General features: G+C 32.1%; 1 protein-coding gene and 1 pseudogene across 3 annotated transcripts; both read left to right on the plus strand.

The window, feature by feature from the left end:
• The first annotated feature begins 15,490 nt into the window (after window positions 1–15,490).
• Vps25 (vacuolar protein sorting 25) lies at window positions 15,491–32,377 on the plus strand. Of its 3 annotated transcripts, none has more exons than XM_075360460.1 (5): window positions 15,491–15,767; window positions 17,755–17,900; window positions 21,035–21,122; window positions 23,942–24,063; window positions 32,124–32,377. In XM_075360460.1, exons 1-5 carry the CDS (start codon window positions 15,718–15,720, stop codon window positions 32,225–32,227), a joined length of 510 nt encoding a protein of 169 aa, XP_075216575.1. In that variant the 5' UTR covers window positions 15,491–15,717; the 3' UTR covers window positions 32,228–32,377. The 3 variants fall into 3 exon arrangements, with proteins under 3 accessions (XP_075216575.1, XP_075216573.1, XP_075216576.1); XM_075360458.1 differs by lacking the exon at window positions 32,124–32,377 and adding an exon at window positions 29,012–29,457 and having other exon boundaries at window positions 15,496–15,767; XM_075360461.1 differs by lacking the exons at window positions 15,491–15,767; window positions 32,124–32,377 and adding exons at window positions 16,466–16,484; window positions 29,012–29,457.
• LOC142321932 (uncharacterized) lies at window positions 32,250–49,610 on the plus strand (annotated as a pseudogene).
• The last annotated feature ends 22,479 nt before the right edge of the window (window positions 49,611–72,089 follow it).

The following is a 72,089-nucleotide window of genomic DNA, read 5'->3' on the forward strand; positions in this document are numbered from 1 at the left end:
GTATTGAAAAGGAGAGGTTGTGTAGAAGCTCTTCATCCGCTTCTGGTATGGCTGCCCTTCAGGACGCATCTCTGCTGGGCTCCGTTCCGGACTCCAGTCCGTGATGTTGAGACGAGTGGTGGGTCTTCCTTCTTCTTCATCTTCCTCTACTCCCTCTTCCTCTTCCGAAGACCTCTTCGTTCTTCCCTGGCCTGCACTTTCCAAGAATTGGCAGTAACCGAAGTTACACACCATCAACTTTGAAATTCCCGAGGCCCCGAAGGGCTGAACGGGGGAAAGTGCAGGCCTCTTCGCTCCTCTGCGCTGTCAGCGGCTGCTGGGCAGGTGGCCGCTGGGCTTGTGACTGCTGGGCTGATGGCTGCTGGGCTCGTTCCCTCCTTCTTCTTTCTTGAAAGGAAAGGAAGGTAATAGGGAACTTACAATGGTGATACCTATTCGCGATCGCGATTTTGGGGCGGCGATTTTCTTAAAAGAAGTAAACAGAAATTATTCACTCCACGTAATTATTAACCTTCAGACACACGTGTGTCTGAGAAGGGGTTGGGGGGACCGCGTGGCCGCAGTGAAGAAACCATTTGTTTTTGTGGTGGCTGTTGGTATCTGCAACAAAAGAAGCAGAACACACACACGAGAAAAAAAAGAAGAAAAAAATTTAATTTTTACTTTTCTTTCGACTGGCAGGATGAGACGGCACGACGAGTCGTTCCACATCCACGTTTCTCCCGTTTCTGAAACAAGAGAAACAGAACAAAACACACGCGAAAAAAAAAAGTTTAAAAAATTTTGACCGCGTTTTTGTTTTATGTGCGACTTACCGTATTTGACGTCTTCAAACTCGCGAAAACTATTCACTCGCGACCCCGGAAACGCGTCTGACGCACTATTCCGTTTATGGCTCATGCGATATGGAGGCCCCTAAGCCTGGTTTGTCGATTTTCGGCTACCGCACCGCACCATCACGGTGGTTCGTCCAGTACGGCGTGAGGCCGCTTCCTTACAACTGTCGGAGTTGGGTCCTCTCGGCAGATGTCCCGAAGATGACTGTGTTCGAACACAGCCGCTCTCCCGAACAGTCTGCGCGCCTGCGCCACCCCCACCGCGGACACGGATTGAAATCTCGCATCAGATCGGAGAGTGGCGTTCCTGACGAACCACGGAGCTCCAAAGATCGTCCGCAACGCGATGTTTTGGACGGCCTCGATCTTCTTTTGAAGCGAGGAGCTCAACACTGCCCCCCATGCCGGGTAAGCATATGTTAGAATCGGCAGTACGTACAGCCGAAAAATGAGAAGCTTAGTTGCCAGTGGGTACGGGCTGGCACTGTTCAGCACTGGGTATAGCGAGGCTCTGGTGGCCTTAGCCCTCCGGGTCGCATAGTTTACATGTTCGCCGAAGGTAAGCCGCCTGTCTAACACCACCCCCAGGTACTTTACTGAAGCATTAAATACAAAGAAATATCTGAAATATAACTACATCTTAAATATCTTAAGCTGATTCCTAAGACCTATTTCTTCAGCCTTCTAGCCCAGTTCTCTATAAATCTGTGCCTGAATGTAATTCTAAAAATGAGACTAATAATTTATCTAATTTTTATCTATTTCAATAAAAATTCCACAACACCCCCTTTAATTTATATTTTAATCAATAAAAATCATTTGTATACATATTTATATATATTTTATTAAGTCTTAGGTTAAACAGTTTTAAGCCCGTGCCTGATATAAAACTATTAAACATCAGGAAATGAAATACTAAGTTATTACAATTGTTTTGTAAAATTTGTGGATATTTTCAATAACAATGAAAACCATTGAAGGAACTGAATTAAAGCAATGCCAAAATCTTTTGGTTCTACATTTCTACAGATTTTAGGAGAGACTAATTTTAATAAAATTTTTTTTTTTTTCAACTTTAACCACCCTTCAGTTTGGATTAATGAAAGTGAACTGAAATATCGTACACTACTATCTGAAATCTAAATAAACATTACCATTTACCTTCTGAAAGCTCCTGTCAGACTTTTAGTAATAATTTTGGTATTAATGTAGTAGGCGATCTACTATTATAGTTAGTTCTTAGATAGCACCACTTAAACACTGTATTAAAATAAGATAATAAATATTAAAAAAAACTGATGTGGAACCACATGACTTCCTTGTATGACTATTAAATTACATACACACATTTAAAAAAAATGAAAAGTACATAAAATTAAATCTTATGATCAGATTTAAAAGAAGAAAATGTTAAAACCAAAGAAAGAATAAAAAGATTAAGAGAAAATGATAAATATAAAAAGGAAGAAAAAATAAAAAGATTAAGAGAGCATGATGAATAAAAAGAGAGAGGAAATTTGAAAACTAGAGAACGTTACACAAATTAAGATCACAAGAATTATATCAAACCAAAGAGCGATTAAATGACTGGCAACAAAAAGCAAATAAACAAAATGATGATCAACTCCAATTTAGGGAGAATATTGTCCGACGATGTCAGAGGAGTAATGAACTAAAAGATAAGTATGTTTTTTCAATTTATTAAAGATCGGGCATGTATGCCTCAGTATATATGTTGATCTTGTAAGGGCCTATTTTTAACTCACTCTATAATTAACCTTAATGTTGATAAAATTAAACGGAAATTCCAGAATTATTAAATAAAATTAAATTAGAAAATCAAAAAACAATACTATTCTAAATTATAATTTTCAATTAATATTAAATAATCAGACATTTCATCAAATCTATTACATATGTAATAATGCCTATTAAATTACATATACACATTTTTAAAAGTACATAAAATTTTATTTCACTAATAACTTCGGTTTGTTTTTCATAATTTTTTACTACTATTACTATTATTGAATAATTATTTACTGTATTTTTTTACTATCACGGGTTAATAATTATTAATAAATCAATATATTTAATTTTAAAAAAATGTTAAAAGAATAAAAAAGAAGATGAAGTGATTCGAACCGATGTGCCCTCCCCATATAGATTCAAATATTTCATTAAATAAAATTTAAATTGGCTATAACTCTGGAACCAATGAAAATAAATACCACTTATGATATATCGTTGAAACCCTCTCAATAAAGGCTTATTACTACAGTTAAGAAAAAATCAAAATATAATTTTTTGGATTACGGTACTTTTAGGACACTATTGGTTCAGACGATTGAAATCAAAAGGGGAGGTGCCCAACCAGATGGTACAACAGTCCTAATTCCAAAATTTAAACATATTGCGGTCAATCGTTTTTAGTTGTGCGAGATACATACATATAAACGTCACGACGAAACTAATCAAACTGGATTCAGAGATGGTCAAAATGTATATTTCCGTTGAAATATGAAAACCGAAATTTTTTGCGATCACAATACTTCCTTTACTTCGTACAAGGAAGTAAAAAGAATGAATGGAATTATTTTTATTTCATTAATACTGAAATTATAAATATAATCTAACCAAAATTACCTACACTTGCTAATCTTGACTAGCGTTTAAGTTAGATTAGATTATAATTTCTGTATTTATTCGAGACCCCCGCCTACAAATAAGCCTTGTACCACGATTTTCCGGACCGAAAATCTAAAAAAAATAGAGTATATATAGGTATTTAAAAGTGCAACTGATAAGATAAAAAATACGTAAATACGAAAATATTCAGGAAGTAAAGCATTTAATTCGTTCATTGAAATTACAATATTAATATTACATTAATAATTAATTACCGTAGGTACTAGTTTAGTTCAGAACGAGTAAGCTAGTAAAACGAAAAGAAATTATCATGTTGAAATGGGTCATTTCAATACACTTTTTAATATGGGATTTTATTTTTAATTAGTCACTGTCACTGTCAATGTCTGTAGAAGAGTTACCGGTAGTCAACACGTCGATGTGCCAAATGTGATCGTCTTCACTTCCATCAAGTTCATTAGATATATCGCCTTTTTTAAAACTTTTCCTTACTAATTCCGTGGAAATACCTTCTCAATCATCTTTTATTCAAGCATAAATCTGGTTAAAATCTAGGTGTTTGATTCTTCCTGCAGGCGTGAGAAATAAATGTTCGTGAACCATCCATATCCTGCACAGTTGTTTTAATGCAGATTTGAACGGTTTATTAATGCAGATATCTAGTGGTTTCAACAGGGATATCAATCCGCATGGAAATATTACTTGGGCTGTCATACCCTTTTTTTTAAATGTCTCACTTTATCAGTCGTATGCCACAGATAACTATCCACTACTTGCACACCTGTATTTTTTTTATTAAGTAAATCTGATGATCGGTTTTGCCATACACCTGATCAAATCTAAAATTAATATTCGTCCATCCAACCTGATTCCTGTTTTGTGATAATAACTCCATTTACCTTTAAGGTAGGATGAGTTTTTCTTTAAAAGCAATGTACGGAAGTAAATTTGATCCATCAGAAATAATGCAAAGCATAACACTACACCTTTGTTTTTTATTACCACCAGTGCGAATCTTAACTCTTTTTTCACCTTTTAATTTTACAGTTTTGTCAAATGGCATTTCAAAATATACTGGGGTTTTATCAGCGTTTCCTATTTGAGAAGACAAATAGCCTTTATCTTTTCTATGATTTATTATGTATTTGGAAAATGTAATATTTTTTGTTCATAAGCGTCTGGAATCGTTGAGAAATGGTCGTTTACAGTCTTATTGACAAATCATTTCGTGAAAAAAAATTCGTGTTATCCATCCACGGCTTGCTTTAAAATCATCTTTATTCAACAATATAGGGAATTCACGAGCATATGATTGACACATTTCTGTCGTGACAGCGTAACCACATTTCCTTTTTTCCATAACAAAGTCATACAATTTTTTTCTACGTCTGTGTATTTTGGTTTTAAGCCACGAAAAGCCCTTTTATTACCAGTGCCTTTCACCAGAAGTTGTTTCTTCTTACGCTTTAATGCAGCTTTCATCTACATCAAATTTTCTTCCTACCGCCCGATTTCAAAGTTTTTCAGCCTCTTCCATAACACGCAGTTTTTTCATTTACTGTAAAAGATCGCTGACGCTGTCCTTTTGTACTCATTTTGATGCCGTAATTAAAATAAATCACCTTATTAAACTTTACAATATAACTAGACAGATAAAATGCACATAACCGTCCACATATAAAAACAGTACAATGGCTATGGGGAACAGACAAGACGATGATGGGTAATTGATACTGTAACTGTAGTGTCATTAGAACCGGATGCAGCCTATACAGAATGAATCAGTTTTATAAAAATACCGCAACTTGTTCTTGTTGATGTATTCAACAAGAATACGTATTGTTCTTCAAGGATGTACGCTGTATAATCGGCATCCGGTATTGATAAACGAAAGCCTAATGTAACTATATTTATTTGTATGAATTTAGGTACATCTAAGAAAACGTGTTTTTACATAATTATCTTGGCTAAAGGCTATGTTTCAAGTAATTCCCGCACTTTTATTTTTTCTCTCAAATTCCAAGAAAAAAAAATGTGGTGATGTACTCGAATAAATACGGTAGTTAATTACTTAAAATACTTCATAACATTGTTTCACCGCGGAGTGCAATAAAAAACTGCACGGAACACACACACAAACTTAACAAATTTTTATGTTCAATAAAATTATATCTAAAGTCGTAAATATTTTGTTTACTAATTTATGCCATCACTTATGAAACAATCTTTACAAAATGTGAATGAAAAACTATTACCACAAGCTAAAGAACACAGCAAGTCATACCAAGACCTCAACTTATAGTGAAGAAAATTTCATCACGTAGAATTACTCATTACTGACATGTCTATACATGTCTGGCTTGACATGAAATGACTTCATTCGACTGTTATGTATCAAATATAGGTCTACAGCATGCATCACAATATAAACCAGATTTGAATAAGCAAACAGAGAGATGTATTAACTTATTTGTATTGTTTGTTCCATGAATGATGGAACAAATAAATTTAAGGGATTGTAACTTACGAACGTTACGTGATGGGTTGTTTCAGAATACATATTCAGGTTCAGCATATAAAATACTATATAGAACACTTACTCCCCTTTCAGTTCCAAATTTTATGTTGACCAGTGTAATCATTTTAATTTTGCTTAAGACTGCTGAATGTTGTACCATTTCAATTTTTATAGTTATTCAAAAACAAGACCGAGACCCTGATTCTGAAGCCAACAACAACAACGTATGCGGAACTCCTGAGGACTGTAACGATTGAGGTCACAGTTCCCCCAATGCTGAAATTCTCTTCATCAGGAAAGCTGGTGAAGCGATGGAGATTAAGGTTAAAGAGAGCGAAGCGAATGCAGTAGTATTTAAAAGAGCCATTGCAACAGCCATAACAGAGGGGACGATTCATACTAAGACAAGGACGGTGGCCCTCAGAATAAGCAATTTGGAAGGAGATATACAACTGGAGGATATAGCCAGAGCACTCGGTGAGCTGGCCAGATGCCTGGCGGCCTGCACTTCACGTTCAGGGCTGGCTATGAAGAGACCGATATGCGATATGCAGATTACAGTCTCTTTTGGCCACGCCGATTGCGCAGAAGTCGGGTTAGAATTGATCTTGTATCTTGCCTTGTAAACGTCACAAAGATGCCACTGAGGTGTTCTACCGGTGTCTGTAAACGGGCACACGGCGAGGAACTGCCGTGGGGAGGACAGGGTCAACTCCTGTTTTAATTGCAGAGGTGATGGCCATACGGCGACGGACTGCAGCTTGGCGCCCAGGTGTCTGACGTGTGGCACAGAGGGACACTGAACCGGTGTTACTGTATGCCCTGGAGGCGACAGCAAGAAGGCGGATGTTGCTGGCCCGGGAAGGACTGGCCGTAGTGCAGTCCGCAAGTTAATATCAATCATTCGGTGTTGGCCCATGATTTAATGGCAGATATGTTACACAGATTGGTGCGGACATCGCGCTTATTTCTGATCCGTATGTTCCTTGCACAACACCGGATGGGAGGTGTCGGAAGACGGGAGAACAGCCTTGTGGTTGTGCATGCGTACATCCCTGTGTGACATCCATTGGGGAAGGGGTTTTGTGAGAGCAAGGGTTAGTAGAATCATCGTTTTTACTTGCTACCTGTCAACTAACATGACTCTGAAAACATATAAGAAGATACTGGCGGATATACAGGAGGACCTTCTCCTCCCTGGCCTGCGGTCTTGGCGGGCGATTTTAACGCCTGGTCCACGGACTGGGGTTCTGTAAGAACACATATACGCGGAAGATTCCTTATGGAAGCAACAGCGGCGTTAAACCTCGTGTGATTAAATGAGGGCGGAGCATTTACCTTTAATATGGGTTTACGAGGTCTATTGTTGACCTCACGTTTGTCTCATTGGAATTGATCTCATGCATTTTTGATTGGCGGGTGTGGGAGGGGCTCACAGGTAGCGACCACCAGGCGGTCCTTACGACAATCTCTGGTGGCGAACTAGGAGGGGATTTCCCGCCTGCGTTTATAGAGTAGAGCAGGGTGGCTAACTTTTCTGTATATACGATCGACTTTTTATCTTAAAAGTGTGTCGCGATCGACAAAATAAGGGGGAAGAAGGGGTGTGAAATGCATACTATGTTTATACACTGTGTTTCAGTATAAGGTGCATTCCAGCGGGGTATGGGTAGATAAGTAAAATATATTATATTTTAAATCACTTATTAAGTTTTCGAGATATAGGCTCATGAAGAAAATAAATTTCCAAACCCAACTTTTGATAGCAGCATTCCGTACATGCGGTACCTAAAAAATTTGATTTTCCGACACTTTTTCATGATAGATTTTTACTAACTTAAAATGCAATTTAATCTTTTTATCAACTGCAATGTATAAGTTGTTGTACTATTTGTTCTTAAATATGAAAAGGTTGTTATAAAAAAGCACAGTATGGCTGATAATTCGATTTCAATATTTCACTTACGCGTTTTTTTGGAACAGGAAAATTTATAATGAAAGAATAATATGACCTACTTTTGCTAATCTATCAATAGCTCGCTGAGTACACCTCGTACTGAAATATAGATATACGGCTTATCTATCTACGTAAAAAACAACAACAATAATTATTTAAAGGGCCAAAAAGCTCACGTCCAGGGGAATTAAAAGAACATGGATAATTATTAACAATATTTATTAACAAATAATCAAAGTAGCTACAGATAAAGACAGGTTTAGAATTTATTTTGTTGCCTTAACATTAATGGGAAGAGTGAGTTTGCATGTCTCTAACCAAGGAATCATAATTAGGTGTACATCTTAACAAAGATAATAATAATGAGTCTTCAGTATGGGAATCATTCAGGACAGAACGTTGTTTAGTCTTCGTTAGCTTCAAGTATGAAAATGCCGATTCGCATAGGTATGTAGATCCGAAACAAGGATAGATATATTCGATACATTTGTTGATACTGGGGTATTTTTCTCAGTTGACATATTTCCAAAAATCTTTTTCAAATTTTCTGGCTTGTAAGATTGTCAGTTTGTAAAATTATAATTTCATTTTCTAATGCCCTTTGATCCATATGAAATATGTCTGAAATTTTTTTGCTAATGCATTTCACACTTAAATCGTTTTTAAAAGGAAAAGATATAAATTCCACAATTTCTTTAATTTTTTCAAAATCCTGGAATCTTACCTCAAAATCTTCAATTACTTTTCGGGTTTCCGCGACGTATTTGTCGATCTTATAATTAATATTTTTATGTTTTTGTAGGTTATCTGCCATATTTGAAAAATGATTCAGATTATTTTGTTGCAGATCTTCTATTAGCAAAATAAATTTTATTTTATATGCGTCCATGCAGCTGATCATACAATTACTGTTTTATTTTTACCTTGTGATTCTAAATTTAAATTATTTAATATTGAAGCAAGATCGGTAAGAAATGCTAAGTCACTAAGCCAAGTATCATCATTTAAATTTTCACAGTTTCCATCTTGTTTGTGAAGAAAATCTGTAATTTCAGGCAATAAATCACGAAATCGCTGCAGAAATTTACCTCTGCTTAGCCATCTGACATGGGTATGTAGTAATAATTCAGGTTGGCCTTCATCACCCACCGGGTTGGTCTAGTGGTGAACGCGTCTTCCCAAATCAGCTGATTTGGAAGTCGAGAGTTCCAGCGTAAGTCCTATTAAAGCCAGCTATTTTTACACGGATTTGAATACTAGATCGTGGTTACCGGTGTTCTTTGGTGGTTGGGTTTCAATTAACCACACATCTCAGGAATGGTCGAACTGAGAATGTACAAGACTACACTTCATTTACACTCATACATATCATCCTCATTCATCCTCTGAAGTATTATCTAAACGGTAGTTACCAGAGGCTAAACAGGAAAAAGAAAAATTTTGGCCTTCATCGAGCTGCAGTTGGAAGAGACGCCGTTTGAGGGAACTTCCTCGAATTGAATTAGCAATTTTAAATGCTATGTCCATTACCTCTTTATTGTTTAGTCTCTTGCTAGCTAACACTTGCTGGTGAATTATGCAGTGATAGCTCAAAAAGGCTGAGAATTCATCTTCATTTTGAAATGGGTTATAAATCCATTTCTGCAACCTATCATTGCAGCTGCGCCATCCGTTGTTATTGAGACTAATTTAAAAAGTGGTACTTTCAAATCATTGAGCAAGTTTTTAAGCTTTGAATATGTCTACAACTCTAGTCCTTTTCTTCAAAGAAATCATACCCAACAATTCTTCTTTAGATGTAAAATCCTTAAAAACCATACGAACGAAAACAAGTAATTGTGCTCTATCACTTATATCTGTTGATTTATCACACTGAGGGCAAAAACAAGAACATCTATTAATCTCTTAAGCTCTTAAGCTCTTTTACAGTCCCACTCATCCTTTCAATCACTGTGTTTCGAGACAATTGTAGATCTTGGAATTGCAGCAACAATTTCACTCTTGTTCTTAAAATCGTTAAAAAGTGAATCTGATATTTCCAAAAAAATTTCCTTTACAAATTCACTGTTGGAAAATGGCTTACATTTTTTTGCTAAGAGATAGCTTACTTTGAATGATCCAGTAGTTACTGCTTGTGACTTCAACCTTAGCTTTTTAAAAACGCTTTGTTGATTTGTTAACTGAGTTTTAAGATCCCTAACTTTATGTTTCCTCAGTTCAGAATTTGGTGGATAATCTGTTTGATACTTGTTATGTAAAGCTAAAAAATGTCTCTCCAGATTACTCTTTTTAGCAATGGCTACCGAGGCATATTAAACAACAACATTTATCATTCACCATTGTAAAAAAGTAATCGAGTTCCCATTCTTCATTGAAGTGATAAGTTATCGATTTTTTCGGTTTACTACTCATGTCCATGGGTATACTAGAATGCAAAGAAATATGACAATTTGAAGAATAAATATTGAATTAAATATTTTCCTAGAAAATTAAAAAAACTCATGAACTGCGGCAATTATTTCCGTTACGTTGAGAGAAATAATAACAATACTGCATATTACAATCGGGTACAGCAATGCAACTATATTAAAATCTAATATAGATATATTCAAATTTACAAGAAGTATGTTAAAGTTACAATATATTTATTATGGTTTACAATACTGATTTCTTAATTTAAATAGAATTATTGTTATTCCTAATATATCTGCAATACTGTCCCTTATTTTTCTCTCAGTGTAATGACTGCAGTTTAGAGATCTGTTGCCAAGAATGTTCCCTTATAAAGTAAATAGATAGGTAAGAAAAGCAATTTAATTTAAAACAAAGAAAAGGTACTTACATTTTAAACATAAGAAAAGTTTAAACTCAATGTGGTCACCGAGGATAAATAATATTGATTAATAATAATACTGATAATACAAAAGAAAAGAAGCTACCGTATGACACTACAAAATATTCAAGCTAACTGACTGTGTTCTTCGATGAGTCGAGTAGTAAGTTTTGCGTTCATGAGTTGCATCTAGTGACAAGTGCAACACATAAGTCAAAATGTACTGTGGTGGGTGGGCGGAGATCACAGTGTCAGGCTGTCAGAATTCTACGAATTTATGACCAGAATACTTAAGAGGAATACTTAACAAGACAAGAATACTTAACAGGAGGGTCCCAGGGATCAGTCCTTGGACCGACCCCCTGGAACCTTGCCTATCATGCCTACGAGATGTTAAAATAATGGGCCATGCTGACAACTTGGCCCTGGTCATCGAAGTGGGAACACTACTTGAGGCCACGGAAAAGATTGGCAACTCCTGTACAGCGATAAGATAATGGATGGCTGGAGCAGGGTTGACGCTGGCCGCAGAAAATACAGAGGTGGTGGTGATCTCTGCCAAACAAAGGCAGACGATCATTCTTGTGAAAGAAGGTAGAAGGATTGCCTCCAGGCTGGCAATCAAATATCTCGAAATCTGGATAGACTCCAGGCTCAGATTTGGTGTACGCGCTATAGAAGCTTGTGGCACGGCTGAGAAGATGATGAGATTGATCGCTGGTCTACTTCCAGATACTGGTGGGCCGACACAGCAATAAAGGAGAATATAAGTAAAGAAAAGAATAATTTCTCAGGACTTCTTTCATGCTCATGCTTCAACAACATCACCCCAGTGCTACAAAGATGACAGAATACAGATAGCAGTTAGTTTAGTGTTAAGATAAATCAACATCATAAAAATTCACTACCATAACTTCAACACCAACAACAAATTGGGAACTAAAATGGCTTAATTTTAACTTCAGTTCACACCTCAAACAACCACAAAAAATGGCAATCATAATACCTTAAATTTTGAATACAATTCAGTACATGTAAAAAAACAGTGTGTATATGTTACTACTACTTGTGTGAATTTAACTTGTTTGATATGAATTAATAATCAAATTTTAACAAAACAATGTAAATGCAATTTCATTATACCTCAAACTGAAGCTGCTCTTATAAGTCTAAGTCTCTGCTAAGTCTGTCTGCCTAACAACCTATTACTAAACATATAAAATAGATTTTATGACAATTAAAAGTTATTCTCTGTATTTCTTTTGAATTATCTCAGTTTGAATATAGCCGATTTTATGCACATTAAATGTTTACAGGCTTCTAATCAAGTAAGGATATAACTAGTAAGTCTCAGCAGTCACACTAAACCCCCTACAAAAAGAAAAGAATTAAATCTACTTTTTCCCAAAAATATTTAGTTTTTTTTTTTTTTTTTTTTTTGTAGGTTGACTACAAATTAGATTAGTAGATTTGACTGGTTTGATGCAGCTCTCCAAGATTCCCTATCCAGTGCTAGTCGTTTCATTTCAGTATACCCTCTACATCCTACATCCCCAACAATTTGTTTTACATACTCCAAACGTGGCCTGCCTACACAATTTTTCCCTTCTACCTGTCCTTCCAATATTAAAGCGACTATTCCAGGATGCCTTAGTATGTGGCCTATAAGTCTGTCTCTTCTTTTAACTATATTTTTCCAAATGCTTCTTTCTTCATCTATTTGCCGCAATACCTCTTCATTTGTCACTTTATCCACCCATCTGATTTTTAACATTCTCCTATAGCACCACATTTCAAAAGCTTCTAATCTTTTCTTCTCAGATACTCCGATTGTCCAAGTTTCACTTCCATATAAAGCGACACTCCAAACATACACTTTCAAAAATCTTTTCCTGACATTTAAATTAATTTTTGATGTAAACAAATTATATTTCTTACTGAAGGCTCGTTTAGCTTGTGCTATTCGGCATTTTATATCGCTCCTGCTTCGTCCATCTTTAGTAATTTTACTTCCCAAATAACAAAATTCTTCTACCTCCATAATCTTTTCTCCTCCTATTTTCACATTCAGCGGTCCATCTTTGTTATTTCTACTACATTTCATTACTTTTGTTTTGTTTATTTTCATGCGATAGTTCTTGCGTAGGACTTCATCTAGTATTTCTAGACTTCATCTAGTAAATATTTAGTAAAAAGTTGAAATTTTGTATTTTAATAACTTACATTTTCAACTAGTTATAAACTATTTCCTTCAGTATAAGCTAAAATGTGTTCTGGACATAAAATATAGGTTTTATGCAGATTAATGTGATTTTTGTTTGAACTTGATACCTTTAAAAAAACAATAAGTTTATGATAATCTCAAAAAAGTCCACCCTAGACATAATTATCACTCAAAAAAATATGAAACATCCTAAAAATAAAATAATTCTTGTTTTAAAATCTTAATATAAAGATTTTGAGACAAAAAATAAGTCAATTTCATCAGGGAATTCCCTTTGGACAATCGGAAATGGATTGAACCTATGATCACAACCTTGACTGTTTACCACTTCAGTATGTAAACCAATAAATGATCACTTCTTACAGCCATTTCCATGGGAAAGAGCAAAAGAAATTATTGGATACCCTGGGGTATGGAAATATGTTCCAGCCAGAAGACACTCAGTGAATATTAATGAGTGGAAGAGTGGACTGCGGTGGATTGATATGCTAGGAAGGTGACACACAAGCTATATCTATGGGAACAGTTTCGTCAAAGAAGAAGACGTCGAGGGTGCTGGGCTGGACAGGTTTGTGAATGAATGCCTGGAGGACCTCTGCGAGCATGCAGGGGTCACCATGGACACTTCATTCCTGGTGCCTGTGCGTGTTGCCCTCATCACTGAAGCAATGACTGATGGCTGTTACGAGTAAGTATGTGAGTTAAGTTGATGTTTTGCTAGGCATGTGTGAAGGTGTGTTCATAGAAAGTGCATATGTGGTTGATGAGCACCTCTTTCTAGAGTGCCTTTTATGCTTGGTGTTTCTCTCCCACATGAGTTCTTTGCAATGTCTGTGTCTGTGTGTTGGCGTCATCTATACCTGTATGTGTGGGCATGATGTGTGTTTGTTTGAGGAGATCTCATGTGCCTTTTGGGAGTGTTTGTGCATGATTGGAACTGTGTTCAATATCCTTTTTTGATGTGCTGTGTTTTGTGATGCATGTGATGGTATGGTTTTAATGTTTCCTTTTGGTGACTTATTGTGTGGTTGGTCATTAACCCCTCCCTGAAGTAATGCTCTACTAGCTATTCCAGGTGGCAGGGTTGCCAGGGGCATAGTCAGTAGTGCATAGGTATACATACACACTTAATAACATCCTGCAGAACCTGTTATCAAGCCCAACACTGCTTAGGCACCCATAAATGGGATTCCTCTACTTCTTAAAAAAAAAAAAGAACTACTACTGCTCAGAAGCACACATTCATCTAGTACGTTTCACAGTTTCACATGCAAATCTTCCTCCTTCATAATTTCATAAATCAGGCTGTTAATTCAGGGTCATAAATCTAAAGTGGTTCAGCCATTGTGCTCCTACGATGCAACAAACATACATACACCCTAAATACATTACACTCCTTTCTGAGCAGTTGTGCAAAAATAAAGGGCTCTAAGGTATTTGTGTTTTTGAAAACTTGTAATTCCATATGAATTCTTATATATATTTATTAATTATTAGAAGCAAAGCAGGCACAATACAATATGTTTTCATTATAGTAAAAATTTTAAATATGTAAACAACTAATTGGCCACCACAGAGACCAAAGAGGTTAAGAAAAATCTATAATTATGAAGGCCAATCACAGTTGAAATACATCTGACAAATAACCGATTAAAATATTAACACATATAGAGCAACTTGGTTCTGGTCAATATTCTATCATTTTTTGACGTCTATGTACTTGTATATCCTTGTAATTGGCAAGGAAATTCCTTCAACTTTTTACTGAATTTTATTCAAACAGAATGTGAAGTTTCATCAACTTCTTTTTAAACAAACATGATATAATCGTTCAGCTCGCTGATTTGTTTGACACCATTACGAATTACAGAACCTAATATTACAACAAATTTTCTAAGAAAAATTCCCAGTAACTCACAATACATTTTCAACTCACCCTGAAAAATTATAGTTATAACTTATTCAGCCAGTATTCACTAAAAAATAAATAATGAAAATAATTCTTTAACGTCATGTAATTCTCTAATCTTTTGCGTAAAGCTTTATATAATTAACAAAAACTGGATTACTCCAAAGATAATCTTAAGACAATCTGTAAAAGACAAGCTCACTTGTTACGCAGTAGTAGTAAATAATTAACAAATCTTCACTACGGATAACGAACTCGCACAATTCGTATTAGTGTGGATTCGATACCTCAATACCATCATGATCTCATAGAATGAGATCTTATTTAATGAACACTATTAAATTACTAATTTTCAGTTTCTTGAATTAGTTTAAATATTTATTCAACAATCATAACAATGGTTTTATGATTATTTTTCTCACGATACTTTGTTGAAGAAATAGGCGAGGTAAAATAAAATTTAGTTCTTGTAAATTCAATTAGTAAATGAATATACCTAGAAAAATCGAATTGAACATGTCGAATACAAAGATATAAGAAATCGAAACGTTACGTTAATTTGTATTAGACAAGTTACTGTTCGTCTGTGTAAAGTTAGGTTAAAGATTTGTGTACGTTTCCCATTTACAACAGATGTATACTTACTTTTTTTATCTATGTTAATATTATGTAATTTTATTAGTTATTTTTATCCAATATGGATTTTATAAAATGAAATTGGTAAATTGAGTTGTGATTGGTGATTATTACATGTCTGTTAAATTTACTTCTTTCAAAAAATATAATTCATAATGACTAATGTTGAATGGCCTTGGCAATACAGTTTCCCACCCTTTTTCACGTAAGTAAAACATTTTTTATTTGTTTTAGTTTTGGTACAGAAGTAAGATCAATTTTTATATCAAACACAATGCTTCTAAATACCTAAATTATTTATACAAGAATGGTGATTACCTATCATGTGTTTTTTTTTCCTTATCTGGAACCAATTGTAATTTAATGTGATGTAATTTGTGTTAGGGCAATAATTTAGTAAACTGTTCACTGGCATGTGTTTTTCTGCACTTTCTTTTGAGTACTGGTGCAGGTATTATTAGAGTATAACCCTTACAACCTTCCTTGTGTTCTCATTGTATGTGATCTTTCAGTTTTACAGTGTTTTTCCATTCTAGCAGTTTAGAAATGGAAATAGCTCTACGAAGTTATCATTTGTTAGTTTACTTACTGAAGTGGTAAACAGTCAATGTTGTGATTATAGGTTCAATCCATTTTCGACTGCACAAAGGGAATTCCCTGATGAAATTGACTTATTTTTTGTCTCAAAATCTTTATATTAAGATTTTAAAACAAGAATTATTTTATTTTTAGGATGTTTCATATTTTTTTGAGTGATAATTTTGTCTAGGGTGGACTTTTTTGAGATTATCATAAACTTATTGTTTTTTTAAAGGTATCAAGTTCAAACAAAAATCACATTAATCTGCATAAAACCTATATTTTATGTCCAGAACACATTTTAGCTTATACTGAAGGAAATAGTTTATAACTAGTTGAAAATGTAAGTTATTAAAATACAAAATTTCAACTTTTTACTAAATATTTTTGGGAAAAAGTAGATTTAATTCTTTTCTTTTTGTAGGGGGTTTAGTGTGACTGTTGAGACTTACTAGTTATATCCTTACTTGATTAGAAGCCTGTAAACATTTAATGTGCATAAAATCGGCTATATTCAAACTGAGATAATTCAAAAGAAATACAGAGAATAACTTTTAATTGTCATAAAATCTATTTTATATGTTTAGTAATAGGTTGTTAGGCAGACAGACTTAGCAGAGACTTAGACTTATAAGAGCAGCTTCAGTTTGAGGTATAATGAAATTGCATTTACATTGTTTTGTTAAAATTTGATTATTAATTCATATCAAACAAGTTAAATTCACACAAGTAGTAGTAACATATACACACTGTTTTTTTACATGTACTGAATTGTATTCAAAATTTAAGGTATTATGATTGCCATTTTTTGTGGTTGTTTGAGGTGTGAACTGAAGTTAAAATTAAGCCATTTTAGTTCCCAATTTGTTGTTGGTGTTGAAGTTATGGTAGTGAATTTTTATGATGTTGATTTATCTTAACACTAAACTAACTGCTATCTGTATTCTGTCATCTTTGTAGCACTGGGGTGATGTTGTTGAAGCATAAGCATGAAAGAAGTCCTGAGAAATATTCTCTATTTTTCCAATCATTTACCTTCATAAATTGAAACAGAAATATAAAATGAAATGCTGTAATCACTGAACACTATAAATCTTGAATATGTATGACGCTTTATTTCAAGTATAAAATTTCTTCTCCAGTTTCAAGCTGTTTACTTTTTATTCTTTTGGTGAAACATAAAGAAATGTTATTTCTAAGGTATGTCACAGCAGAACTTGCACTTATCTTCTGCTATTAGAATCTGGATGTTGTAAGCTTGTCTTAAGTCATTGCTCTCTTTGTTGTACCACCAGTCCTACCACAGAAATTTCTTCTATGGGATCAAGCAAAAAAGTTCCACTTGCTTCAGTAGCTCTAACAATGTCAGCTTAAGTAAAGTTTAGAGAGAGGTGGTGTGTTTCCTTTTTGGTGTATATTTTATTTTAAGAAAGTGATTGCAATTAATTTTGTATTTGGAAAATATGCACTTGTTTTATGTAATTAGAAGTGGTATAAAATCATTATTTATTGTAATTGTTTATTAACTATGTTGTCTAAATTGATTTTGACTAAGTATCCTGTAGTTAATTTCTTATATAATGATAGATAATTTTTTTCTCCTTTTTTTACAGGATTCAGCCCAATATAGAAACAAGGGCAAAACAGTTGGAAGCATGGAAAACTTTAGTTTTGGATTATCATAAAGCCTCACAACAAGCAATATTAGATATTAGTGAAGCTGAACGATCTCCTCTTTTTAATAATGCTTCTATTAAACGTATCCTTTTTTTTATTTTTATATTTTGTTAAAAGAATTTTCATCCTTTTATAATTTTAAAAAATTTTCATCCTTTTATAATTAAAAAAAAAAATTTTTTTGTAGGTCAAATAAATTTATTCCCTCCCAGGCTTTCTCTTTATTTTCTTGTATGTACATGATTTAATCATGAATTTTACATTTTATGAATTTAAAAATTTCGCTGTAATAGATTAATGACAGTGCTCTGATCCAATTTGTTTGTTTCTATTAGATTCTGAAATAAAAATGTTATCCATTAAGTCTATAAAAATTGATGTGTCTTCTTTGGTAATATGTATGTTTAGTTATAATTTGGGAGTTTCCATATTCTAGTACCTCACTTTCCCAGTCTAATGCTGTGGAAGAAAATATATAAACTAATCAATGAAGTTAATAATTTTAAACATGTTTAACCATAGTGTTTGCCTGTTTAATTAACAAAAGAAAGTATAGTAATGTGGAATGGGTCAAGAATAAAACTATTGAGCAAAAGGACATGTGGGTTCATTCATGGTTGACAGTATCATTGAAAAAGTGGTATTAAATTTGTATTTTGTAATCTTCACAAAATTGTTATTACTAACATTAATTTTTTTCATTTAGTGTTGGATGTGCAGCTAAAAAAATGATTTGAAAAAACTCCACTAAATTCTATACTTTTCTGTCCCATAATCATTTTTTTCAGCTTCAGAAACATGGGAAAGGCAGAGTTTTTTATAACTCCACTTTTTTATCCATAACTGTATAATAAAATTAAAAGTGATATAAAAACATTTTGGGAGGTTTGCTCATAAAATGATTAAAGATGGCATGTAAGGGACCTGGACTAAATTCGTAGACAGCAGAATTTTAAAACTCGATGAAAATATAATCTATATGGAAAATATAATCTATATGGAAAAAAGAGGTGTCTTCATCCAGTAATTTCTGATTGAAAAGGCATGATAGGCAGATAGTGCAATAATATTTACTGCAGGACAGGATTAATATATCTCCTCTTGTCTTATACGTATAAGTTAAGACAGGTGGATGAGCAAAGGTGAATACAGCAATTAATTTAGTAATAAATGTAATATAATTGTGAGATTGCATCTTGCATCTTGCTAAACAATTATAAATTGAATTAAAATAACGCAAAAAAAGTGAAAATAAATTATAAAGTTTATATAATTTGAGTAGGTGTTAAAAGTAACTGTAAAATACCATGCACAATTACTAATTGATGAAATTCAGCTAGTTCATCTTAAAATATTACCAAAAAAATATTTTAATTTGTGTAAATGTACACAATAATAACTATTATTGTTTATTGCTTTGTATAACAGTTATTATAAAAAAGATAAATTATACCAACAGATCTGCAGAAATGTTACATAAATCGTGTTTCAGTACTGAAATGTTAGTAAAAAAAGTTTTGGGAAGGGAGGAACTACACGAATGTTTTTTATTATATGGAAATTTGCATTGAATTGATAATGTCATTCTATGATCAATATTTTAATACTACACTGCAAAGCTATAGAAAACTGATGTGAACACCACTTGACTTCCTTGTAAGCCTGTTAAGTTACATATAAACAATTTTGCTACATTTCATTTGAAAGTGAGATACAATCCTTCAATTCTTTAATAAAGGACACTTGCACAGAAAAATGGCCCGAAAAATAAGTGAGAACATGCCAGATCCATAACCATGCACACATCGGTTCAAATCCAACTTCATATACATATATTTTTTTTAATTTAAATATATGGATTTATTAATAGTTAACCTCTGAATGTAAAAAGTTTTGAATTAAAATGAAAATACTTAAAATTTTATTTCACTAATAACTATTGACTTTTTTCATATTTTTTTTGTTGTATTGTTTTTATTGAATTATTATTTATTATTAACAAAAGGTTTTTGTTAATTAACTTTTTTAACAAAAAGTTAATTATTAAATCAGTATATTTCAATTTAAAAAAAATATATGACTATGAAGTTGGATTTAAACCAAACATATCATTAATTAACATTTTATTTGGCTATAACTCTGGAACCAATGTAAGTACCATTTATGATATATCATTGAAAAGCTCTCAATGAGGGCTTATTACTGCAGTTAAGAAAAATTCCAAAATCCAAATGTTTCAAAATTGAAACCCTTCTTTTTATTTAGAGGTTGACTGTGTACACATATTTGACCCAGTCGATTGCAATCAAAAGGGAACGTGTACAAATAGATGTTACAACAGTCCTAAATACAAAATTTCAACATTCTACAGCTAATCGTTTTTGAGTTCTGTGAGATGCATACGTACAGACGTCATGCTCAAACTAGTCAAAATGGATATTTCTGTTGAAATAAGAAATTTTTCATGATTACAATACTTCCTTTACTTTGTACAAGGAAGTAAAAACCTGCTATCAAGCAACTGTAACCAAATACTTATATTTCTTGGATAAATGTGATTTTATGCTCTTCAATTTTTTTTTAAAGAATTTATTACTTTTATAATATTAAGAATATTGAAAATTTTAGTTTGACTGATTTCTTTTGATCAGATTCTTTCAGTATCAAGGAAAAAATATTGCTATTTTTTATTTATTGAATATTGACCTGGCATTTTCATTTTGAAAACCATAGTTAATAATGAGACATACTACGACTTAATCTTATGGTCAATCAACCTTTTTAAACCACTTTAATAATTAGTTGTTGTTTACAACCTCAGTTCCCCAGTTTTGGTATTATTCTTCCTGCAGTCTAAAAATATTAATTTGATTAAATTTCACTAATTATTTTGATAAATTTATTGTCTTCAGTAAAATAAATTTGCAGAATATGTGTTGCAACACAGAATAAAAAGCTAAATATAACTTATTCATTAACAGCATGTTAACACAATTACCATGTAGCGTATGTCTACATTATTTAATGACAGTCAATTCCCCTATATAATCAATAGAGACTTTCCAGATATAAGAAATATAATGAAAAGTTACGTTACATATCTATAATAATATGTAAATATTATCTCTGTTAAGCCTTTCTTAAGTCTATGAACTATTTTAAGCTTTTATTAAAATTTAAATAAAATTATTTGTATTATTTCTTATTAAAACTCAGGGCGATTACCATCCGAAGGCATAATCTTAGTATTAGAATCATTAGCAAAAAAGGGAAATGCAGAACCCTGTGATAAAAGTAAAAGTAGGTAAGTCAAATATATTTACATATTTAAATTTCAGCTACAGTTTATATAAAAACAATTTTTTTTTTTTAAATAATTGTTTGCTGTAAATAAAAGAATGCTTCCAGGTATTGTTACTTGTGCCACAAGTAACAATACTTGGAACAATAGGATTAATATTAACAAATAATAACAATATTAACAATAGGATTCTTAATAAAATGAATAATTTTAAAATCAACAATAAATATAACAATAACTATACCAATAATCATCATATTAACATCATCAATTCTATTCACATTTATATACCTAAACATAATAATTCCAACAATAACTAAATCACTTGTGGCATCTTTTCTTTCTTTGTCCTGTTTAGCCTTCGGTAATTATCTTCAGATAATACTTCAGAGGATGATATGTATGAGTGTAAATGAAGTGTAGTCTTGTATAGTCACAGGTCGACCATTCCTGAGATGTGTGGTTAATTGAAACCCAACCACCAAAGAACATCAGTATCCATGATCTAGTATTCAAATCCGTGTAAAAATAAGTGAGTTTACTAGGACTTGAACGCTGGAACTCTTGACTTCCAAATTAGCTGATTTTTACTTGTGACACCTACCTAAGACTAACCTAAGACTAACAACACCTAATATTTATTACTTTAAACACCTAATATTTATTACTTTAAAGAATGACAATGAAAACGTTATTACTGTGTAGGGGGATGTCATCTGGCCACATTTTTTTTTAATTTAGTGTCATGTAATTGCAGTTTTTTTAATTACTGATATGATCCGATTCATTATTTGGAATGGCATTTAAGGTATACCAGAATGGCACATTTAAAACCAGCCCAAAAGATGAAATCTTATTAAATATGCATTAATGAATTTTACAAACTTACAATTTTAAAAATGTATTTAAAATGCTATTTAAAAATATATTCTTTGGCAGCAATGCATATTTGTGCATGCCATATCATATTAGATGTAATTTAGTCCTGTATATTTGGTCAGTACTTTCTGGTGTATCATATATATGTGTTCAGTAATATAGATGTAAGAATTAATTTTACGTAACAAGTATGTTAATAAAAATACAATAAAATAGCTGTTTGTCTCTTTAGTGAAAATTATACCATACATAATTTTCATACCAGTACATAATTTTAATAAATATTTCATCATTTTGAAATTACACCATAATAAATTTACTAATTGTAGCAATTTTAGAATTAACTGTAATGACTGCACACAAATGTGTATTAGCAAAACAAATGACTTTTAAACAAAAATTTTAGAACGTGCAAGAGGATAATGAAATAACTGAACAAAATTTTCAATGTTGCTGATCACCTTGCTATACTTTACATATAATAACAATTGTAAACCGTGTAATAATTGAAAAATAATAATTTTAAATAATGATAACTTGAATATTTAGAAAAATATTAGTTACAAAAATAAAAATACCGTATGAATGAATAAGTAAATTTTCAAATGGTAACATGATGAATTATTTAAATTGACACACCTAGTTTAACATTTATCTTATTGTAACCGTATTTTTGATTCTGTTGATCATAACAACTATCAGTCAGTTTTTATTTGTAATGATGGTAATGCACATTTGCTTAATACAGTTTTTATAATTTATTATGAGTTCAGAGATCTCAAAAATGTTTTTATAAAATTTGAAAATGTTGTATTAAGATATAGTAGTTTTAAGATGTAGATTAATATATAGGAGTTTGTATTAATTGCAACACACTACTTAGATTCTGAAATAATCTGCATTTGGTAGAAGGAAAGTAGTTGTGTAGATTTTTTCCCTGGTTAATGTTAATGTTAAAAATCTCTTTAATTTTCCTCTAATAGTAGCAATCAGTTCTTAGTCTCATAAATCACTGATATTTTATTCATCATTGGAAAAAAAAAAATATTTTTATTGAAGAAAACTTTATTGAGAAACTATCATGTTTTTCCTTGATAATCATACTTTAGTTGAAAATTTATTAAATATGTAAATTAATTCTACATTGAGTACAATTATCTACATTCTTAGCTTCATCATAATTAAATCACATGTTGATCCATTTTGGAGATATTTAATTTTTAAAACTCGCTAAAACGGGCACTTCTACTTGTAGATTTTATATAGTGTTAGGTCGTGCTTCTTACCCCACACAGATCATATACATTATTTGACTAGTCTTTCTTCCTGTGCTATACTCCATCTATTTATTTTATAATTATCTACTTCCTGTTCTGAGAAAATTAGATTCTTAAATAAAACATCCACTTGATTATTAATCTGTTCATTTATAATCATTTTTCCACTATTATAAAAAACAGATTAATAATCAAGCAGATGTTTTATTTAAGAATATTATTAATTTGCACAGAACAGTAAATAAAAAATTTTATTTGTAAAGTGGCAGTACAGCGAGTTTGGGAAATGGAATATATCCAAAATATAGCAACATGTGATTTAATTATGACAAAGCTAAGAAAGGTAGATAATAGTACTTATTAAAAAAATGTTAATAATAATTAAGTGTAAATTAATCTTGAATAATTAAATTTAAACAGATTTTTAAAAAAATAATATTAAAATAGCCCATACATTGCCAATTTCCATGGCAGAGTGGTAATGTCTCAGACTTTCATCTGAAGGGGGCTAAGAGTTTGAATTTTAATCAGGGATGGCAGTTTTCATATAGTACAAAATTCCATTTCCAAATACAACGTTCAAAGCGTCTATGTAAATTCATCAACCAAAAAATGAATAAATTAATAATTCTACTTTTATACTGTTCTGTTTCATTTAATTTTCAGATGGTATATCTATTGGCATACTCTCAGTGAATGGGCTGATATAGTGTATTCATGGGCGCAAGAGACAGGCCAGGTTAATTCAGTCTGCACATTATATGAAATAATTAATGCACCTGATCAAGGTAAAGTATATTTATGACTGCTTCCTCCTTCATACGAGGTGCGACAATAAAGTAATGAGACTGATGTGAAAAAAAATATTGCTTACTGTTTTAGTCATGTTTAGTGTTGTCTCCTTCAAAGTAGTTCCCCTATGATTGCACACACTTATTCCAGCGCTTCTGCCATTGATTTGAACATTTCTGGAACTCATCTTCTGTAATATCCTCCAAGACCCTCGTCACAGATTTTTGGGCATCTTGTGTTGTTTGAAAATTGTGTCCCTTGACCGCCATTTTGGCTCTTGGAAATAAAAAAAAGTTGCACAGAGCGATATCTGGTGAATAAGGTGGCTGTGGTAGTACTGAAATTTGTTTTGAGGTTAAAAATTGCTGTACTGACAGAGCAGTATGGGATGGCGCATTATTGTGATGCAGAATCCAATTATCAGCAATGTTGGCACGGACATGAAGAACTCGTTTACGAAGTCTTTCTAAAATTTCTTTGTAGAAATATTGGTTAACTGTTTGTCCAGGAGGCACCCACTCTTTATTAACAATTCCCTTGGAATCAAAGAAGCACACAAGCATGCATTTCACTTTTGAATTTTACATGCAAGCTTTTTTTGGTCTGGGTGATCCCTTTGAGCACTATTGCGAACTTTGGCGTTTTGTCTGGATCGTATTGAAAAAACCAACCTTCATCACCAGTGATAACACAGCTCAACAAATCTGGATTGATTTCCGTTTGCTCTAACAGATCGGCTGCCACATTTTTCCGAGTTTCTCGCTGTTGTTGTGTGAGATTTTTGGGGACCATTTTTGCACAAATCTTTCTCGTACTAAGATCTTCAGTTAATATTAGACGGACCGTTTCTCGATCGATGTTGAGTTATTCTGCAATCATTTTCACGGATAATCTTCCATCAGATCGTACGATTTCACGCACCCTGGTCAAGTTGACATCGTGAGGTTGATGGTCGTCTGCTGCGGTCTTCATCTTCAACATTCGTTCTGCCTTCACTAAAAATTTTATGCCACCGAAGTTGAGTTCTTGACATAACCTCCCCTCCAAAAGCCTTCTGAAGCTTACCATAAGTTGTTGCGTTTATACCCAATTTAACGCAAAAAGAAATGGCATACCGTTGCGCAATATTTTGGGGTTTCATTTCTGTGTCGAGAGACAGAAACATGTGTTCACTTATTACAGCACAACTCACGACTGAGCAGTTGCATCAATGTGCCGCTTGGACTAGAAGTAGCTTATAGACCAAGGTCAAAGATGGTGTGCCTACGCAAGCTGCAGGGTTGCCACATCTTGCAAAGAAAAATCAGTCTTATCTCATATGTTCTCTGTCGCACCTCGTATGTTAAGTCTAAGGCATCATGTAGTATCACTCCAGAGCTTACTTTGCTTCCCAGATGTTTGGTTTAAAGTCATTCGTCTGAGTGTGTGATATTCTTTATCTTCCCCTTTTCTTTGAGTTTGTTTTTTTACCTTTCAAACAGTATAGGTGTGTATCTTATTCTCTCTTAATGATCCAAATTATAGCATTACTTTCATGTAAATATGTAGTTCAAATATGTAGTTTAATTTTTTTTTTAAATATTTAGTAATAGCAATTCCGGAAAAATAACTTAACCACCAAAACACAGTAACAAATCCAAAAAAAACTAATAACCATGTGTGACATAGTATGGTACCAACTACCAAGTCTCTGGTGGTTCATCATTTCAAACTTTTGTTTAAATTTATAAATTTGAGGTTTGTCAAGTGTATTGATTTTCCTATGGGTGAATAGGTAATGTAAAGTGTCCTTGATGTATAACAGGGCATAGGTAGTGATACTGGCTGCACATGTATACCTGATTAAACTGGATTGGTTGAGTTAGTTGTGCACTACTGCTGTTCATCTATGGTCGTGTTTTATAACCTTGTTACATTTGCGATGGAGGAAAATATTGAACAACAATTATACTATCAAATTTTGTGTGAAACTCAAGTTTGCCACAGAAACATTTGATTCTTTAACCAAAGGTTATGGAGGTGCCACTCTATGGAGAACTATTATTTTTAAGTGGCACAAAGCTTTCAAAGAGGGCTGAGAAAATGTTGAAGATGACCCTCAATCTGGAAGACCAACTTTGTCAAATGATGAAAATGTGTAAGTGGTGCATGCTGTACATTATGCACAAAGAATTTTTACCACTAGAACAGACAGTTAATAGCATCTTTTACAAAGATGTGTTTGAAAGACTTCAAAAACTGGTCCAGTGAGTCCGAACATCCATTGCAAGTGATTGGGTGCTGCACCACGATAACGCCACCAGTTCACACTTCACTTTCAATTTTAGAATTTCTATGAAGAAAAACATTCCCGTACTTCCATAGCCTCCCTATAGTCCAGATCTAGCTCCGTATGATTTCTTCCTTTTCCCTAAGTTGAAATTGAAGTTGAAGGGTCATTTCGATGGAAAACATAAAAAACTGTTAACCAATAAGCTACACATACTTAAGGAAAAATTACTTTCGGTCTAACATTGGATATATTCATATTCAATAGGTAATTAAATAAATAATCAGTACACTTACTTTTGGGACAAACGTATAATATTTTTAATGTTAGAAATTTTAAAAGTTCTACAATCTGTAACAATGCTTACACGCAAAAAATGGTGGGCCACATTAGACTCTCTGTTTCTGTTAAGCATTATAATGTTCTGTAAATATTTTTTTAAAAGATCTGTTTTTATTTAGAAGATATTTTTTTCTATTTAATTTATTTTCTGTTTTTTGCTTTTTGTTTTGTTTCATCTATTTTTTGAGTTTTTGTTTTTTGTATAAAATGTGTAGCTTTAAAAATCAGGTAGCTCTAACCATGGGTGATTAGAATCTCTTATTTTCACAAATAGATTTTTTATTGTAATTGTTAAGTTTATTTAAAATGATCAAATGTTCATTATTTATCTATATATCTTATCCATAATAATATTTGGTGTGTACTCAATATACCATGAAAAGTTTTTTTAAATTTTGTAAAAAAATATAGGTATAATTGCAGATACTGGTGATCGAACCCATTGGTAAGTTTGCGAATAACAGTTCTCATAACATAATCAAAATAATTTTGAAGATTCTAATATTCCTTATACTCATAATGGTGATCAATGCATTAGTGTATCTAGGGTTTCCTTTAATTTTTTTTTTATTTCTATGTTTTATCAACTGGTGCATTAGGGTACATGTTTGTGATATCATAACTTACCATGAATAGAATTTTTTGAATTTAATTACAACTTATTATGTATATGAACATTGATAGCATATATGTTATAGATGACAGATCTGATTACTCTCAATTAAGTTACTCTCAATAATGACAGCTATTCTTGGGAATGGAATGACCAGCATCCAATACTAGGATTACTGAAGAGTAAAGTAATTTCTCTTTTTTTTTACTGAACAAAGCATACATAAAAGAATCCCTTGCTACTGAAATACAATTGATATTCAGTTCCAAGAGGTATCTAGAATACCACAGAAACTGAATGTATATAGTCAGCAACATTAATCTTAGAAAAAGAAACACTTACTAACTGATGCCTTGTAGGTATCTACAATACCACAGAAACTGAATGTATATAGTCAGTAACATTAATCTTAGAAAAAGAAACACTTACTAACTGATGCCTTGTAATAACTTAAGTGCTTTTACGGCTATAAAAAAAAAATTGAGACAGATAATATAAAACTAAAAATTTATAAAATTTAAACCCTACTTTTTAACAGGGTTTTATATATACATATATTACTCTGTTTAAATGTGTAGTAGTAAATCGACTTTGGTAGTGTCAAAGTATCTGGATCTGGAAATTCCAGGGGTTAAAAAAGAAAACTTACAAACTGCATTATTACTTATGAGAATTATGCTAACAATTTTTACTAAGTTTTCAACTTAAAATATAGTATAAAATCACTGCCACTTTAACCTTCAACTGGTGAGGTGGCGTCAAAAATGATGGCGCATATCTGGTCACTACGTGATTACCCTTGATCACATAATGAAATGTGTTTTGCAGTAGCTGGTTATTTTTTAATCGAATGTCTGACATCAAACTAACGTGTCCTCTCCATTTATATGAGCTCTTTCATAATCTCCTGTCATAAAATGATCAAAGAATGTAGATTTTTGTTTAAATATTAAGTTCGTTGCAAATTGTATTAATTTCCAGTATAAAAATGAACATGAATTAGAAATTTGAAGAAGCAATTCTTTGTGAACTGATGGGAAAGGAAGGATTTGGATTTTGATGAACTAATTACAGGTCAAAATTGGGAACAAGGTGCAAATAGTAATCAAGAATAGGCTAGAGGTGGAAATCGAGAGGTGGTCACTGTAGGAAATGAGGAACAGATTGATCAGAATGACTGTATTATCAGCGAACATGACGGATTCTGAGGTCAAAGTTTCAGGAAGTGGTGAAAATTTTGGGATTGATAATCTAAGGTCGAAGTTTCAGGAAGTGGGATTGATAATCATGGGGAAGCAGATGAAAACATTTATCTGAGTAAATCCAATTTTCTAAAGTAGAACAGAGAAGAAATGTCCGAGTTGCAGCACATAATATATTACGAATTGGTAACAGATGTATTCAAAATGAAAGTGAAATTGAATAAAGTGTTTTACTATATTAAAAAGTGGTTTAAAGTATTAAAGGTGTTTTAAAAACACTTAATAACTAAAATTAAAAATTTACTTGATGACATAAAAAGTAATAAAAAATTAAGGGGTGTCAAAATGACTTCACCTTACCATATGAGGTGACCACCTCACTCTAAGGCTAATAAGTTCTGATTATGTCTGAAAAAAATAACTTCGAGTATTAGTGTAAATTATCAAAAACATTAAAGTAGATTTAAATAAATTAGTTTTTTTCAATTTTATGTTGATTATTTTTTTTTTTTCATTAGAATTTACAGGATTAAACCAAGATGTTCTTATTAAGGCATTGAAAGTATTAGAATCACAAAGGAAAGCTGAAGTAATACTAGATGATGATGATGTAGCTGGTGTTAAATTCTTCTAGTTTGTAGCAATGATCATTATATTTTAGTGCAGTTATATGTAATAACACGTTTAATAATTTTAAAACTGTGTTACTTGAATGTAATATTATTGATTGTCAACATGAAGACAATACTTTTGTAAAAACCAATAAAAATTAATTTGAATTTTTTGATTTGCATTAAGGAAATCTACTGAACACAGTTGTCAGTTTGAGTGGTGGAATTATGTATTATTTAAATATATATGCTGAGTTGTATATTTGTTTATTATAATGCATTGCTTACTTGTATATAATTAATTTCTATTTGTCTATAGTTTTATAAAATTAAATAAATGTTATTCTTTGTAATATTTATATTATTTTATATTCTCCATCCTTGGTTTTTATAAGTTTCATTATTGTATATTTTGTTTGCGAAGCTGCAATCTATCAAACTTTTCTTTTGTATAGTATAGTTTTATATTCTAACATTATTGGCAGGTTAGGGTGCTTTTTATAATCGTTGTTGTTTATTTGGATGAACCTGTTAAAGATTGAGACTGTGCTTTGTTAGATTACAAAAGGTTTTATCTAACACATGAAGAAAATGTAATTTGTTGAGTGGTAAAATTATAAAAATTTGAATTTGAATAAGAGTAGTTTAGTTCATCATCCAAATTACCTGCTACATAGTACATCATCCATGAAATGGATTTTGTTATATAATGAATCTAGAATGAAAATGTTTATTATTTTTTGTCTGCATTAGAAAGTAAATGAAAAACTACACTGTTGAATCTCTAAATTTTTAGTTTTAAGAGCATTGGACATTACATGTAAACTGAAAAGATGACTGTAGTCATCTTAAATTGTTGACAATGTTAACAGATCCGCTATGGAAGTCTCAGAGAAATTTCCAAATCTTTTGCATAAATTAAAATTTCATTAACATTTGTTCTTTTGCCATTAAAAATGTTATGTTTGATTATACATTTTTTTAAAGTCTTCTATCATTGTGCAACGCTTTTGTTTAATGTATTTAAATAATTAATACATTTTGCATCGAGTAAAATTATCAAGTTTTTATGTATTTTCTTTTCTAAATCTCAGATTTTTGTTTATATTTAAATTAATGTTCACAAAGTATTATTTTTCATATTATTTATTTTTTTGTGTTACATAATAATGAATTTAATATTTTAAAATTATTCCGTGGTTTGGTGTTCATAAAATATCAAAAATTACTTGGTATGCAAATATAACTGGCTTCAGAAGTGTTGTCAGCAATTTTTGACGAAAATTGAATACTTCCTGCTGTTTCGGAGAAAAGAAGACAGAAATTTGTTCACAGATATAATTTAAATGAGGTATTAAAAACAATTTTATTATCAATGTAGCAGTACAAAGTCCAGCTAGTAAAATAACAATACAGAAAAATAGTTGTGGAAGAATTGTTGTAAACTTTGTCAGTTCTTCTGTTTTTAAATTGTATGCTGAGGAAAGAAAAACAAAAATGTTATCATAAAACAAAATTAGTTTGTTTCTCAAACTGTGCGAAACAACAGAATTCTTAAAAATTTATTAGCGAGACCAATTCATTTGAATAAAAGGATCTAATAAATAATTAATTAATTAATTGATGCTAAAGCTTTTAATCATATCACACTGAAAGTTAACAGTGCTTTGGTTTAATTACATTGATGAAACAGGCACCTTCATTACTATTGTAATATACGGATAAGCTAAGCTACCCAAAACATATTTTACATTTTAGATTGGAATTTATACATTTTTATTTGTATAAATATAATATATTTGTTTAAAGCCATAACATAATAATAACATGTGATGTTATATGAGAAGCTCATGCCAGGTTAATTACTGAAAGAGAAATGACTGCTTTCCTTTTCCTTATTCACTGACCCTATATGAAATGCTATATCAAAATGAATGTACATTTAGAGGAAGTGATTCTCATTAATATTGCATGTATTGCAATAATAATACATGCTTTCTGATGCTTTACTACTATAACAAATATTAAAACAGGTTATTATAAAATAATAAATTAGAATAATCCTGGGAAGTAGAATAATTTATACATGCCTGTACACCGTAGAAGAAGTGAGATGTATCATATATATTTTTTATAAAAAAAAGATTGGAAATTTTGTTTAAAAAGCAATGATAAATTAATCTAAAATCTGTAGTCTGTCTGTAATAAAATGAATTCACAGTTAAAAAAAGCTCATATCCTTCAACTTTATTTCTGTTTATGTGGGAAATTAAGGTGAAAAAAATTAAAGGCCTGTAATCTGAAAATAAATTAATTATGATTGCTGTCTTTCCAGCAAGTTCACTGAACAGGGATAGAAATTATAAAATTACTCTGGAGTGAAAACTATTTTGTTAGTTTTAGCAAAAAGATTAATGTTGAAGATTATTGATTTAAACAGTGCTGCAGATATTAAACTCTTTTAAAATGTATTGCAATGATTGTTTATTATATCTGATATATATGCAAAATTTAGTTATGTCTGTAAGTTTGTGTTCTTTCATGCAAACTACTCAACTGACTGAGCTGAAATTCCACTTGCACATATCTTATACACCTGGAAAGAACATAGGGATACTGCTGTTACATTTGTTTTGCTGTTTAAGATGGTGGCTGTTTTAATGGATTGTAACTATTGAATTATGCTCCTTGCCAATATTCAACTTTACTTTGACCAAATTGTTGGTTTGATCAAGTAAATAGTACTTGAATTTGGAGACCACTTCAGTATTTATTAAATTTTCTGCAAAAGGTCAGAACACTCAAAACGTTTTGAGTCCTGTGCTGACAAACTGTTACTCTGAAAAAATTACAATACACTGATGAGGTTTTTGAGAGCAGTCAAAGGATGTACTCAAGTAGATTGAATAAGGAATGAGGAGGTAAGAAGACATTAAGTGTGATTTAATTTATTGGGTACATTAAATGAATATCATAAAAGATGGAGTGACCATTTGATATGTATGCCACTTTGTTGTAGACTTCCTTCTCAAGTATGGAGATGCAAACCGAGGGGGAAGAAGAGATATAGGATGCCCAAGAAAGCGATGGATGCTGGAACAGGCCAAAAAGGCTAATCCATGACAGATGATGATGATGACTGATAGTTTTTATGAATTGAACAGGCTTTAATTGCTATTTATCTCCAATATTCTCATAAGCATGAGTGTAATAAACACAGTGGAGGTCCAGAAGGCATTGTCCTCTGGCTAGACACGAAGGGCAAGCTTTGCTTTTCCTTCTTGGTTAGTATAAACATATTAATTTTTAAATCTAATCTATGTAAAAAATTTTTTTGTCTTTAGCATGACACAAAATTTTCCATATAGTATAAGCCTTGATTTATGATAAAAACACATCTTTATTGCTTTTCTTTTTAAGAGTATACAATTAATTGACATGTTTTATCATTCTTTAAATTTTGGACCAGCTTAATTTTTAAGCTGTCAAATAATTTGAAAATATCATAAAATAAAAATATTAATAGACAGAGAATAGACATTAGGTAGTAAAGAACCAAAAGGTTGAAACCTGAATAACGAAGCATGTTAAATATTATTGATAGTGACAGAGAAAGTTATTCATAAAAATGAATAATGATGTTAATTTCAGGAGATACAATTGACTTAATTAAAATTTATGATAAAATCAATTTTTATTAGCATTTAATTTCTGTTTCACTCTCATCTGTCTTTCTTAGTAGCTTTGTTTTCACAATTTATACCTACATAGCTTATATCATTTTTTTTTTTTTTTAATTTAGAATTAAACAGTGTTCTAATTGTTTATAATAATAAATGATTCTATAAAAGCTATTTTTTTAAAGATTAAATAATATGGTAAACTTATCACATGTTTGTACATGCGGTTAAGTTATATATGCACATGTGATAATTATGTACGTTGATAACTTGTAAGACATGTGTCTTAACAAGCTATGTTATACAAGAAAAAATTGTGATAAATGTAAAAGAAGCAATTTACCATTTGAAGTAATGATAGGAAATGGATCAGTCTGACATCCTGTTACTCTAGTAGAAATTTTATGAGAATTACCATTATTATTCGATGTTGATGATGCTTTTTGTTTCATTTGTTCTTTACTGATACAATGTTTAATTTTGCATTTATTCTTGGAATTAAATTTCTTTACATTTATTTTGAAAGTTCTGTTTAAAAAATTTCTGTAAATGGACAAAATTTTATATTTGTAGTTAATTAAATATAATTTCTTAAGTCATTTAATGAGCCTAATCATGAAAATAATATTAGTATAGTTTGCCATTTATACTTACTGCTTGTGATTTAATTATTTTACTGGAACCAGTTTGAAATTGTCAAGCTATAGAACATCAATTGCATTATTTTCTTAATATATATGTACGAGGTGCGAGAATAAAGTAATGAGACTGATTTTTCTTTGCAACATGTGGCAACCCTGCAGCTTGCGTAGGCACACCATCTTTGACCTTGGTCTATAAGCTACTCCTAGTCCAAGCGGCACATTGATGCAACTGCTCAGTCATGAGTTTGTGTCCCTCGTCACAGCTCTTTGTACATCTTGTGTTGTTTGAAAATGGTGTCCCTTGACTGCCATTTTGACTCTTGGAAAAAGAAAAAAGTCGCACAGAGCGATAGCTGGTGAATAAGGAGGCTGTGGTAGTACTGAAATTTGTTTTGAAGTTAAAAATTGCTGTACCGATAGAGCAGTATGGGATGGCGCATTATCGTGATGCAGAATCCAATTATCAGCAATGTTGGCACGGACATGAAGATCTTGTTTACGAAGTCTTTCTAAAATTTCTTTGTAGAAATATTGGTTAACTGTTTGTCCAGGAGGCACCCATTCTTTATGAACAATTCCCTTGGAATCGAAGAAGCACACAAGCATGCATTTCACTTTTGACTTTGACATGCAAGCCTTTTTTTGGTCTGGGTGATCCCTTTGAGCACTATTGCGAACTTTGGCATTTTGTCTGGATCGTATTGAAAAAACCAACCTTCATCACCAGTGATAACACAGCTCAACAATTCTGGATTGATTTCCGTTTGCTCTAACAGATCGGCTGCCACATTTTTCCGAGTTTCTCGCTGTTGTTGTGTGAGATTTTTGGGGACCATTTTTGCACAAATCTTTCTCGTACTAAGATCTTCAGTTAATATTAGACGAACCGTTTCTCGATCGATGTTGAGTTATTCTGCAATCATTTTCACGGATAATCTTCCATCAGATCGTACGATTTCACGCACCCTGGTCAAGTTGACATCTGTCCGTGAGGTTGTTGGTCGTCCGCTGCGGTCTTCATCTTCAACATTCGTTCTGCCTTCACTAAAAATTTTATGTCACCGAAAAACTTGAGCTCTTGACATAACCTCCTCTCCAAAAGCCTTCTGAAGCTTACCGTAAGTTGTCGTAGTGTTTTCACCCAATTTAACGCAAAAAGAAATGGCATACCGTTGCGCAATATTTTGCGGTTTCATTCTGTGACGAGAGACACAAACATGTGTTCACTTATTACAGCACAACTCACGACTGAGAAGTTGCATCAATGTGCCGCTTAGACTAGAAGTAGCTTATAGACCAAGGTCAAAGATGGTGTGCCTACGCAAGCTGCAGGGTTGCCACAGCTTGCAAAGAAAAATCAGTCTCATTACTTTATTGTCGCACCTCATATATAATATTTAAATTGTATTAAATAAACTACCTACTACAGATTATCCAGATAAGACACATCTTACTTTAATTTTTCATTAAAGTACTTTTGCAGATCTCACATCCTCAATCATGATTGAACTGTTATTGCATATATATATATATATATATACATATACATATACATACATACACACACACATACATTTTAATATATATATTTTTTAAATTGTGATCTTAGTTTTAACTGGTGAGAAAAATATTGCACTGAATTATTTTATCCTCTACTGTAGTAGATTGTGCTGCAGTCTCATTATTAATTTAGCTCAAATTGCAAGTATGTTCATGTAAATATACATATATTTTATAAACATCAAATACTAATTTGATGTTCATAAAAATGAATTGTTTCTACTCTATTGCCATTTATTTCTAAAATTTTATTTATACCAAACATAGTATATTAATGCTGTATTGCTGAGAAAAAATTTGGTTTATCAATAAAGATGCTAAAATATTCTTTAAATTAAAAATTAAATGATCTATTAAAATACGTAAATATTAATGCAGTTATCACATATTTATGTATGTATGTATGTCAAACTTATTAAATATATTTCTATTTTGTATATATGTATGTCAAATATTAAATATATTTCTTTTTTGTTATGGTTATTGGTTTTTGTTTATAGACATTGCAGTGCTCAAAAAAAAGGTATTCTTTTTTCAATATTTGTGTCATATGTAAAATTTCTGTAGGTATCTTTATCTGGGTATCCTTATCTTCTGTCAGAATGGTGGTTTTTAAAAATCTTCATGTACACAATAAGTTTTATTGTTTTCAACCATTATTTTTGAAGTTATACTTCTTTTGGCGCATAGGATAAAGTAATCAGAGTGTATTTTCAGCAAGTTACGGAAGTTGCGCGTGCCGATATAACACACCATGATGTTAGTGAACGTTTATTATTATGATTATTATTTTCTTTTCCATCTGAAGTTATCCTAGTTATCAAATTGTACCATTTGTAAGGTTGCTCATATATAAATAAGGTAATTTATTTTATTATTATATCTTGAGTTAATTTATCAATTTGAAAAATTAATTTTAATAAATGTAATTGAAGGAAAATAAATATTATAAATATTGAATTAGAAAAGGGAAATAATAAAAAAAGCATATTCAAATTTGTTTTTTTATTGAATCCTCCAATTTAATATTATTTTTACAAAATTTATATATATAATATATATATATATATATATATATATAAAACTGTCTTTATTTGAAAGATATGCAATTTTAATTTTTTTTAGTTTCCAAGATGCCCAAAACAAATGCAGAGAAATGTAAAGATTATAAGTATAACCAAGCAGAAAAAAATAATAGCGGAATGAGTTCAAGCTTACAGACTATGCTAAAAAATAATTTCAGAACAAAGTGGAATATCTGTAAGTGGTCCTTCCAGTGTTCATTAAATTCAGATATATGTGTACTGACTCCCGGACCATCATGTCAGTCAGCTCCTATCAATTTAAATGAAATCATTTCCAGTGATATTGTAAATCAGGTTTGTGAAATGCGCAATTCATAGTGACTCCTGGACTATCAAATCAGGCAGCTCCTATAAATTTAAATGAAATTATTTGTAATGATATTGTAAATAAAGTTGGTGACAATATGTGCAATTCATCTTTGTCCACTTCAGCACAGGATTACCATTTTACTGTGCAAGCTGAGGTGCATTTACAAAATTCTCCTCAGCTTTGCAACAACCGTATAACCAAACACGTTCCGTTAACACCAGCAATGGTGAGCAAAAAAAAAAAAAAAAAAGAGCTATTAACTGAAGCCTCAAACTTACAAGATCTATCCAATCAAGACATTCTGCCTAGCATACCTAGGCAGAGGAGAAGTAAGCTTCCCATGATTTTAAAACACAATATTTAGAAAACATTTCACAAAACTATTTTTATCATATTTTTCATATCATAAGCCACTGATAACCATCGTGCCTATTCAATCGTCATGCAAAGAATTAATGGAACTAAACTAATCTAAATATATTCTATGAATTTTGTTTTATATGACAACGAATACTTCAATACTTTTTAAACTGTATAAAATAAATATTATTTAATTAAGTGTTACTTATTCAAACTTTTATTCATGGTATTTAATTCATCTATTGACTGTTTGACTCAGTTCAAATTTGTTTGAATGCGTAAAAAAATTCTTTTTATATTCACACCAAAGAAGTATAACTTCTTACGTGTGTACATAAGTGCACAGATGCTTTTTTTTTATCACAATTATGTGTAAAATTTTAAAATTTAATTTAGCTCTGTTTTTAAATTTTCTGCATTGCTTGGAATAATGTTTGTTGATTCTATTAATCACTGATCAAAAATTGCTGGTTTTGTATGTTCAAGTGTGGTTAGGGTTGATTTATGTCTTGTGATGGCATGTTTTATCATAAAAATTTTATTGCCAATAATATTGGTTTTTTATAGACATATGTAATGTATGTTTAGGATGTTTAATGTTCTTTTATTTTCATTTTTAGCTTGAATTTTAGATTATTGTTGTTTATTTTGTATTAAATTTTGTTAATTTTTTTATAGTAAAGTTGTAAAAGACAATCTCATTAACATACACCATTCCCATAACAAAATTTTACAATCTTCTTAGTTAATATCTCAGATTGTTGTTGAATCTTTATATCATCTAAGGACAGTGGTGATCATTTGCACTTTTCATCATCCTTGGACAATGAGAAGAAGTATAGTGTTATTAAATACAATTTTCCAATCTGTATACTAAAGTATTTGATCCATGTATCATGAGTGTGTGTAAGATACACATATGGTCTATATAATTTGTAATTCTTTTTACATACTATTCACTACTTACACTACTTATGTTACAGGATCCTGCAGAAATATTTTGAATAATTATAAAATTAAAAACACAAAATCATATGATCTTTATTATAGTGGTGATGAAACTATAAAATTCCAATTTCCATATATACATTGATGTAATTTTTTTTGTCAGTCATTTGACTGCATTGCAACCTTCTCTGTTAAATTTTAATCTTTAAACCTCAGCATAATTATTACATCTTACAGCCTCAGTGATAGAGATAAAATTGGTAATTGGATTACATAAATTTTTGTCTTCCTTTACAGTTTTTATCCTCTACATATCCTTCTTTCATTAAATAAACTAAAACTTGACGTTTTAATGTATGGTCACCAACCTAGCCACCTCTTTATCAGATTTTTTCACCATTTTCTCTCCTTTGCTGTTCATCTTAAGAGCTCAAATTTTATAAACCCACTAATTTTTAACAAACCTGTAACTGAAATTTTAAAGCTGTCTTTTTCTTTTAACTTTTCCCATTATCTATGTTTCACTACCATAAAGCAAACACCTCGAATACTTAAAAGAATATCTTTCTATCACTTCCATATTTGATACTAATTAAATCATTTTCTTTATAAAAATAGGTCATTAAATATTTTTAAAAACAATGACACTAAACTTATTTTTAACAGTGAAAGTTATAAAAATCATTACTTGTGTCTGAGTTAGCTTCAATAAGAAAACTTTTTTCTTACTTTTATTGTTAAATAAGTATACTGCAGCCAGTTTTTTTTAAAGAACTTCCCAAATTAATATTTAATCCCTAATAAGGAGTCTTAGGAGTCTTTTTGATACATTTCTTTATCTCTTGTCTATTTATACAACTAATTTAATTTTTAAACTTCTCTTTTAGTAATTAGTCCATGGCATTCAAAATATTTTCTAACCTATTTTTGGTTTCTATAAAAAGTACTTAAGTATTACCTAATCCAGTTCTATTAACACATGTTGTATCCTAAGATTAATATTTCTGCCGTCTAAGATTGTATAGTCTACTCAGTCCTGTTTCTCCTAAGTTGTAATAACTGAAGGTGTATCATTTATCCTTATTGACTTTTTTTCAGTTTTAGAATTACTCTTCAGCTATTGGCTTTTCTTGCACTTATTCTATTATGGCTTTGTAGTCCCTCTCTGTTTATTTATCTTTCTAGTTTTATTAAATTCTTGTTAGTTTTACATATCTGATTAAATCCTTACTTCTTCATACTCGCATATTCTTTGTAAACTCATCTTCTGAAGAAATTGGGATGTAAATCTATAGTATAGTTGCAGATTAGGCTTTAAATCTACAAATTAGTGTTTAAATAGTTTATTGGCTAACCCCATACATAGACTTGTCCATAACCTTTATCAGGAATCTGTCAAGAACTAAAAATTCAAATGGAAATTTAACTTTTTTCATAGGATCATATATCCCATGGTTTTGAGATGAACTCATCTACTAGTACTATACAAACTTAAAAGATAAAGTGGGGTAATTGATTAAAAAAGAAATTTTTCTGTCTATATCTAAACTTTTAATAAAATGTTAAGATTTACATATATTAAACATACTTATCAATTATTTGATTATATGCAATAACTGAAGTATCTCTATTTATGACAACATCAGTTTGGGTACATCTGTTTTCATTTGAATTATTGAAACATGTAGTTTGTATACATTTGTCTTCACACTGAATTTCACAACAGTTATTACATACATTATAGTGTTGAGATTGTTTACTGAAATATAAATATCTATATTAGTGTTACATATATAAAATAAAAATAATGTAATTTGTGATAGCTATAAGCTATATAATTAATTAGATTGATAAATTGTATCTCAGTTATATGGAAATAAATGGTTTGAAGATTGTCATTTTCTCATATATTTTCAATCCAACAACTACAATAAAACAATTTCCATTAATAAATTTTGCTACTGACCAGTGGAAAGAATTTTAATTTTGCTAATATCACATTTTTAAATACCTCATTTTTATTACTTTTAAAAAAAGAACCAAAGATTAATTTAACAAATTCAAAATTTTATTCAAAAACCCTAGTATAAGTTTTCTTAATAAAATTTTTTGTTCAAATATTTAAAATTGTAAAACGGTCAGTTGTGTTTTCTAGTTACAGTAATGATTAAAAATACAAACATTTTATAATGGTAGTATATAAATCAAGATAAAAGTTTTTTTGATATTAAACAGAGTAAAAGATGCTTGGTGTGCCTGTATAAATATTTTTATTACCTTACAGCAAAATGTTAACTAACTCCTTTCAGTCTGAGACCTGATCCTTCATATTTTTCTGTTTGTAAGAAAAATGGGTGCTTAATTTTATAATAATTACTGCAGTATGTTGCATTTTCTTAACAAAACTGTGGGAAAATTACACCTTGAACTTGAACTGTTAAGTAATACTTGAGTAAAAATGTTTACTGAACAAAGTGCACTGACATCAATTCATGAAAAAAAGACAATTTTTTAGGGTGTTCGTATGTAGAGCATCAATATCACAATAGAATTTTGCCTTTTTAATGAAGTCCCTCTCCCCCTGCATTGTTTTTTCAATGTCAACTTTTTCAAACTCTTAGTATAAAATCAATTGAATAGTACTTCTCTGTGTTTAGTATATGGAACATTTTCTATGCCTGGACTAGCTCAATGCAGTTGGTGTTTCTTGTTTTTTTTTCCAGAATATTGCAATCTGGTTTTCTTGTAAAAAATTATCTGTTCTTGGATTTACTTGGTTGAGTAGAAACAGAATAATATTTAAATGTAAAAATCCAAGATTATTCAACATTAATGAAAAGAAATACAAACATGTTAATCAATTTTGCAGTAATAGGGCCTAAGACAGAAAATATTCTTTTAACACACAATTTTTAAGTGTGTTCAATGGGTGAAAGTAATTCATGAGTATCTGGTTATTAAGACCAGGGTGACATAAAATTAGTTAATCTGAGTTAATAAATTTAATAAAATAGCATTAATATGAAAGATAATACTACCTCATTTGGTTTTCATATTCAGTTTCTTACTGCATGCTGATAAAAAGTATAGTTATCCATTTATCATACAAGTACCACAGTTTTGTCAGTCTATGATAGAATGTATTTATTCCATCACTCTTTCGTATTCTGCAGTTATATTCACATAGAGTTTTACATGTCAAAATTTTTATTTACCTGATAAAAAGTTGCAATAATAAAGAATCTCATTAGAAAAATTACCTGTTTTTGTTATTACTGTTGTTATTAATTTCGTCCTCTAATAAATTATCAATTATTTCTACTTCTAATTCTTCTCGTTCTTGTCTTACTTCACTAAAAAAAATTATATAAATTTATTATTTATTTATTATTTTATAATAATAAATAAAATAAAGATAATAATTAATAAATAACTTAACAGCTACTTATTTATTACTTTGTATTTTATACCAAATTTTTTTTATCGAGATATAAAATCAAGTTTCAGAAGGAAACATTTTTTATGGATGAACCGTTACATTCATTTTTATCATATAGACTTATAAAAAGAAAACTTGTTTCACATACAACGTATACTTTAAGTACAATGGGTTCACCCACTAATGGCGTCACTAATAAAATATTTTTATAACACTGGAAAATGTATAACAAAAAGAACATGTACATGGTACGAGGGTAAGTTAATTATCCGCAATGTAATTATAAATTTTATTGCAATACAAATAGGAAACTTACATGTACATCATTTTTCAACATAGTCCCCTTGCATTTCATCGCACTTGGTCCATCGTTGCAAAAGCTACGATTAGCTTTTTGATGCCCTCAAAAAATAAGGTTTTCGGTTAAGCTGTGAGTCAGGAATGTACCGCTTCTTTCACCGTTTCGTCCGAGGTAAATTGACGGCCCCTTAATGCCTCTTTGAGTGGACCAAACAAGCGATAGTCAGAAGGGGCAAGATCAGGACTATATGGAGGATGAACCAGTACTTCAAAGTTGAGTTACAGCAGTATGTGGACGGGCATTGTCGTGCAACATTGCAACACATTTTGACAGCAGTCCTCGGCGTTTGCTTCAAATTGGCAGTAAGCATCTCACTGTAACACTGTTTATTGTCATGCCCTTTCCTCAAAATGTCCAGTACTGGGCCTTGTGAGTTCCAAAAAACCGTAAAAGTATCAGTTTTCCTGCGGATGGTTGGGTCTTGAACTTTTTTTTGCAGGGCGAATTTGAATGTTCCCATTCCATACTCTGCCGTTTACTCTCCGGCTCATAATGATGGATCCATGTTTTGTCACCAGTGATGATTTTGTCTAAGATGTCCCACTCGTTACCATAGTGATCCAAATGTTTTTGGCAGATGTCCAAGCACATTTGTTTATGCAACTGTGCAAGTTGTTTTGGGACCCATCTTGCACAGACTTTATGAAACTCTGGCCTGTTGTAGATGATTTCGTAGGCAGAACCGTGAAACTAGTCTGTTGTGGATGATTTCGTAGGCAGAACCGTGACTAATTTGCAGACAATGTGTGTTACTTCATCAATAGTTACTCGTCTGTCTAAGAAAACCATGTCACGTGCATGCTCAATGTTTTCCTCATTTGTAACGATAAATGGTCATCTGGCTCCTTCATCGTGCTTACACTTGTACGACCATTTTTGAATTGTTTAATCCATTCGTAGACACTCTGTTCCCGTACTGTACCGAAAGTCTTAGATGAATTTCTGCCCCCTGATACACCTTCCGACGACAAAAAAGAGATCACTGAATGTTGATCTTCTTTGTTGCAAACAAAAAGCAGAGCAGTCATGGTTAACGGCAGGGCAGCGATAATGGAACTAACCTAGCAGCATCTAACCTGCACAGGCATAACAACAATTAAACCACGCATGCGTCATCTATGCAACACGACAGTACTAACAACATAAACAGAAATGTAACTAAATTGTGGATAATAATAGACTTACCCTCATATTTTACTGATACTATGATTCATGAAAACATACTCATGTAAAGGCAATACAAGATCATTTCTTATACTGATTTAATCCATCATGCATTGATTGGAAATAGTGTTGCCAACTCACCTCTGTCAACATGACAGGAGTGGGATTATATTTCTACTGAAAATCAAGTCTTGCGCTATCACCCTACATCGAGTCAAAAGAGTATGCAAGCTTCTAGTGAAGCAGTGGAAGGGAAAGCCAATCTATCTCAGGTTATCTTATTGCAAGAAGAAGCTAAAGGAGACAGAGAAAGAAGAAATGAACACACCCTTTAAATACTTGCAAGAAAAAAACAATCGATACAGAGATCCAACATCAATGAGATTCATGGGATGCCTGAAAATGCCAAAGAAAACAAAGTGCTAATAGATGTCGTTACTGCTTTAGGCATGGATGTTATGATAAATTCAATCGACATTTGTCACCGGCTGGGGAAGAAGGTCAATTCCAAATGCTTCAGTTGGGATCAATGCAAGGACAAACAATTAATTTTGGACAAGTGAAGAGAGAAACATTTTAACAAGAATGACTTGGGGATGATGCAGGTAGCAGTTCCAATCTATGTGAACGAGAGTGTCTGTGCAGGAAGGAAGAGGTTGTATGCAATAGCTGGGCAGGCTTAGACTGAGAAGAAATTTACCTACCCATGGATTCAAAATAAAAAAATTCTGATTCCTCTGCTCCTGTGAAGATTATGGCAATGGACGATTTATCTAGCCTATAAGCTTATTGTCAGTCTAACATGGAAACTGATAATAAATGGTCATAACTAAGCCTAATCTATTTTCAATAAGAAATTTTTTTTCTACAATCTGAATGGCAGTAAATTTAAATTTATTTTCGCTTGTTAATGTTTTTTAAGTTGACAATGAATTTGTAATAAAACACCAGAATATAAATAGTTTAAGAGATTTTCCTTTTTGATTTATATTAATTCATTAAATAAATTGCGTGGTGCTATAATAATATCTGAAATGTAGGTAAAAGAATGTGAACTTAACCAGTTTAATATAAATGGTTACTCAGTTTGCTAAAACCAGTAAAAATTATCAATTTCAAAAACTTAAACTAACTCTTTTTTTTTTTCTCTTACATGTGCAGAAGAAGTAACTTTGGTTATAAAAGGGTTGAATTTAAATAAAGTCCCAGGGTTTGATGGTATTTCTGCATTTTCATAAAATAGCTTAAGTATATTTTATCTCCATTTTTAGCCTTTTTAATCAACTTGAGTTTTATAAGTGGAAAATTTCCATTGATCTTAAATCTGCAGTATTTGTTCTTTAGTTCAAAAAAAAGGAATTCTTTAATTAAATAATTATAGACCCGGGGTCGGCAACCTGCGGCTCGCGAGCCACATGCCGCTCTTTGGATGTGAAGCTGCTGCTCTTTAGTCCCCATACGCAAATATTATTTATTTTATCAACAACAAAAAATTTTTTGAATCGTTCTGAATTTATTAACGAGGATTAGGCACCGATTCTATCTCTTTGGCACTTGTACTCGCTTTTCACCGCACCCCTCCCCCGTGACATGCTTCGTCAGTCCGTCAGAAGCTCTCGAATGACGCCGTCGTCGGATGTTTCTATATAGGTTTTAATTCGCCTTCGACGCAAGACAATTTCGCGTCTTCACCAGTGCTTTGGCTGTGACGTATAGTTTGTTGTTTCAAGTAAAAGAGTTAGAAGCGAATTATCTTCTCAAAGTTATGTATGTACATAACCGAAGTAAAGATAGGTAACATAATAAGTATTATATTTTTAAAATACATTTTTTTTTCCAAATAAGATACCTAACTACTTTTTTGAAGTTAATAAGAATTGTCAAAAAAAAAACAAAGTACTACTGTTGGATATTACCGCGAAAGTATTTTTATTAAAATATATATTTAATACATTACCTATTTTATTATTTATCTATTTTATAGCTTTTATTATTTAAAAATTAGCGTTAAAATAATAATTATAAGTGTAAGTACCTATAAATTGTTATTTAATAAACCTATTTTCGAGGATCAAAGTAGGTAGGTATTTGAAGTTTTAGATTGTTTATATGTTTGGCAATTTTCATTGATTTCAGCATAGCTGGGCATAACACCTTTACTCGTAAAATATCTAATATTTGCCAAAATTAAAAAAAAAAAAAAAAAAAAAATGTGCAGACTGCGCCGTGATAAACATGTTCTGACAAGTCCGTTCGTGCCAGTCGGCGATCACCGCACACAGGAGGCGACGAAACTGTGTACTTATAGTCAACCAATACCACTGAAATATAGAAATACTGGAATGGGCACTGCCTTTGTCAAACGTGAGACAGATAGATTTAGAGGTGTAGTTGTCATTGTCGCACAGTGCAGCGCATGCGCATTGTACCTAACGTACCGTCCCTTCAGAAAGTGATTCCATAAAACTTAATTGTATTGTTCACGATTTTAATAATTTTTATTTTTACAGTGAATGAAACATTTACTATCATAGCAACATGATTATGTGTATATAAATACAGCACTTACTCATTGACTCTGTTTGTTTGTTTATGTTATAAAATAAATCGTATTAAAAATATCCGTCAATAATTTTTATAACATTTACTTTTAAATCACTATTTATCGGTTGCGTATTTAGAAGTAATTATTAAGTGATAAAATCTCATAATTCTATTTAATTAATAAAACTTCTCATCTGCTGTTTTGAATACTTAGTAATCATTTAAAAAATTCTTTATTACAGCTTCACCGCAAGCATGGCATCTACAAAAAAAAAGAGAGGAACTGAAGAAGAGCATCGAGAATTCAATCGTGATTGGACGGAGTCGTTCGCTTTCACATGCAACACAGATGGCCTTCCGACTTGTCTTATTTGCCACGAAAAAGTCGCACACAATAAAAAATCAAATTTAGAGAAACGCTTCACTAAAAAAACATACGCAGTTGCTAGTAAATATCCAGCCGGCGAAGAACGAAAAAAGCAGTCGACGAGCTCCAAAAACAAAAACAGCAATCAAGTTCCATGTTAAGTAACTGGACGCAATCTACAAGTAATATTAATCTGGCAAGCTTCGCGGTATCACTAGAAATTGCAAAAAAAGGCAAACCATTCACAGATGGTGAGTATGTCAAAGATTGCTTCATACGTGCATCTGAAGAACTGTTTCGTGATTTCAAAAACAAACCAGAAATCTGAAAAAAATCAAAGATTTGCCACTATCCGCTAAAACACTAAAAGATAGAATAGCTAAAATGTAACATATTTGCAGGTGGAAGATATTCAAGTTTCTTCTGTCTTATCACTTGCTATAGATGAGTTTTGCGACATAAAAGACACGGCACAAGTTGCCCTCTTTGTCAGGTATATGTCTTCCTAAGGTCCAGATTGCTACAGTGAGGTGAAGAAGTTGGCATTTGTAGTGCTGACTATCTTCGGATCGACATATTCGTGCGAGCAAGCGTTCTCTTGCATGAATATAATTAAAAGTTAAGTAAGAAGCCAACTAACAAATGAAAATGTAGAGTCGTGTTTGAAACTTAAAACAACAAGTTATGAGTCAAATTTATCCAAACTTTCTAAAACCATGCAAAGCCAATGCTTCCACTGAATTTGTTTGCTCAATTGTTTGTTATTGAAGTACAAGTTAGTGTTGTAAGTAAATGTTTAATTGTTTTAATTTTTACTTAATAAGTAATTATCTAATAATGCCATATATTATATTGTCTAATTTGTTGTGAAAAACACTACTTATATATGAATAAATAGATATTTTTTCTTATGAATAAATAGATTAGTTTTTTCTTATCAAAAAACTTTATTTATGCGAGTAAGGTAAAGGCACCAGTAGTTGACCGTGCACTAGTAGTTGACCATTTTGACATTTAACAGCTATTAATAAGGTCCCAACTGGCAATAGCTTCTACAAAAAGATAGAATATTGGGTAAGTAGTTAATTTGATTAATTCTTATAATGTTTTATCTACAGTAAATCATGGGATTCTGATGTCATAACCTTGCTCTGGCCATATTTTGGGGATGGTCAACTACTAAATCCACAATTCACGATTGCTCTAGAGTTTGACCATGGTGGTCAATTACTAAATAAATGGACTCTTTCATAATTTACTTATTTATACACATTTGCTTGGTTCCTAGGTGTAGGGAAGAGTCTTGTGTCTGACTATTTTGTTCATAGAGCGTCTCGTTTCAGTAGTTGACCGCATGGTCAATTACTGATACAAGCTATGGTCAATTTTTGACACAATTTTTTTACATTTAATTATTAGGTGGAGTGGGTTTTAAACGCTGTGAGTGCTAGAAATGTTTAATTTGTCCTTAAAGTTCTAATGATTTTGCCATTTTATCTAAAATATGCTTAGGTAAAACTAGTAATTCTGTAAAGTTTACAATAAAAAAACAAAATTTAAATTTTATAAGATTGTGGTCTGAAACCTTTTTTGTTTTGTATAAGTTAGTATAGTTCAATCTGTTATAAAACATCCTAAGGGTTAAATAAAATGCAATTTTTATGCTACTTATTTTTTCAGGTCTGCTGTGAAATAGTAAACAAGATGCCTGGAGCCAAGAGCTCATTCCTGAGCTATTCAGAAGAAGCCATGAAAGCTGCGATGGAAGACGTTCAGCTTCACCTAACACCAATAAGGACAGCAGTGAAAAATTTTGGAGTCCCAAGGACAACTTTAAAATATAAAGTCGAAGGGAAGAGTCCAGCTCAGAGGAAGATGGGGCCTGCTTCCATTCTCAGCAAAGAAGAGGAGGCGGAAATATGCAAGTGGATCGAAAAGATTGCAAAATCTGGTTTCCCGGTAACAGTGGATGAGCTTACCATCAGTGTGCAAATGATAAAGGAAATGGGATATCCACACCCGTTTAAAGATGGGAGACCCGGTAAAACTTGGGTGAAGGCCTTTCTAAGAAGAAACAGTCATATATCTAAAAGAATCTGTCAAAATTTGATTGTGTCTAGATCAGCAGTCAGAGGTGCGCTGATATACTGCACTGATTTACAGAGGTCCATGCATACTTGACAGAAAACAGTTGCGACCACATATTAGATGACCCTTCTCGCTTATTTAACTGCGACGAGACGGCATTTTTTTTAAATCCGAAGGGGCAGAAAGTCCTTGCAAGAAAAGGGGACAAGACCATATACCAGCAGGTCAATGCTGACGAAAAAAGAATGTGTCACAGTTTTAATGACCGGCAGTGCTAGTGGTGTATTAGCGCCAACCACCGTGTTGTTTAAATATAAACGTGTACCACAAGAAATCGCTGACAATTTCCCTAGGGAATGGGGTCTAGGGAAAACAGACTCCGGATGGATGACGTGTGAGGCTTTTTACGAGTTCATTGCAGATATATTATCCTACCTGTGATTCTCTTTGTTGATGGTCATGTTTCACATTTGAGCCTACAAACTAGCCAATTTTGTGACAGTAAAGGAATCATTTTAGTGGCGTATCCAAACGCCACCCACATCCTACAGCCGATGGATGTTTCTGTGTTTAGAACCCTAAAAGAGGGATGGAAAAAAGTTCACCTGTGGAGAATTAAAAATATTACGAAAGAGTCTCCTTTCCTAAAGAAAAGCGACTTCGCAAAGCTGCTGCAAGAAGTTATTCAACAAAATGTCATGGAATCGATTCTATCAAATGGATTTCATAAATGTGGCCTTTATCCTTGGGATCCACAGGCAGTTAAGATACCTGGGCAGCAATTAGAAGAACAGATCGACAACAGCTGGCCAGTGCAGCAGCAGATGACAAATTTAAGCTTCGGCCTTCGTTTTCTTAATGAAAATATTGGCAAAGAAAAGTTGCCAGTTTTTCGTGTAGCATTACAATTAGACACATGGTCAGGAGATCAACATGACACTTCCCTTTTTGCATTGTGGAAGAGCACAAAAACAAAGCTTGATCAACTCTGTTCTGGTTCTGAGCCTTGTGGGGGTGCACATGCTTTGCATGAGCTGACTCTAGAGGATGCAGATTTTCCTGCAACTGACCTAGGAGATTTTCAAGACTTCAAATCTCAACATTCCTCCACCAGAGATTCAAGCTGAACCAACGCAGTCACAACAACCAGCACCACTAACACTGCTAGATCCATCTATAGAAGAATCAGTGCCTCAAACAGCAGTTCTCTATGTTATACCACCCAGTGTAGTTCCAATTTTGACTGTCAGGAATGAAGAGGAAATGTCAGATGGTATACCTGGGAGCGCTGTAAATGTTGTAGCAGGACCTTCTCATGGGATACTATCCCCTTTTAAGAGACACTTTTTTACCCGGCATCAGCAACTCAGCAAGAATAATACAACCAAAAAACTCTATAAAGAAAGAATGCCTACCATTGTGTCTGGTAAACTGTGTCAGGAGTATTTTATTAAAAAAATGAAAAAGAAAGAAGAACAAGAACAGCTGAAGATAAAGAGCTATAGAGAGAAAACAAAAAAAGGAAGAGAATGAAAAACTAAAAGAAGAGAAAGATCGGCACCGGAAATTCAAACAGGCAAAAAGAAAGGTTCAGTTTTCGTCAGAAAGTTCTGACTCAGATGTTGCAATTTCCTCTGGGGAGAGCGTTGTATCTGAATTTACGAAGGACGAGGGTTCTGATGAAGGTCACAACTAGAAACCTGTGATGAAATATGTCGGGGAATATGTTGCTTTCAAGTGCGAGGGTTCATTCTTTCCAGGGAAAATTGAAAAGTTAGATAAAGATGGAGCCTCTGTCACTTCAATGCAGAAATGTGGGCGATTGTGGAAGTGGCCGGAAAGACCTGATGTGCTGGATTATCCTTGGGCATCCATACTAGGCCAGATTAACGAGCCATGAAAAACAAGCAAGACCCATAATGTTTATTCCGTTCAAGAGTTAGATTTTCTTTGGGACTGAGAACCAAATAAATCTTAAATAAAAGTTAATCTTATATTGTTTTATTTTATGTATTTTTTGCTGGTTTAACTTATTGAAATAACTTAATGGTTATTTATAATATTAAACTATTTTGGGTTGTATTGGTTGGTTTATTTTTACCTTTAAAATAAATTTATCTATTTTGTTGTCCTTCTTCCATCTGGTCAACTTTCTGGTACAACACAAGGTCAACTACAATTTTTTTCATTTTTATTAATGGTCAACTACTAGTTCATTAGCGAGTGGACTAATTGTTAGTTTATTTATCTTACAGGTTTATTTTTTTGGAAAAATAGTACTTATTCCTTAATTTAGAAGTAGTACTTGGTTGTTTTAAATATTCATTTCGTTGTTTTAAGATAATTTAAGGTGCACACACACACACACACTACAACTGTCTAGCGGCTCTTTTAAACGGTCAACTACTGGTACCTTTACCTTACTATTTATTGTTGGCAAGAAAAAATTTTGTGGCTGTTTAAAAACGTTGAAATTTTGTAAATTGTAATTTTTTACTCTTCTGACTCAAAACGTTGCCGACCCCTGTTATAGACTGATATCCTTGATTTCAGTCTTCTCAAAGGTAATTGGGAAAATTATGATAAAAAGATGTTTAAGGGGAGAAGTCATGGGACCCTATCTTTACCATGTTAATTTCTCCAACTTCAGGTACATTTTTCTCAGTAACTCTTAACAGATATTGGCCTAATTTTTATTTTATTTTAAAAATCACAATTTTCTTTATGTTTTTAACAGACAGTTTTTTAAATTTCTTTTGAAAAAATTTGAAATTTTTTGAATTTATTTACAAACTTTTTTGATAAAAAAATTTGTGTTCAACCAAAATTGTTTTGAAACGGGTAGGAATTTTGTTATTCTTCTGTTTAAAATGTGCAGCTAGTTATAACAAACAAAACAAAAAATAAAATTTGTTGAAATATCTTGAATAGTCTTGAAAAAATTGTATCTTTAAACTGAAAACTATTTTTTCCAGAAAAACACAGTTAAAGATAACTCAAAATTAAAATATGAGTTAGTCTTACTTTCGTGCATGCCTGCTCCATATGATGGATTATTTGGGTCCTCTTCCAACATCTTTCTTACTAATTTATTTCTCTGATGACACACTTCTTCAATCTCCTTTTCAGCTTTCTACCTGATCCGTGGTTTTCATTATTTATATGGAGTTTGACCCAGGTAAAATACCAAACTTGTCTAATTCTTGACATTTTACTATATTTTCCAAATTAAATGTGGCAGTTGCTTCATACTCTCCTGATTTTAAAATTGTTTTCAAAACAAATGTTTACTTTGGGACCCACTTTAAAATTACACTATTGAGAGATTGCTAGGATTTTGTGTCCTGCCATGCAACACTTTTGAAGAAGTTGTGGATCAGCTAATTCTTTAAAAATGTCTTTAATCTCTAGCATAATAGCTTTGAGAAAGTGTCTATGGTCATTTTTCTTTGTTAGCCATGGTTTTTTGATATTTGCACCAACTGCCTGGACCTTTCAGGCATAAATGATGTGCAGGTGTTCATTATTGGAGCCAAGATGGAAATATTCTGCCCACAAAACCTGTTTCATGTCCTTCAAACTGGATGTATTCCACTGAATAGCTAGACCATAGTAAGTTTGAATTTCATAAGGGCTCAGATCTGTGAGTCGCCCATGATTTACTGTTTTTCCATCTGAAAGTGGAGTTTTCCCCATTTTATTAATAAATTTTCTAAGACAACTGCCCATGCATTTTTTAATATGGTTCACACACTAAGTTTTTTATTGAATAATCTGGGCCATATGGTTCTGCTGCCACAAAAGATGGAAAGGCAGTACTGTCTCCATCTCCCAGGTAATATTTTTACTTGATATTGTACACTTCTTGCAAAAGAACATTATCAACCCTCGCTACCTCCATTGCACCACTAATTTCTCTATAATTTAGCCATATAGTCATCATTATCCGTATTTTCCAGTCTACTTTTACACCTACAGTATTTTGAGAACACCCTCACATCAATAACGTTTCCATTATTTTTCGGTATGGAAGTTACAAAACCATCTGTCAAAGATTGCAGTTGTATCCCTACAACCATAATTTTCTTGCACACAATCTGCAACTACTTCTTTTATAAAATCTTTACTAACATCTTATACTACATTACAAATTATACTCTTGTAATGCATTGCAGGCCTGGGCAAATTCATAGCACCACATATTGTTGCAGCTTCTTTGCCCTTACCCATGCACTGAAATGCATAAGCTGTACATACATTTATTTCTGCTTTATTGTTGGGTAAAGTATCATTAAAGACTTCAAAACCACAATCTTTAATTTAATATTCATATTAATACTTAGGCCTCACCTGTTACTTGGAAAAACACAAAGAGAACTTTAGCATTTTTTGCAAATTGCAAATTCTAAAAGTAAAAATTATAGCTTTTGGAAATTTTGTATGTCATTAGTGTTATTTTTTGTTTTCATAACTTTATTACTAGATAATGAGCCTACCTTCTTTTTTTTGGCAAGCTTTATTTTTTTGTACATTAATATCAGGAGTTGTACTGTTTGTACTAGGTCATCTGAAGTTCTCATACTAAAATGTTTTTCTTATCTAGGAACACCAGTGAAGATTAGCTTTCTTTTTTTAAATGGTTTTAAAGAAACTCTGAGTATTTTTAAAAGAATATAAGTTCAAAAAAAAGGCAAATAGTTTTATAATATTACTTACAAATTACACAGTTAAAAATGATCACTTCATAAAAGAAACTAGAATTAAAAGCACAGAAATAGTTTCTCAAAAGAGGGTGAGGTCACTAAAATAATAACTAAAAGGAAAAAAGTATGGCTAACCTGAAAAATAAAAAAAACTGTACACTCTTTTATGATATAAGGAAATTACAAATTTTATATTCTACAGATTAATTTGTAAGAACATGCAATCATAACAAATTCAAAATGCTCAGAATTGCATAAATTTGGTATCAGATTAACCTTAAAGACTCACAGAATTCAAAATTATAAAAAACCCAAAAATCAATGTTTTTTCTCCCATAGGGCCATAAAAAAATTTTCACTAAATAAAATTCATCTCATAAAATTTTTTTCACTAAATCAATTTGCCATTACTGAAGGCAAATCAACAAATTATGCATTATTAAAATTTCTATCCAGCATTTATAAAGGTCTAAATGAGAAACATTCTGTAGATGATATATTTGTAGACATCACTAAAGCATTTTACGCCATAGACCATAATATTTTACTATCTTATTTGTCAGATGCAGGATTTAGAAGAATAACTTTGGAGTGGCTTACAAGTTACTTAACCAAAATAGTTTAATATGTAAAAATCAAAGATCAGTACAATGCTTTTAGATCAGTAACTTGTGGAATTCCCCAAGGATCTATCTGGGACCTAAGCATCTCCTAGTATTATAATAATAAAAATTTATGCCCTGATTCTTTCAAAGGATTTTTAAGCTGTTTTGTTGATGATTCAGCTCTGTGCTACAACTCTACAGTTTCTGAAGAATTAAAACAAGACGTGCAATACGATCTTGATTCATTAATAATATGGTTTACCTTTAATAAATTACCTTTCGGCTTGAAAACTAAATACATTCATTCAAAACAGTTTCGCAGTTCAGCATTTCAGCTTGTGGTGAGATAGTATATTCTAAAAAAGTAAAATAAATGTATAAATTACAAAAAAATCATTAGAAACAGTATTAAATAATTTAAAATCTTATTTGTTTACATATTAGAATATGTAAAGAGCAAGGTACAGATGTTAGATCACCACACTATAGAATACTCAGTATATAACAATACAATGAATATGATTATGAAGAATGAAATAGCACTAAAGTAAAATAAAATAGAGAGTAAAGTAAATAAAATAATAGTAAATTAAAACAGCAGTAAAAAATGGGAGATATAAAATGGAGTTTAGCTAAAGCAAGAAGGGTTTCAGCAGAAACCATCTTATCTGTAGCCAGACCATTGACTTGGGAAACAATCACGTGGAAGTTAGTTAATCCCATTGCAAATATAGGCATTATGATAAAATATGCGTATAAATTATTTAATAAAATGTAACTGTACTTCTTAAAATATTTTAATGCAATACATACCGAACAAATGAAGAAGTGGTTGAGTGGTTATGAACTGTATCTTCATAATTTTGTGTAATTAAATAATGATCATCAATTTTATCTTGTTTTGGCATCTTTTTTTGTGGATAAACATTTACTCTAAATTCTCTAAAAGTAGAAATTACATAATTCATTTAAGTTTCATAAATGAATAAGATTATAATTTTTGTAAGTCCAAACTAATATGTATAAAAAAATCATATTGAATATTAATCTTTATTTAGAAACTTGAGGGGAAAATATTTCTACTCAATTGTTTTGTTTCTTGTAATATAGTGAACTGCAATATTATAATCTGCCAAAACAACAATTGGTTACTGATGTTACTGGTGGTGGCATTAGGTGGTAGGTGATGTTACTGGTGGTGGCATTAGGTGGTAGGTGATGTAACTGGTGGTGTGTTTTTTATTGAATTGAACATACAAGTGAGTATTAACATTTGCTACATGTAGTAAATGTTAACTCTGTGGTTAACTTTTTCTAGCCATCTCATAAACACAAATTTCAAATCTACTGACAGTGAAACAACCTTGATGCTCTATGCATATACAAAAGGGAGCTGCTAGCAGTAACATCAGCTAAAACCAGTGTGAAGTAGATAAGCAACAGCCTCATAACAATGCTCATAAAGATTGCTGAAAACATTTTGGATATGTTGTTACATTAGTTTAAATTTCAATTTAATATCATTGCCATTTTAAATTCAATTATAATTTCACTGCAATTGAAGAAGAATTATGCTAAAGCATTTATTTTATGATGTAATATACTGGCATCTTTTATTTCAATGTGCTATACCTCTTTTGTAGAAGTAATTAACATAATTTTATAAAATAACACAATTACCAGTCAACGATTCAAATTTTATGCTAGCTATGTTTGAAATGGTGAAAAAATAAACCTTCACCTTCTTTCAGATAAACGTTTTATCAATTCCCTTCATATACTGACCAATGTGCTATGCCTCTTTTTGTTTTTATGGTGTTAGAGCATAAAAAAATTGTAAATAATAAGTAGTATTTATGTTGAGGCCAGTTCTGTTTGAGAAACACTAGCAAATGGTGGTTCTTCAAATGTTTTCTTCCTCAGAACCTTTTCTCCATAGTTCCTAAGAACATTTTCTCCACAGAAGCAAGTATTAGCTTCGCTTGAGCAATGTGCGGAGAATTGATCAAAACACTGAAATTTGAAGATGTGCAAAAGCAGTAAAATATACGAGCAAGGATTCTGGTGAATGCTAATTTGAACTCTCCCAGAAAATATAGGCTAACTGGAAAAAAGGAGGTAGAGTTTTATAATTTTTTTTTCATAATTAAATGTTATCATGCAATAACCCTTTGAGCCAAGAGCTCATCGGTAGTTTTATCTTCTGTGTAACTGAGGAGATCACGACATACTTTTAGGGAAATTCAACATGCCATGTGGTTCAATGATGACATCTAAGTTCATTTCAAGCAGTCTAATCAAAAGAACATCATTGATTGTTTCAATAAGAAAGCAGTTTCAGTCTTCTTTGAATCCTTTATTAGACTTCCAGTCCCACAATTATTATTTTTATATTAAAAATAGATTACATTAAAAAAAATCATTATTTGAATGCTAAAACTAAGACAGATCGGTTAGATGATGGAGATGATTCAGGGGGCCGTCCTCGGAGGTGTCTGTTGTACACTTTGGGTATTTGATGTATCTGCAAATCTATAGTTGCCTTTATCTCCTTGATTTTCTATCCACCTCAAAGGTACGTTCTAGGTACCTACTCAGATTCTAAGACTACTAAAGAGATACAGATCCCAGTCAGCTCTCAGTTAAAACAACAGAGCTCTCTGTAGTTTCCTGTGTCTACTTGTCTAACTTGTAAGAAGACAGAATATTTAACTGTATTGACTGGTAGTAGTAGGAAATTGGCCTCCTACTTTGCTAGAAAAGGAGTCAAAGTACTTTATTGGCATACTTGGCCATAGATTCCACCTAATCAAAACCAGCTTCCCTTAAATGCCAAAATCTGCTTCAACAGTGATACAGGTCACTGTACCTGCCAAGTCTCTTGATGGAATTTTACTAGGGACCTACACTTCTATGATTATGCAGAATCCAGAATTTACTATTGATTGCAGCTCATTTAGATCGCTTGTAATTAAAACAGCACGTGTACATGTTGTGTTACATAATGTATATTCTGATAATGAACCTTATGTTTTGTAAGGCTCAATCTATTGTATTTTATTAATTTTAAATATTATTATTATTAAGGAATGAACCAATTGCAACTTTCATGTATCCCTATTTATCATTCAACATATTGGAATTTTTAAATCACTGAAAAATAAAAATCTCATGGAAAAGATATCTGATATGTGCACTTATTAATCTCCTTCTAGAAATCCTCTCTATATTTAACAGAGTTAAAATCCTTCATTATTGAAATCATAACTAACATTGTTTATTTTCAGTTATCATTTACATAAATTGGCTTCCAAACTTTTGCTCTCTTAGTTCTTTTACCATATTATGTACATGAATATGCTACATTTATTATTCTATTATCAAGAATACTCAGCAGTTCTGGTCCCATAAATCCTAGATCACCTCTTATATTTATCTATAGTTTATAGAATAAGCAAAGCAATGTCCTGTTTTAACTTGAATCATTTGCATCCACAATTGTTTGTCTGATTAGTTAGACAATTTTTTTTAATACAGTAAAACAGCCAATCAGGCATGGCATTTTTCATATGTTACAAATTTCCATTCTCATAAGGCAAAATGATCAATAGCAATCGATGCCCAACATCTCAACAAAAAAATAATGTATGTACAACAATTTTTCATAGAATGTTCTGCTTCAAAATGGCAGAACACGTGTTGAAATCAACACAAAGTAATACTAGAATATAAACCAACTAAAAATTAATTTAAACAAATTTTTTTCTTTACCTACCTCCGATTATATGCTGATAAATGAGTTGTTAGTTGTGGCAAACGGTTGTTTGTAGATTTCTTTCTTGATTCTGCAAAAACGTTTAATAAGTAACCAAGCCAATTAAAGACAAAAGTTAGAATTTAGTGGATATGGAACTTACTGACTTTATAAAGCTATCTGACTGTCAAATGAAACAATTGCAACAGTTGTAGACTGCCTTAAGTGAGTCACAAGTTATTCTTAAAAATATCATACTGTTATCAAGAACATTAAACATCCAGTTTCAGCAATTCTAGATTGAATGAACTGTTAAATTTCCTGTTGCCCTCTTTAAAAGCAAAGCGTTGTATTCATTAGTAAATAAATTAGTAAAGTCAATAGTAATGCAGGTTACTTCTTTACTATGTTCACCACAATGACAGGCTGTAGTATATTAAATTATTCTCAGAAAACAAAATTCTGGCTGCTACATATTACACCTAGGTAAAAGAATGTAAATGGCTATAATACTATACTTTGATGCACATTCATCAGTAGTACTCTTATTATAAGTGTGCTGCAGATAAACAAATAATGTTTCTGTACATAAAGTATAAAGCAGCACATTAATGCTATAATATATATATAACTGCCTCTATCTGTAGGTAGGATATAATCATGTCACTACAATAAAAATATAATGTCTTTACAAATTTGAGTACAGATAAACAAAAATGTATTTTTCTAAAAAAATTTCTTTTAAGCACTTGCATCTTGTTTTGCTGAAAATGTTTTTATTTTTTTGATCAAGTTGTATTTAAAAACAACTCACAGGAATAAATATTAAATTTCATCCATAAAATTTGAAAATGTGTGAAATATTTTGTGGTAGAACTTTGAATTGTATTTGTCATGCTTTTTTTTAATTATTACTTTTTGGCATTATCTGATTCATTTCATCCTATTTCTGATACTTTGCAGTATTCTATATCATTTCCTGGGAAAAATTCAAACTTTTCCTTTCTAACTCTTTCAATTAATGTGTCTTTATTTTGAGCACCATTTGTTTTAACTTTCATAAGATTTTTATTTTTCTTCCTCATTCTTAAATCATTTCTTCTGTTTTAATGAGATTTTATGATATTAAAACTACAAACAGAAAAATTTGCTTAAACTTTGTGTCTTATTCTGCAAGTAATGCAGATTCTAATATCTTCATTTTCAATACCCATCGATTCGTTGCCTTCCTTTTTTAAGTTCGTTGATTTTCTTAGATAATTAACTTATTTCTTATTTTTTTCATTAAATCTTTTCTTTCTCTGTAAATCTACTCAGTTCTTTCTTTCTTTCTCAGTAAAAAATAACTTCCTTTCCTAACCTCTTTACTAAGCACTTTCAATCCTGTCATTCTATTTTATATTTAGCAATCTCCTTTATAAGCATTGTACAGACTAGATTTTTCTGTTTCAAGTGGTCTAAAGTTTCATATTCTAACTCTAACAATATATCACTTATAAATAAATAAATCAGTCTTTTGTTATGACCAACACATATATATTGTATAGGTCATATCAATGTACTACACACTTCAAAAAAAAAAAAAAACATTATCTTCTTTTCTTCCAGAAACATTCTATCATAATATTATTATTTTTTTGAATGGATTTATGCCATTCTAATTTTCTATTTTTTAACTTCTCTTAGTATTAAATGTAATAGTATAGTTGCATATCGCATAATTTTCTTAGCTAGTTAACATTAATTTAATGTTTATCTACTCTCTTTCTGTTTAGCCTCCAGAACCACCGCAAGGTATTACTTCACAGAATGAATGAATGTAAATGAAAAGTGCAGTCTTGTACAATCTTAGGTCGACCATTCCCGAGATGTGTGGTTAATTGAAACCCAACCATCAAAGAACACTGGTATCTACTGTCTTGTCAATGTTTATCTACTCAAATTTTATTTTATTAAATTTGCTAAAACTTAAATAATATGCCTTACAAATAAATTGTAGATTGTCTGTAGCATATAAATACCATTAATAATTCGCACATCTAAGAATATTTCTTCATTAAAATTGTTAGTTATGTTTTAGCAAATGAAATAAAATCTAAGTAGATAAAAAAAAATAAAAGAATGTAAACAGGTCTATGAAAATTATTAAATTGCGTTGTTTAGCTAGACTATTTAAGTGTATTGTTTAAAAAATACAATGTATTTTCTAGTACATAATCATGTACTAAACAAAAACGTTTAAGTTAAAAATTGTTTAAAGAATCTGGTTAAAGTAAAGCAATTGAGAATATATATATATATATATATATATATATTTCTTATTAAAATGAAGAAATTTAAAACAAGAACTGGCATTTGTAGAATAAATAAATAAATAATCAATTATGGCTGTAATAATAATTTACGGTTTAATAAAAACTAGTGATGAAAATAAAGTTCTTTAAAAAACTTAACTTAAGATATGAAGATGTGAATAACAAAAAGATAATACTAATTTCTGTAAAATATGAATATAAAATACACAGTAAAAATAATTTGCAAGTATTAACTTTATCAGATTTTTTTTAATTATAAAAAAAATTTAGTAATAACAGTTATAAAAACTGATTCTTAAACACATTAAGTAAACAAATTTCTCACCTTGAACACTAATTGGAAGATCATGTTGTGAAACATGACGTACATACATATTGCACTAAGAATTTATTTTTAATATTTAAGAGTATGAAATATGCAATATAAATCAATTTAACTAATTTTTTTGTCCCAATAATGAAATGAAAATATAACTGAAATTTTATACAGCTGATATTTTATTTACAAAACTTATCTATATATATGTTTATATATATATATATATATGTGTGTGTGTGTGTGTGTTATATATTTATATATATAATATATATACACAGTATTTATTATAGTAATACAATGTTTATGTTAATGTAAAAATTGTGATTTGCTTATTCTTTCCTACAATTCTATGGTAAATATAAAGATTTGAAAAAAACTATTTCAGTCATAATCATTTTTTTGCAATGTTGAATATTATTTACAAATAAAAACAACTTATTCTTTTCTATAATCTTAAAAGCGTGTTAATTTCTTTAATAAGTAGGGAATGCAACAGAATGAAGTTCTGTAAAGAAATAAAAATTAAGTATATACGATTTGTAGAAAAATAGTAAAATATGTGATTAATAAAACATTATTTGTACTACTTATAATAAAACTATTTATTTAAAAAAGAATTAGGTACTTATTTAAAATTATTTTAATAATGCATCTTCATTTATTTTCTGCTTATTTGTTGCAATTAGTCTTGAAATAACAATTTATTAAATAAAAAGTGAATGACATGAATAATGACCATTCTCAAGCACAAGCTGTTGATCCTAAAGTATTTTATTTTTAACAAGAACTACTATTATTTAAAAAATAATTAATTGTCTTTTGTGAATTTTTAAGATTTAATTTAACTTATTTTTACTTGTTACTATTAGTCATATTTCATTTAGTTTTAATAAATATAACACAGGGAACATTTCTTTAAATTTTCTTCTTCCTCTTCTTCTTCTTCACCTTATATAGCATCTAGGATACTTTTCTTTTCTTTTTCTGTTTAGCCTCTGGAACCATTATAAGGTATTACTGAAGAGAATGAATGAGGATGATATATATGAATGTAAATGAAGTGTAGCCTTATACAGTCCCAGGTCAACCTTCCTGAGATGTGTGGTTAATTGAAACCAAACTACCAAAGAACACCAGTATCCACAATCTAGTGTTCAAATTCGTATAAAAGGCTTAGTAATAATTAAATCTGTATTAATAATTAGCATTTTGTAGCATCCTAGATACTAGAAAAGGTTATACACCTCAATCTTGATTTATGTATAACCCTTTCCACTTATATCATAATATCCTACATATTATATCATAATGTCCTCATTAAATTAATTTTTTCCTTGCTCCCATTTCATCTTTTCTACTTACTACCTGATTTGTATGAGAATTATTTTGTCAATTGTAGACCAACAAGAAGGTTGTGTTACCAAAGATTTTATCAACTTCTACACTGGCAACACTAACCTAGAAATGATAAAGTCTTTTTACCTGGATTCAATAACTACCTGTCCAGTACTGTGGATTTGTCTTGAGCTAGAGGTGATTCTTGGAACCCTAAAAATCCTTTATTGATTATATATATTGTTATACATATGGAAAATTTGGGACCTGGATTATATTGAGACGGTTAGAGATGCAATTGAGGTTTATTCTGCAATAAGGGCATATCATCTACCTAAGGTGTGTTACTGGGTTCTCCTCAGTAATTTTCATTATGATAAAATTGCTTTTAATTGGGCTAGTCTTGGGTGCTAATGATATTTGGAAGTATGTTGATTATAACTGTTCAAAAGTAAATGAAAAAAGGAAATGTAAATAGTACTTTTTATGTGCATTTTGCAATTTTTAGAGTATGCTCTAATGATAGATTGTCTTAACCATAATGGTTGTAGATGATAAGTTGCAAGGTAATGCTAAAAATGATATACTTTTTTAAGCATAACAAGCATTCCATTCCAGGTTTCCTGTTGCCTTCTTTACTGAACCAAGTACACAGTTGCAAATCAACATGCCAAGCTCACCAAACTACAAGTTATATTCAACCTTAAGAGTGATTCAATCAGAGAAAGCTAATCTAACTGGTGTTTCTTGTGCTTCAGGCGCTTTCTTTATGTATGTCACATTGTAAGAAAAATTTAACTGGATAGTTTAAAGTCATTTTACACAACAATGTTTACTGACTAAAAATGCAAATTAGCCCATACCCTAATTTGTGCCAGTTGCTCTATCACCTAAGAATTAGGAAACTGATTCCAATAAAAAAGGTGCAGGATAATCTTCTTAATAATAAAAGAGATCTAAGCTGTGATTTAATGAAAATATTCCAGGAGTGTTAGCCTGCTTCAAATTACAATGCATTTATCTAACAATTATTGTAGGAAAATGTTTCAGGAAAATCTGGTTCTTGTTACTACCAAATATATTTATTTTTTAAATTACTTTCTGATCTGCTCAAACGTATTAATATTTAAGGAACGATTAGAAGTTATGGCTTTTCTAATTCACAAATAAATTCCTGCAAGTATATTTTAGACAAAATCTAGAAAAAAATTTACAAAAAATAGATGAACTTCATACTATTTATTTTCTTTAAGTGGTGGCAATAATCATAGAAATAAAAGGACCAATGTTTACTTGATTATATTATTTGTTTACTTTGCCAGTATTAAATAGTTTCTTTACACTTCATTTTATTGCACCATTCATTTTAACAATAATAATCATAACACACTTAAGGCGAGCAGGAATGGTCTATATAATTCCCATGTTAAATTAAACAAATTCAGGTACATTTTTCTCTTAAGGACCCCAAGTATGTGGGGAGAGTGCGCTGGACAGGGGGGAGTATGCATGGGGTGCATACCCAGACCCTGCGTAGAAGTAGGATAGGGAAGGGTAGCCCTCTTGGGGAGAGACTTTTGGGCCTACCAGAAGTGGAAGGTCAGGATGTACCAGTGATTCAAGAGGGACCCCCGATGGTGGGGGGAGTAAGGGCTCCAAGCAAGGGCGGGGTTTTTAGTCATCACCATGACTCATGGGTGCGGCTGAGGTAATGTCTTCCAGGCGAATGCCGGCTATCCCTAAGTTTAAAAATGGTCTGAAAAAAGTTACATTTTTCTCAGACAGAAACCATTAGAGCAGTGATGCTGAAATTTTGCCAAGCCTATATGTTCAATTATGGGCAACTGTTAGTAGAATGAATAAAATGTAATCAAATTTTTGTTCCTGTAATTGTTTTAGGAATGTACTTAAAAAAAAAATCTTAACCTTTTCAATTTTTATCAGTTATAAAACCTGCTGTACCAAAGCTACAAATATAATTTTACTACCACAGCTGGAGAAGAGAATAATTAATATACTCTGAAAATTTCAGCCCTCTGTCTACAATAGTTTTGGAGAAAAGTGTACCTTTGTCTAAAAAAATTGATTTTTCAGGAGACGCAATAACATTCACAAAATACATTTGAGAATAATTTACATTTTTAAAACATCCCTAAACCATATGTTGCTCTTTACTGCTTCATACTAATCTTCTATTGCTTTTCTTTCCTAGCTTCTTATAGCTTTCTTTCCAATCTTGTTGTCCTAGCTTCTTTGGTCATATTTTGGGCTGCCTTATCTGCTTTTCCCAAATGCACTCTGCCAATTTCTTGTAGCGCAAGAACTGACTTTCTACACAATTTGAGGCCTAATCTTTTGTAAATGTTTAATTTAAAACTGAAACCAATATTGAAAGAGAGCATACATACCTAAATCATACCCTTAATCATACATACCTAATTTTATAGTATTCAATCTGACAAAAGTATTTTTTGATATTTTTGACCACCACACTGTTAAAACTTTCATTTGTATTTTTTATATGTCCATATAAGCATTTTTAAAAATGCAGGTTTTTATTTACGGCTTCCTGAGTGGCTAGTGTCATAGATTCTTCAGCACAATCTGGTACTGTTTGAGCTAATATCTTAAATTTCAAATTTTTGAAGAGGTAAGACAAAGTCCATCAGTGTGCAAAAAACATTTGCCACATTCAAACTTTTGCCAATAGACCTCATTAAACAAATAATTTTAATATTCACATTTACTTTTTTTGTTCCAATCACAAAAACAGTAAAGCAGAATTGTAAAATTCAATAGATTCAAAACGTACATTACACTTCAATTCAGTTTTCTTTCCCAATCCTTGCTTGCCTTCATCTAAAGTAAATAGCTTAATACAATCTTCATTATTGCTAAACTTACACCTAATTTTTATATTACATTAAATTTTTGGATCATTTCACTACGTAAACTTATATAAAATACGCAATTCCCTGTACCTGAGGTTTCATAGTTATCGTACTCGAAAAAAGAAAGTTTTTTAGATGAACTGCTGACTTTTTCCGGTGAACCGGACTTTACCCACGTGGTTAGGTGAGCAGGTGCGGTTATAGGCATAGAAACAGAATTTGTATGTTTACCACGAAACTTTTTTTTTATTTAATATGATAATTTTCCCCTAGGCATTTTGTCAGAACAGTCATTTCACAAATTACAAATCTAACTAAAACTACAGTCACGAAATAAAATCTGCACTATCGACAAACTCATCTTTGGAAATTATGTTTCTATTAAAAACAAATGAAAGTAGCATAACCTTTCATAATTGAAAGTTTATAACCTGATAAACTATAAAAACAAAGCTGCGTTCTAGTGAACGAATAATGAGATACATTCTTGTGTACAAAATAACAAAAAAAATCATGTATTACGGAAAAATTACTTCATGAAAAACAGCAATTCGTAAAAAAAATGCTTGTAATATTAATAACACATAGTAGTGATACATAAATTTTCTCCTAAAACTGAGATGAGAACGGTTGTATAGAGTAAATCGCGAAGAGAAAAACCCCGTTTGAAAAAAGATTTTATCGGATCGCGTTCATTAGTTATTAACGATTAAAGTTAAACGTTTTTGACTGTCAACCATATGATTTTTATGATTTTTGATATGTGTATATTGGAAATTTTATACAGAATATGATTTCTGAAAATTATATAAAAAAAAGAAAACAAGAAGAATATTGATGTCTGAAAAATAAATCGAGAAAAGGTGAAATCAGGTAATACCTTCGAACAAGTGTTAACGAGAAGCTATAAGGGTAATAAACAGCGGTTTGCCGCAGCATTGTTGAACCGCCGTAATCCCTACAATAAAAGGTACCAATGGAACCGGCCTAACGCTTTACAAGAAATTCAAAACTTTCTCTAAATTTGAACTCACTTATGCTTCATCCTGTAATGTCGTCAAATACATTTTCTTATTGACTATTTTTTTTTTTTTTTTTTAATTTTTTCAAAAATTAGTATAGTAATGAAAGTACAAAAAAAGCTTTTATGTTAAAAAAGCAATGAAAAAATGAACAGAACGCGCCGTGTTTATCGCGTCAAAAAAATAACAAAGAATACAAAACGCGCGCCACGGTTTATCGCGTCAAAAACAATAACAAAAAGAACAAAACGCGCCGGGTCTTTTATGTTAAAAAAGTTAAACCCAAAGGACAAAACGCGCCGTAGTTTTCATGTTAAAAAATCAAACATAAAGAACAAAACGCGCCGGAATTATCTTAAAAAACAATAACAAAATGAACAAAACGCGCCGAGTCTTTTATGTTAAAAAAGTTAAACCCAAAGGACAAAACGCGCCGGACTTGTTTTTTTTTTTTTTTGATGCGATAAACTCGGTGCGTTTTGTACACAATGTTATCTTATTTTATGAATTTTGTTAATTTCATCTTCATTCAATTTTGCTGGCGTCAATTTCAGGAACACCATCGCCAAAAACTCTATCGATTCATCGAAGACAAGGGAAGATGGATATAAAGGCTAATTAAACATATCGCGCCGTGGGTTTGGAGAGGTAGACTGTTTCCTTACTCAGTTGCTGTCGGGTCAATGTTGCTTCAGTTCATATCTGTACACCAGGTAGCGCAGCGAAGACGACTTGTGCCCGTATTGTGGCGCCCTTGATGATTCCACACGTGATTTTCGTATGGAATAGGTGGACGAACCCATGGCGGGGTGTGCGGTGGTAACGGGCCCACTGTATTCGAACAACATAATCGTTCGCTAGCGCTGAAAAGTGGAAAATGCTGTCTCCGAGATGGTGAGGAGCATTATTGCGGGTAAGGGGGTTTAGGGCCAACCTGTGGGGATGGGGTCGTCAGATTAAATTACGTTAGACCAGGCTGAGTTAGGCCCAGCCGCCGATGTACGAGTTCCGTCGATACCCGTGGTACTTCGTTGAGTCCTTGCCACGCTCTTTCTGACAGGCGATCTTGCGATTCCCACTGAAGATTGTGATGTGCTTTGTGTGGTAACTGTGTATGGCGGCTCCAGTCTTTGCTAATCGTAGAGAGAGAGGGGGTTTTAGTCGGACCTTCGACTTTACTGTTTTTAGTTTTAGAAGACCTCCGGTCTTTACTGTTGTTCCATGTTATTACCCTCCTTGGCAGTCTTCTCTCGTTAATTACTACTTTGAACTTTGTCAGTAGAATAAAAAGGACACAAATCCGATTATTTTACAATACGAATTTTATTTTTTTTTTTAAATAGCATGAATCCTGATATTGCAGTTTATACGGACGGCTCTAGAAACGTTAATTATGTTGGTCGAAGCATGATTTTTTTGTACAAGCATGACAATACTTGGATAAAAAATACAAGGGTTTTCTGTAAAAACAAGGGTTTTCTTGTCAAAGAAAAATAAGTCTAAAATATTTCACTTTGTTTATTCCTTCAAATCAAAATGGATGTGCATGATATTTACTTGCAGAATATGAGAAATCAGGTAAGTACTGGAATAAAATGTGTACATTTTTACAAAAATAAATCTCTTATGGACTTTCAGAAATGGTGAATTAGGTCAGGCAACTTTTGAGAAAAAATTAAGAATACTATTATTTGTTATTTCTTCATATTAAAACAGACAAGTGAAATGGTTTTATTCTTATTAGGTTTAGTGACATCTAATATACCATTAAAAATTATGGTATTAATGAAGTAGGCGATCTACCTCTGTTGTTAGTTAGTTCTTAGATGGCACCACTGAAATGCTATATTGAAATCTATATAAATAAAAATCTAAATGTTCGTTTGTTCAAAATCTTAAATCTCCGAAAGTTCTTCACTGATTGCTTTGAAATTTTGACACAATGTTACATGCGAATACGTAACCCGAAAAGGTACTGGGCGAGGTAGTAATCCATCTCGCCGTGATTCCTCCGAACCCATGGCCGCACATCCGTAATCAATTTCCTCGTCCAAGGAAATAAATGTGGGGGAGCCCCTTCCCACTCCATCTGTCATTCATCCATAGCAAGAATAAAAGCTTTTTTTCGGCATTCCCTAATAGGATCTTATGACCTGGCCGCTTCCAATCTTATCGGCATGAAGCCAGCAATAACTTTAATGGCCTTAACCGAGACAGTGCGGTATCCCGATACTATACGTATAGCAAGCAGCCCGCCCGCTGAAGACAGGTCAATTTGTTTACGTTTCTCTTTACAGTGAGGGCGTCCGACTAAGCAGGTACTGCATGTAACACTGACACCGAAAAAATAAGCCGCCTAACCTTTGGTCGGGGACCGTATCTATTCCTCAAGGGCTTATACAAGTTGTTCATGATCCTTTCAGCCCTTTTGGTAATCTCATTAAGATGGGTATGAAAACGTCCATTCTTCTCAAGCCACACACCGAGATACTTTATGTAGCCCGGCAGATGGATGGATTCAGGTGGATGGAGCTCTAACTTCATCCACCTGAATTACAATATTCTGGAGATGCCTCCTACCCACCATCGCCAAACAGGCTGATTTTTGGGGGGTCAAGCTCATCTTCTTGTCGGCCAACCAAGCACTAACCTTTGCCACCGCACGAAAGGCTGAATCTTCTACCTTTCCCTCCGTGCTACCCGAAACTAACATCGCCACAACCATCGGCGTATGCAATAATATCGGGCGTCACCTTCAAGTTCGAGCGAGAGCTAACTTTCATACGAGAAGTTCCACAAAAGTGGGTCCAAAACAGAGCCTTGCGGAACCCCTCCATAGGCCTCAAACTCCTCTTGACCATCTTCCGTCGAAAGTATCATGAGCCGGCCATACTGCTAATTATTCAAAGCGGCGACTCGGTAATCACTACCTCTTCTCTCTCTTAAAGCTCCAATAACTACCGACCATGGCAACGAATTAAAAGCCCCTTTAACATCCAAAAGAACTATCAGAGGAATCTGCCTTGTTCTCCGTGATCCTCCAGCTCTGGCCTTGGCCCAATCCAATACATATCTAACAGCATCGGTGATCAACCTCCCCTTCACAAACCCAAACTGTTTGGGAGAGAAACCACAAGACGCATTAATTCCACTCCTTATATGCTCGGCTAAGAGTCGCTCCAATGTCTTGCCCATAATATCGAGCAAGCTTATTGGCCTATAATTAATATTTCCACCGGCACCAGAGCCCGGTTTAGGAATTAAAGCTATTCGGGCTTTCTTCTAAATGTCTGGAAAAAAGCAGCTACTCAGTATCTCGTTCATAACCTGAAGGACCACCCATGGGTGCTCCTCCATGAAGGCTTTGACAATAGCCGCCGGCACAGCGTCCGGCCCAGGGCTCTTCGTAACGGCTTGAATGTTTGGCCTCTAGACAGTTTGGGGAGAGCGTGGCCTAGCTTCTTCGAAACGACCTGATAGGCTCGTCGCCACGGATTCTCATCCAGCTCCTTGATTAGTCTTTGCCAAATAACTTCCTTGGATTTTTTGATTGCATAACAAAGTTCCCTTTTCGCCGAACGATAACCCAGCCAGAATTTCAACAACGGAGTCATCATTACCTGCTCTGACCCGATGGAGGCGCGTCTCCGAGTAAATGCTACCGACCTCAACCCAGCAATGGTGTCCGTCCACCAATAAACACTTTTCTTGATGTTCCCGTCCGATGGCCTGCCCATATTACACGCATCCTGAAGGGCAGTCATTAAGACCACATGACTTATGTCGTCGAGAGGAACCAAAGTGGCTGCATCCGCCTCCACGATTCTCTGAGTTTTGACCGCGATAGGCCTCCAAACTCCGAAAGAGGAGGGGGCCAGCTGGTCAATCACACAAGACAGAAAAAAGTATCGGCCGATGGTCAGAAGCACCGTCACCATCCAGAAAATCAGAGACGGCCGTAACATCTACAACCGAGCCTTGATTCCGACCAATAAAAGTGGGTACGCCAAGCAAGTTAACGATTATCATCCCACCTGCCTCCAACATGGAGGCCAATGTAGACCTACGCCTAGTAGACCTTAAACTTCCAAGTTCTACACATTCGGAATTAAGATATCCGGTTTGCTTGGGTTTTTAGTATGGATTCTAAATTATAATAAATCCGTCAAAAGCATCATCATCGCAATTAGGAGAAACATAAGAAGCAAGCGGTAATCTCCACCGCCACATAACCAAAATATACCGTATTTATTCGAGTACCTCTCACACTTTTTTTCTTGGAATTGGAGAGAAAAAATAAGGGTGCGGGGCTTACTTGAAATAGCCTTTAGCCAGGATAATTTATGTAAGCAAAACGTTTTCTTAGATGTACCTAAATTCAATCACATAAATATAGTTACATTAGGCTTTCGTTTATTAATACCAGATGCCGCCTATACAGAATACATCCTTAATTATTAACATCCTGTTCATATTATCGATAGGAACGAAGTTACGGTATTTTTATAAAACTGATTCATTCTGTATAGGCCGCATGACACTACAGTTACAGTATCAGTTAATTACCCATTGTCGTCTTGTCTATTCGCCATAGTCATTGTACTGTTTGTATATGAGGACAGTTATGTGCATTTTATCTGTTTAGTTTTTCTTGTAAAATTTAATACAGTGATTTATTTTAATTACGGCATTAAAATGAATACAAAAGGACAGCATCTACGATTTTTTACAGTAAATGAAAAACTGCGCGTTATAGAAGAGACTGAAAAACTTTGAAATCGGGCGGCAGGAAAAAAATTTGACGTAGATGAAAGCTGCATTCGAGACTGGCGTAAGAAGAAACAACTTCTGGTGAAAGGCACTGGTAATAAAAGGGCTTTTCGTGGCTTAAAACCAAAATACACATACGTAGAAAAAAAATTGTACTTTGTTATGGAAAAAAGGAAATAAGGTTATGCTGTCACGACAGAAATATGTCAATCATATGCTCGTGAAATCGCTAAATCGTTGAATAAAGTTGATTTTAAAGCAAGCCGTGGAGGGATAACACCATTTTTTGCACGAAATGATTTGTCAATAAGACGAAAAACGACCATTTCTCAACGACTTCCAGACGCTTATGAACAAAAAGTATTGCATTTTCACAAATACATAATAAATCTTAGAAAAGATAAAGGCTATTTATCTTCTCAAATAGGAAACGCTGATCAAATCCCCATATATTTTGAAATGCCATTTGACAAAACTGTAAAATAAAAAGGTAAAAAAAAAGTTACGATTCGCACTGGTGGTAATGAAAAACAAAGGTGTAGTGTTATGCTTTGCATTACTTCTGATGGATCAAAATTACCTCCGTACATTGTTTTTAAAAGAAAAACTCTTCTTACCGTACAGGTAAATGGAGTTATTATTAGAGCACAGGAATCAGGTTGGATGGACGAAACCTTAATTTTAGATTGGATCAAGTGTGTATGGCAAAAACGATCAGCAGATTTACTTAATAAAAAAAATACCGGTATGCTAGTAATGGATAGTAACGGGGGGCATACGGCTGATAAAGCGAAAGACATTTTAAAAACGTGTATGACAGACCAAATAATAATTCCATGCGGATTGACATCTCTATTGTAACAACTAGATGTCTGCATTAATAAACCGTTCAAATCTACATTAAAACAACTGTACAGTAAATGGATGGCTGACGAAAATTTTTTTCTCACACCTAAGGAAGAATCAAACTCCCAGATTTTAACCAGATTTGTGTTTGAATAAAAGATGCTTGGGAAGGTATTTCCACGGAATTAGTAAGGAAAAGTTTTAAAAAATGCGGAATATCTAATGAACTTGATGGAAGTGAAGACGATCACCTTTGGCACAACGACGTGTAAACTACCGGTAACTCGTCTACATACATTGACAGTGACAGTGACTAATTAAAAATAAAATCCGATATTAAAAAGTGTATTGAAATGATCCTTTTCAACATGATAATTTCTTTTCGTTTTACTGGCCTACTGATTCTGAACTAAACTAGTGCCTACTGTAATTAATTATTAATGTAACATTAATATTGTAATTTAAATGAACGAATTTAATACTTTACTTTCTGAATATTTTCGTATTTACGTATTTTTTTTATCATATCTGCTGCACTTTAAAATACCGATATATACTCGATTTATTTTTTTAGATTTTCGGCCCGGAAAATCGTGGTGCGCGGCTTATTAGGAGGCGGGGGGTACTCGAATAAATACAGTATTTATAAATTAAAATTTAATTATTTTTATATTTAAGTAAATATTTCTGTAATATTTCATCGAAATGAAATGAAATATTACAGAAATGAAATTCATTCATTAAAACAGTTTTAACTTTACAATGGATAAAAATCAGGTTTGTAAAATTCTCCAAATATTTTTTGTTATGTTTACATAGTATTCACCACAAAAAGTCAACGAAAACCAGTTTCGAATCTGCCGAAAACTGCTTACAAACATTATTTTGACTATCCCTTGAGAGACCAAGATAAATTCTGGGATCCACATGTAGCATGCATCAAGTGCTATGTTAAACTACCTATTAACCATTATTATGACTGCTATTTTTGCTTAACAAATGTTAGTTTCAATTCAAACAATAAAAACAGTATTGTATACCCAAATGTTTGTTCAGCTATGAGTCCAGTGACTTCATGGTTTTAATTTATTGACTCCAACTGCTCCAACTTCTTGGAAAGAAATCTGATTCCTCAGAAGGCTCAACTGATGAATCCTCAACTTACATATCTATTAATGTAATTAATAGATATTAATTACATTAATTACAGAAGAATCAAGTACTGAACCACACTTCACCACACAAACAGAACTGAACGACCTAATTTGTGACTTGTATTTGTCAAAACAACATGCAAAACTCCTAGGTTAATGCCTTAAAGAATGCAATTTATTAAACAATACTAAAATTTCAATATATAGAAATCAAAAAGAAAATTTAGTAAAATACTTTACAAGAGATGGTTTAATTCATTCCTGCTATGAACTTAGGGGGCTAATGTCTGAACTGGACATTAAATATGTCATTCATGATTGGTGTTTATTTATATACTCATCAAAAAGAAGCTTAAAGGCAGTGTTGCTGCATAACTCGAATAAGTTTTCTTCTATACCAGTAGCACATGCTGTAGGAATGAAAGAAACGTATGAAAGTATGTCAAATATTTTAAAAGCTATTAAGTATGATGAACACTCATGGCAAATCATTGTTGACCTGAAAGTCATAGGGTTTCTTCTCAGTCTCCAGAGCGGCTTTATAAACTATATGTGTTTCTTGTGTTTGTGGAATAGTCAGCCTGAAGATAAATACTACACAGTTAAAGACTGGCCAAAAAGAAATAAGTTTACCCCAGGAAAAAAATATTCCCTTTGTTGAAGCAGATCGTATTATTTTACCACCTCTACAGATAAAACTGGGCCTAATGAGGAATTTTGT

Source organism: Lycorma delicatula, chromosome 3, assembly GCF_047948215.1.
Source record: "Lycorma delicatula isolate Av1 chromosome 3, ASM4794821v1, whole genome shotgun sequence".
NCBI classification, from domain to species: Eukaryota; Metazoa; Arthropoda; class Insecta; order Hemiptera; family Fulgoridae; genus Lycorma; species Lycorma delicatula.

What these genes read in the sequence shown, in the direction of transcription:
- Vps25 (XM_075360458.1), top strand. Translation starts at nt 15,718, where the DNA reads ATGACTAATGTTGAATGGCCTTGGCAATACAGTTTCCCACCCTTTTTC. An exon ending in TAATAATGCTTCTATTAAAC is followed by an intron (nt 17,901 to 21,034) that starts GTATCCTTTTTT and finishes ATTAAAACTCAG; the next exon opens with GGCGATTACCATCCGAAGGC. An exon ending in TGTGATAAAAGTAAAAGTAG is followed by an intron (nt 21,123 to 23,941) that starts GTAAGTCAAATA and finishes TTTAATTTTCAG; the next exon opens with ATGGTATATCTATTGGCATA.